At 40.6% G+C, this 72,089-nt stretch overlaps 3 protein-coding genes across 3 annotated transcripts; 1 reads left to right on the top strand and 2 right to left on the bottom strand.

The window, feature by feature from the left end:
- Nucleotides 1-19,146: 19,146 nt before the first annotated feature.
- NXT2 (nuclear transport factor 2 like export factor 2) lies at nt 19,147-25,485 on the top strand. Its single transcript, XM_054388419.1, has 4 exons — nt 19,147-19,203; nt 20,336-20,422; nt 21,073-21,217; nt 22,126-25,485. Exons 1-4 carry the CDS (start codon nt 19,189-19,191, stop codon nt 22,302-22,304), a joined length of 426 nt encoding a protein of 141 aa, XP_054244394.1. The 5' UTR covers nt 19,147-19,188; the 3' UTR covers nt 22,305-25,485.
- Nucleotides 25,486-30,566: 5,081 nt separating this feature from the next.
- Nucleotides 30,567-30,872, bottom strand: KCNE5 (potassium voltage-gated channel subfamily E regulatory subunit 5). Its single transcript, XM_054388862.1, has one exon. The coding sequence runs from the start codon at nt 30,870-30,872 to the stop codon at nt 30,567-30,569; it is 306 nt and encodes a 101-aa protein (XP_054244837.1).
- An 8,451-nt stretch (nt 30,873-39,323) lies between these two features.
- ACSL4 (acyl-CoA synthetase long chain family member 4) lies at nt 39,324-52,595 on the bottom strand. The gene is made up of 14 exons (XM_054388818.1): nt 52,245-52,595; nt 51,751-51,928; nt 49,836-49,945; nt 49,605-49,743; nt 48,086-48,236; nt 46,853-46,976; nt 46,006-46,077; nt 44,849-44,988; nt 44,222-44,394; nt 43,959-44,033; nt 43,540-43,731; nt 42,853-42,967; nt 42,041-42,198; nt 39,324-40,381 (listed from the first exon to the last, which is right to left on the bottom strand). Exons 1-14 carry the CDS (start codon nt 52,593-52,595, stop codon nt 40,224-40,226), a joined length of 2,136 nt encoding a protein of 711 aa, XP_054244793.1. The 3' UTR covers nt 39,324-40,223.
- Between the last annotated feature and the right edge of the window lie 19,494 nt (nt 52,596-72,089).

Below are 72,089 nucleotides of genomic sequence, written 5' to 3' on the forward strand. Positions count from 1 at the left end.
CAGCCTGATGTGTCTGTTGCTCCTTAAAGTTATAAATGCTTTATAATAGGAGAGGCCAGTTGCAGCTCTTCCTCCACTTGAATGAAAGCTCTACTTGCACAGCACTATGGCATGCAAGAGCTCTTGTGGTTGTGAATGAGGAGGAATTTGAAAATACATGATGTGGGAAAGGAGGGATGAAGATGGCATTACAGGAAGCATTTCAAAAGATAAAATACAGTAACTGTATTTTGGGAAAGCAAAGAAACTCAGAAGTCCAAGAAGTTAAACACAAACTAATCAGAAAAGGAAGAAAGAAAACAAAATTTGACAGCAATTTTTTTAATAGTTCCATTAACATATTTGCTGTCAAAGTGTTCACCTGGAATGTCTGAAGAAGAGCACATGCAGGCAGTGCAACAACTTAAACTTACTGAGGGTTGCAAGTGCAAAGCTTGGGTAAATACAATGGGTCAGTCCCATACAGTGTTGACATCTTTGTGTTCCACAGAAGCCAATACCAACTGAAAGTTCTTAGTATCTTTCAAAATAAAATGCTTGAAAAGTCCAAGAGAAATAATACATGCTGGGGAAAATTTAAATTAAAAAACCAAAGAACCAGTAATAGTAAAAAGCCAGGGAGACACAGTACTGTGATAAAAAGTGATGTGATTCTGCCTTAAAGGCACCTGGAAGTTGGTGGGAGGGCTTTGTCAAGGTGGACTGTAGAGAGGGAGGAGCACATCCCTTAAAGAGCTGTGAGACAAAATATGTGCAGTGTGAAAAGCTGAGCAAAGACTGAACCATAGCTCTATGCCACATGAGTAAGGTGAATAAAATACATCCTGAATGAATGTGAAGTTTTGTAACAGCTGGGGCAGTGCTGGGGTCAGTTAACAGACAGCAGAGATCATAGGATGGCTTTAGACCTAACAGGCTCCTACAGAGATTAGTGGCAGCATTATTAATAGCATGAGATCACATAATGAACTGCAGTGATAACCCATCATTTGGTAATGCTTCTGGGGCTTATCAGGACTGCCCCTTGTCATGATCATTTACAACCCCCAGCAGTACTAGTTGACAGAAACTACTAAATGGTAGTTACTGTTTTTAGCAGAACTTCTCTGTATTTTGGTGACTAATGTGCATTCACTTACCATGCAGAAAAGTTTATTAAAGGGCAAAATAACAAACCATGTGATCGTCAACATCATCATTTCATACTGGACATGGCCACACCTCTGTTTTCCCTGGTCACACTAATTTTCTGGGTGTTGCTCTTAGGAAGTACAAAGCCTGACTGCTTTGGTCGGACAATAACAGAGTGCTTAGGACATGGTTACTATTTTGATTTGTATTGCACTGCTTTTATAAGTACATTCAGTAACTCCCAGGGTATTTTCTCCCAGAACATACAGCACAATCTGGGCCTGATTTCTGTGAGCCTTCATTGCTGGTAGACATGTTGTTATATTTTCCTCTACTAACCTGTTTGGGGAGGGAAAATAACTGTTTGACACACACACAAGGAATGTTGGTCTGTAACCCAGGTCAATGTAAGCCTACAGAATTCCTCTTAGTTTTATTTCTGGCCTTGTCATTAACTGTGGTCTGTGCCTCTTTCCTGGTCAGATGAATTACTTTTCTGTTATTTCAAGACATTCCAGTACATTAAGCTTAAAGTTGTCATTGATGAGTATGCAGTCTATAAAGTAATGTTACCATTACTTCACCATTTCACTTTGCAACAAGATATCCTCCCTCCTAGTGCTCTGCCCTGCAGTATGACAGTGTCCTGTACTCCTCCCAGTGGTTTGCCCTCAGTAAAATCGACATCCGTGCTTTTCATAGTAATTGAATTACTGTGATGAAATAGTTGTTGCCAGTTTCTTCACATTTCTGCTGAGGAGTAGTGTGAAAGGTTATTTGGTTTTAGGTGCTGTCTGACTTAAATGAATCTGTACATGGTAGTTTGCTATCTACTTCATTTCAAAAGCATCCAAACCTCATTGCTCTCTTCACAGTCTGTGCCTCTATAGCAGAATTTTGTCCCAGGCTGGTGATCTCAGATGCCTTACTAACAAACACGGCCAAAGACTGGAGAGTAGGATCTTCCTCTTGCTGATGTGGACAACACCAAGATTATGTTGCTTGTTGCTTCTCCTCCCCCTGTTCCTACTTATACTTGCTTTCTTTGCATGTGTTCAAGCAGTAGACTGTGTAGCTCTTAATACATCCCCAGCCATCCGTGTGCCCAGTCATGGAGTATCTTTGTTATTTCCCCTATTTCTCATATTGCAGTCATTAATGAGAGCTAGAGCATAGTCAGGAACAGGTGTACTACAACATCACCTTACCAAGCTGCCATCCTCAGTTCCAGAGATCAAGAGTTGGAGCACACTCTCTCCTGTCCCAGCTGGAGAGAGCAAGTGTTTTGTAGTTTTCTTCCTTCTGAAGATCTTATCTGTTTTGTTAGTCCCATGGACACATCTGACATGGTGGATCTTTGGAACAACCATTTTTGTTTTCAAGATTGGCAGTGCTGTGTGTGCTGATCAAACCCCAGAGTAGCCAGCAGTCAGTCATCGCCTCCTGAGAATCCTTACAGCTAAAAAGCCCTTGTCTGTCTCCTAACACAATGTAACCAAATCATTTGGCTCCTAGGATTGTACCTTTGGGGAGCTGTGGCTGGAATCCGAACAAGGACAAGTTGAAAAGAAGGAAGAAATGTAAATTAAATGGAGAAATACATGTGAATGTAGTGCGGGTGGAGGGGAGGTAAAGGTGATGAAAATAAGAGAGTGGGTTAAGTCATGAAATTTCTGTGAGAAGGCAAACTGAGAAGGACAAGGCACCAAAGGTAAAGAAGAAAGTGAAAAGAATCAAGGAAGAGATGTAAACCCCAGTTCTGACACACAAACTGTACAGACAAGTGAAGTCCAACAGGCAGAAACAGATTACCCTACTGTGCTGCTGAGAGGTCTTTGCAACGTGGAAAAGCTTGTAAGCATAAATAGTGTGCTGGTAACTGCTGAGAGGATTCCCTCTTGGAGCAGTGTAAAAAGGGTGGATCTCCTTTTTTTGTATCACATTCATCTGGAAAGAAACCTGTATTACCATTTCAAAAGTGCCTCAAGAACTGAAACACTGTGAAGTAAGCAGAAACAATTGTGAGATGAGAGACAAATACCTGGGCAAGTTCCTTTGCAAATCACTAGTGTAGACATAGAAATCAGGTTGGTCTTCATCATTAGTGGTACTATCTTCCTTCCAAGTTCATCATGAAATTTAATCATTGTAGAGAGGTTACAGACTTTAATCCATACCAGAAAATAAATAAAAATAGATGGTACTCCAGGAGCTGGATTCCCAGCTCCGTGAGTAACTGCTTTCGTTTCAGGATTTACAATAATGTAGCTGCTCAGAATATTTTCTCCCTGTGTCCAGATTGCTTTGTCTTTGAAAGCTTCCATGTTTGGACTTAGAAAATACAAAGACATATTTTATTAAGGCATGCAAATTAAAATTCTCTCCTGTTGTGCATGTCTGCTTACAAGGCACTCGCACTCTCTCATCTGTTAGGAAGCAGACATATTGCCTGAATTTCCAGGGACTGGGTTGTCCACCAGTGGCAAGCAGTAGCTGCCAGTGTAGTGGCAGGTTAATCTGTGCCATTTCAGAGCCCCAGAAATAACAGATGTCACACATTGCAGAGAGGTGATGCTGACTTGAGGATGTAGATACAGGCTGAAGATCAAAACATGGCAAATTTATTATTATTCAAGGGTTCTTATTATTACACAACTTTTTTTTTCTTTGTTGTTGTTGCATCTGGAAGTTTCCCCAAATAGCCTGTCTTTATGTCCATGACTTTAGAAAACAATTTAAAGTAACCTGAGAGTATCAATAGAACATCACTCTTCCTAGGATCTTATCCTGTAAACCTTAAAGCAGCATGTTAACATTATAGTTCAGGTCTTCAGGGGGATGTAAGTGACATCATAATTTCTCAGTGCCTGCTTTAGGATGCTGTAACATTTCTGACCTGTGTATTTATGGTCTCAAAAGGCAGAAAGACTTATAAAGCAGCTGAGAATTTTCAGATAGTACCTACCTGCAGGTGGATGGCTACAGGAGACTTTCTCTGACAATACAGAAATGGAATTGAGGAAGCCCCATGCATTTTACTTCACTGACTCTTTGCAGTCTCTTGGTCCTGCTGTCTGGATTAAAACTGCCTTAGAATTTCTAGTTCTGAGTTTGTTTACATGACTGGCTTCTTTTTCTTGAGAGTTGTTCAAGGTTGTAAAGATCTGTCTAAAAATAAAAATTAGACCATGTCCCATATGCACATTTCTGTCTCCTTTCTCAAATGACACCATCCAGAGAGCAAGTGACACTAATACTCACAGTCTTGGTTGTATACAGAATGTTGCTGAATACACCAGGGCACCAGTGAGTGCTGTTCTCAGCACACTATAGCAAAGGACAAGCACAGCAACCTGAGGGAGGCTGCTTGGAAGAGATATTCTGTTTGTAGAACTCTCTGTGAGAGGAGGAATGGAAGAACGTACTCAACATGTATACAAGTCTTCACATCAATGACAAGATTCCCTTGGTTCTTAGCAGTCTTCAGTGTCTAAGGCATCTAGCATAAATACTGCTGAAATTCCCTTTCTGTATTAATCTGTCAGGCTGTTGCATACTCCGGAGCCCCCTTTAAGTTATTATCAGTATTGTTAATTCTAGCATATTTTGTTCTTTCTCAACAGTTGCATGTGCTAAGATGCAAGCCACTAACTGTCATTTCACCTTCTTGTCCTTCTGCTTGAAACTCAGAAAGAACTTGGAAGCATTTGTTCTGATTTTGTATATAAGTCTCATGTAATATGATTCCAAATATCTGTGAATATAAAAACGATTCACTTTTCGAATATTTTCCTATAGTTTTGCTTTAATATGTGAGACAAAGATAGTACCTGTGTTTGAAGATCCTTTGTTACAATGTGATTTCCAAATGTCAGTAATACTATTCTGTTTTATTTTCATGACTAGGATGTATAGCTACTAAAAAGCTGTAGCTCTGTGTGGGATGTGTATAGCATCTTTTGGGTAGTTTAAGAGAACGTTTTGATATCAAGAACATTCCTTGATAATCGGACATTTTGTACAATCTGCTGAATTCCAAAAGGAAAAAATATTCTACAATGTTGTCAGACTTTCACATATTTATACTCTTTCCTTGCCATTTTGCTCCTTGTATGTCAAAAAATTGATGTTTTAATAATAAGCAGGAATCTTCACTAAAGTACCATCTCTTTCTTTTTCTGAAGAGTCCCTCAGTTTGTTTTTTTAGAGGTTCTCACCATCGTTTCATGAAAGATCTAGCAAATTGCAACAGACACCCCAGCTGGACTCCCTGAAGTTGCTATCTCTTTTGTTACAGTGTACTGTGCTTGAAATGAAATTTATTTATATTGCTGTTAATTACTAATTTTGCAGGGGTGTGCAGTTGGTGTTGGGAAGACTGAGTACCTGGCTAAGCTGGCAGTTGCCAGTGGTAAATGTAGTTTGTAAGAACAGCTTTAGATAAAGTTTTGTCTCAGTACTCTTAAGGTTTTTTAAACTTTTATCAGTGCCCCAACCCAGTTTGAAAGGTTTTAAAGCTTTGCAAAATAAGAAATCTTTTAGGTCTCCATCTAAGATTACTTAAATGTTTTAAGTTTTGGTAGTTCTGAGACACAAAATTCTGACACCTGATATCCAGGATCTTACTTCATTAGTGTTTTGACATGATCAGTAAGTTTGCAGATGACACCAAGCTGGGGGCCGATGTTGATCTGTTAGAGGGTAGGAGGGCTCTGCAGAGAGACCTTGACAGACTGGACAGATGGGCAGAGTCCAATGGCATGAGATTCAACACGTCCAAGTGCCAGGTTCTACACATTGTCCACAACAACCCCATGCAGAGCTACAGGCTGGGGTCAGAGTGGCTGGAGAGCAGCCAGGCAGAGAGGGACCTGGGGGTACTGGTTGACAGCCGCCTGAACATGAGCCAGCAGTGTGCCCAGGTGGCCAAGAAGGCCAATGGCATCCTGGCCTGCATCAGGAATAGTGTGGCCAGCAGGAGCAGGGAAGTCATTCTCCACCTGTACTCAGCACTGTTTAGGCCACACCTTGAGTCCTGTGTCCAGTTCCGGGCCCCTCAGTTCAAGAAAGATGTTGAGATGCTTGAACGTGTCTAGAGAAGGGCAACAAAACTGGTGAGGGGTTTGGAGCACAAAGCCTGTGAGGAGCAGCTGAGGGAGCTCGGGGTGTTTAGCCTGAAGAAGAGGAGGCTCAGGGGAGACCTCATTGCTGTCTGCAACTGCTTGAAGGGAGGCTGTAGCCAGGTGGGGGTTGGTCTCTTCTCCCAGGGAACCAGCAACAAAACAAGAGGACACAGTCTCAAGCTGTGCCAGGGGAGATTTAGGCTGGATGTTAGGAAGAAATTCTTCACAGAAAGAGTGATTGGCCATTGGAATGTGCTGCCCAGGGAGGTGGTTGAGTCACCATCCCTGAAGGTGTTTAAAATAAGACTGGATGAGGCACTTAGTGCCATGGTTTAGTTGATTAGATGGTGTTGGGTGATAGGTTGGACTAGATAATCTTGAAGGTCTTTTCCAACCTGGTTAATTCTGTGATTCTGTGAAAAATGAGTGCCCAGTCAGCTGAAAGCCACACTTTTATCCACAACTAAGTAGGGATGTGTGACTATGGTAGTGGACGTTTATAAAGATCTCTTTCATTCCTTACTCTTTGAAACCAAAGTTCCTCCATTGGCAGAAAGTAAATACATTGCACCAAATTTTGTCCTTTAGACTTTGCCATGTGATGACTAAATGTTACCCTGATGTTTGACCTCAGTCACAAACTATTATACTGCTTGGTAGTCTAAGAATATTTAGCCTGTGTCTGACCTCAGAAATCATTACTGGAGTGTGGAAATAGGTCATGCTGTCATCTCCAGTGTGTAGTGTGAACAGGACTGTGGCAAGGCGTTGCGCAGGTGCCACCTCTCGGTGAGAAGAGGAAAAGTGATGTCCAGGAAAACAGAACAGGATTTTCTCTGTCTTTTCATCTTTCTCTTAGTCTTTTCTATATTCAGCAAAGTTAGAGATTGGCATCAGTCAACCTACATTCTCCTTCCCTGACTGAATGATGGAGATGCAGGTATCTGCTGTTAATTTGTGAACATGTTCCTTTACCACATGGATTCCACTTTAAAAATCTTTCTCATGAAGTTCACACAGGGCAACTTCTCCATTTTTTCCAGGTCCCTCTGGATGGATCTCATCCAGGAAGAGGTGCACTTGTGCAGAGCTGGCGGGCAAAGATTTGTCTCAGCGTGGAGCTGGCGTGCACATAGTTTATTTTGATTTGCAATACATTTTTGTACCTAAACTGCTTGATATTTTAACTCTGCTGTATTTGTCTGTAATTTGAAATTGCTCTGGTGCCTATTGATTAGTTTAATCTGAAACACAAGCATCTGTTACAAACTATTGATTTTTGCATCACCTTTTAGCCAAGTAGGTTAATTGAATGGTGCTTGGGGAAACTCTTTCAGATGCAGTCTCTGTCTAATATTTGTCTTCAAAGAGCTGATGGAATTGTTTGACATTTAGCCAAGATAGCTGCTGAAACAGAAGCCTGAGCAATGAGGCGGTGTAACTGAGGTACTGATTAAAGTTACATTTTGAAGAAACCGCTTTTATTCCCTATCTAGATAGAACAAACAAACTGAAGGCCAGGTCTCAATTCCATTACAGTTAGTGGGAGTTTTGCCATTTTTTGCCAACAGGTGACTATTGGACTGCTGATATTTTAGGGAACACTCAGTACCACTGTCCTTGCAGTTGAAAGTTAGCAAAGAGTACTGAACTGTCATGCAAACCCACTGATACTGAGTGGTGCTGTGTATTGTACACACTTAGGGTACTCAGATCAAAAGAGTTTCTTTTGGTTCCACATTTTAGTGTCAACTCAAACCCCCATCTGGGTTTCAGTCAACACTGAGCAGACAGGATACTTATTGACCAAATAAATGTTGCCTAATTGAAATAAGACAACATATTTCTAGCACTTCACCTTCACAAATATAGAAGGGGAAAAGGAGGAACATTTTATGATAGAGTCCCAGTGAGTGTTCCTAGTAGTTTTACATGTGCTTGTAAAGCATTCTGGAAGAGACAATAACAGGATAAAGCTTTTTTTTTGTCTTTAAATAATTCCTTTTCTAAACAGTACACTGTAAAATGTTGATGACAAACTGTAAAATAATAGATCATTGCTGTAAAATAATCACAGAATCACAGAATGTTAGGGGTTGTAAGGGACTTCAAAAGATCATTTAGTCCAACTCTGCTGCTAGAGCAGGACCACCTAGAGCAGGTCACATAGGAACACATCCAGGTGGATTTTGAATGTCTCCAGTGAAGGAGACTCCACAATAATAACAGTGTCCCTTTATCTATTGATCTGGATGTATATCAGGAACAATCAATATTATTGAAGCATTGAAAATATAATCAGAAAAAAGAGGAGATGAGTGATTCTATCTGTTCTTTCTCTGGTCTGTGTTTTTACATCTCTTGTCTAAGTGTTCCACTGACACCAGGTTGCCTTCCAACTATTTTTCTCCAAATATTTATGAAGCAAAAGGTATGTGAATCAATTGTCTGGGGTGGTGATGCTTATTTGGTGCTGTACATCCCTTAGTAGATTCTTTCTGTCAGTAGTCATTTTTCTGTTGCAGTTAATTAGGTGGTTTCAGGCATTGATACAGCCTCTCTGGGCTTTGGCTTTGGTTTACTCCACCCATGCAAAGGACCACAGAAACAGACTATTGGATGAGAATGAATCTGTTTCTCTGAAGACTTATATTCTTTCTCTAGACACTAAAGACCTTTGTACAGAACTAATATGTCCACTGATTTAGTTTGTTGATTCATTGAGCTATACATGAAAGATATATAGTGAAGCATATGGAATGCATGTTTGCAAGCTATTAGAACTAAGAGAAGCAGGTTGCGAAGTTCAATGCAACCATTTGTCCTGTGTAATTTAAAAAGGAACCCAATAGACAGAAATAGATGTACTGAGTTTGCCAACAAAGTGTCACTGTTTTACAGTTAGTGTGTCATACTCTGGATAATGAAGAAGGATAAATCTGATTCCATTTTATATCCCTGAACTAATTTAGTTGTTTATACTTGTGGTAAGAACTTATTTAATCCACTTTAGAGTTACCTTTCATCAGTACTCTGCCATCCATATTCCCAAAGAGAAAACAGTGAGCTTGATTCTTTCCTCACATTAAGAAAATTTACCACATTCCAACTTCATTGCCTTTGAGAAATAATTCCTAATTAGCCTGATGGGAGATTAAAATTATCAGGTCAGCATGTTCAACATTTGGGAGAGAGCACCCGAGACTTCAGAGGGTTTTTATGTGCTCTCACTGCGGGTTACTGTCTAATGATGGAAGGGGATTGTTTTAGCAGATGTGCCAGCAGCTTGCCAGAGGCAGAGGGATGGAGAGCTAGTGAGGGCTCTCAACTTGCTGCCCTGAGGCAAGCCACGAATGATGCACCAGAACACTCTGTGGAAATCAAGGGCACAAGAGGATGACATGGCCAGCCCAGCTGAAGTGCCTCTATGCAAATGCACACAGCTTGGACAACAAACAGGATGAATTAAGGGCCACTGTGCTGCTGGGATGCCATGACATAGTGGCTATTACTGAAACTTGGTGGGATGATACCCATGACTGGAATGTAGGGATAGATGGGTACAAGCCCTTTAGGAAAGATAGGCAGGGAAGGAGAGGAGGAGGTGTTGCCCTCTATGTCAATGACCAGCTGGAATCAGTGGAGCTCCACCTGGGGAAGGATGAAGAGCTGGTTGAGAGTGTATGGGTTATAATTAAAGGCAAGACAGGAGAAGGAGATGTTACTGTAGGGGTCTGCTACAGGCCACCTGACCAGCAGAACCAAGCAGATGAGGCCCTCCACAGGCAAATAGAAGCAGCTTCCAGGTCACAAGCCCTGGTCCTCATCGGGGATTTCAACCACCCTGACATCTGCTAGAGGGACAATACAGCAAGGCACCAGCAATCCAGGATGTTTCTGGATTGCATAGATGACAACTTCCTCCTCCAAATGGTAGAGGAACCAACAAGAAAAGGTGCTGTGCTGGACCTTGTTCTCACCAACAGGGAAGGGCTGGTAACCAATGTTAGGCTCAGAGACAGCCTTGGCTGCAGTGACCATGAAGCAGTTGAATTTAAGATCCTCAGGGCAACCAGGAGGATGTATTCTAAGCTTACGACCCTGGACTTCAGGCATGCAGACTTTGATGGCTTCAGGGATCTGCTGGCCAAAGTGTCGTGGGACAAAGCCCTAGAGGGAAGAGAGGCCCAGGACACCTGGTCAGTATTCAAGGACCACCTCCTCTGTGTCCAGGAGCAACGTATACCAACAAAGAGAAAAGCAGGGAAGAATGCTAGGAGGCCTGCCTGGATGAGCAAGGAGCTGCTGGACATGCTGTCACTTAAAAGGAAACTCTACAAGGAGTGGAGGAAAGGACAGCTAGAATGGGAGGTATATAAGGAAGCTGCCCGAGCAGCAAGAGACCTGGTTAGGAAAGCCAAAGCAGAGTTTGAATTGAATCTAGCCAGGGAGGTCAAAGGGAACACTAAGAATTTCTACAGGTATATTAATGGTAAAAAGAAGACTAGGGAAGGTGTGGGCCCCCTCAGAAAGGAAACAGGTGAAATGGTCACAAGTGACCTGGAAAAGGCTGAGGTTCTCAATGACTTCTTTACCTCAGTCTTCACTGCAAGGGCCTCCAGCCACACTCCTGGAGTCATGGAAGACAATGGCAGGGACCAGGAGGAAGAACTGCCCATCATAAGTGAAGATCAGGTTCGTGATCACCTGAAGAACCTGAAAGTGTTCAAGTCCATGGGACCCGACGGGATACACCCATGGGTACTGAGAGAACTGGCAGATGAGGTTGCTAAACCCCTCTCTATTATATTCCAAAAGTCCTGGCAGTCTGGGGAAGTCCCCACTGACTGGAAAAGGGGAAACATTACTCCCATTTTCAAAAAGGGTAAGAAGGAAGAACCAGGGAACTACAGGCCAGGCAGTCTCACCTCTGTGCCCGGTAAGATCATGGAGCAGATTCTCCTGGAGGCACTACTGAGACAGAAGAATAGTGAAGAGGTGATTGGGTACAGTCAGCATGGCTTCACCAAGGGCAAATCCTGCCTGACAGACCTGGTGGCCTGCTATGAACAGGTCACAACCTTAATAGATGAGGAGTGAGCAACTGATGTCATTTACCTGGACCTGAGCAAAGCCTTTGACACTGACCCGCACCACATCCTGGTCTCCAAACTGGTGACACATGGGTTTGATGGGTGGACCACGAGATGGATACAGAACTGGCTTGATGGCCGCACCCAAAGAGTGGCTGTCAATGGCTCCATGTCCCAGTGGAGGCCAGAGACAAGCGGAGTCCTTCAGGGCTCAGTCCTGGGACCAGTCTTGTTCAACATCTTTGTTGGTGACATGGACAGTGGCATTGAGTGCACCCTCAGCAAGTTTGCTGATGACACCAAGCTGTGTGGTGCAGCAGACAGGCTGGAGGGAAGGGATGGCATCCAGAGGGACCTGGACAGGCTGGAGAGGTGGGCACAAGCCAACCTCATGAGGTTCAACAAGACCAAGTGCAGGGTCCTGCATCTGGGTCGAGGCAATCCCAAGCACAAATCCAGGCTGGGCAGTGACTGGCTGGAAAGCAGCCCCGAGGAGAGGGACTTGGGGGTGCTGGTGGACGAGAAGCTCAACATGAGCTGTCAATGTGCACTTACAGCTCAGAAAGCCAACCAGATCCTGGGCTGCATCAAGAGAAGTGTGGCCAGCAGGTCAAGGGAGGTGATTCTCCCCCTCTACTCAGCTCTGGTGAGACCCCACCTGGAGTGCTGCGTCCAGTTCTGGAGCCCCTATTACAAGAGGGATATGGACATGCTGGAAGGTGTCCAGAGAAGGGCCACCAGGATGAGCAGAGGACTGGAGCACCTCTCCTGTGAGGACAGACTGAAAGAGTTGGGTCTGTTCAGTCTGGAGAAGAGAAGGCTCCGAGGTGACCTTCTTGTGGCCTTCCAGTATCTGAAGGGGGCCTACAAGAAAGCTGGGGAGGGACTTGCTAGGATATCAGATAGTGATAGGACTAGGGGGAATGGAATAAAGCTGGAAGTGGGGAGATTCAGAATGGATGTAAGGAAGAAAGGAAGAAGTTCTTCCCCATGAGAGTGGTGAGAGCCTGGAATGGGTTGTCCAGGGAGGTGGTTGGGGCCCCATCCCTGGAGGTGTTTAAGGCCAGGCTGGATGAGGCTCTGGCCAGCCTGATCCAGTGTGAGGTGTCCCTGCCCATGGCAGGGGTGTTGGAACTGGATGATCCTTGTGGTCCCTTCCAACCCTGACTGATTCTATGATTCTATGAATCACAGTCATAGAATGCAGTGGTTGGAAAGGATCTCTAGAGGTCATTTAGTCCGATGCCTCTCCAGTGAGCAGGAACATTCACAAGATCAGGTTGCTCAGAGCCCCATTAAACCTGACCTTGAATGTCTCCAGGGATGGGGCCTCCACCACCCCCATGGGTAACTGTTGCAGTGTTCCACCAGTGCTCCATTAGACCTATAAGGTAGAGTGATCAGTAGCTGATCCAAATACTATAATAAAAATTATTTTTTAAGGAAAATTAATTCCAAACTAAACAGACTTTCCTAAGCATTTCTTTCTTTTTAGAAAGGGAACAGATAGTGACGGGGAAGAAAAGGAAGGAAAAAGAGAGACTTGAAAATCGGGAAAAAACCCTCTTTTAACCAAAATCACATTAAAATTTGTTCACAAACTTCCTTATTTTATGTTTGTGTTTCTGACTTTAAAAAATGCTGGGTTTATTGCAAGTATCAATGGAAAAGGAACTAATTTTCCAGCTTCTGTTACCCATAAATATCTGATATTCTGACTTGGACACAAGGAGGGGATGGTCATGGCTATCAAGACTCACTGTACCTTTCTTTTCATATGCTGATGGACCCCAAGTACTATTTGGAACAGGTTTAGAAGTTATGTTGAGTCATGTTGTAGCTCAGACTTTTTCCTTCTGTTTCTGCAATAGGTACTACTGCTATTTGAAATGAAATCTTCTTGTTGTGTCTCAGCCTGATACACATCTCCTAGTGTGAGGTCTACAATTGGGCTCATTTTACTAGAGCTCCAAAACTGGGGTTGCTTCCCACTGTTTTATAGACAGAATTTTTCTTCAGAATGCAATCTGGCTATGTCAGGCAGACTATGTGAAGGGAAAACTGAACACAAGAAAAGATTTCTTCTTTTCAGGCTTTAGAGAAAATGGAGCAGTACTAGATGGAGACAGGAAGAAGGACCAGCTGAACTACTGCAAGTTACAATGCTTGCAGCCCCAATGAGAAATGATGCTGAAGTATGCTGGAGTGTGTTTGTAAAAGAAAAACATGGTCATGTGCTGCAAGTGATGCTTGTAAAATCCTTGTCAGCTGATGTGTATGAAGCAAGGCATTGTAAAAGTATTTAATACTTTAGATATCCTGATAACCACTACTTGCAACATTTTTGGTTTCATTACACAGGACACAACTGGGAGCAGATACCACTGCAAAGTGATACAGTGTACTGCTGGAGCCATCATCAACATTTCAGTCTGAAATTCTGGGATGAAAGGCCAAGTGCAAACAGAACTACCTTACAAACTTTCAAGGTGAGACTGTAGGCTCCCTCCTAATATATAAATGTCTGTGTCCCCATATGCACACTTTGGCTGTGAGCTTGCTACATGTCACTGTGGTGGAGCCCACTGTAATACTGGTATGTTTACCAAGGTTTTACTTAGGTATGGCCAGATTTTCCTAGGAACTCAAATACTGTTTCAGTACCTAATGGATAGGATTAAAAAATTTAACTAGCAGCTGTGGTGATGCTTTGAACTGACTTGATCTGAAAATGTATCCCCCACTTGGGAGTGCTTTGGCATGGATTGAAATAGAACAGCTATTTGTATTTGATCTCATCATATCCCAGTGGGTCAGTGGAACAGTTACCACTTCAATATGCAGCAACTCCTGTCTTTCTTAAAAAAACAAGAAGGGTATTTATCAGGATAGGAGTCATTACATTCCTCCAGTTTTGGTATGAGAGGAATTTGAGGTGGAGTGGTGCATAGTCCAGAGTCCCCATGGGAATGTAAGAAACACAGTTCTGCCTGGATCTGTCCCAAGCAATATGCCTTTCCTGTTGAGACTGAGCTGGCCAAACCAGGCCTTCTTAAGTCTACTGCAGTTTAATAAATCCAAACTCTAGCTTTAGCGGTATTTTAGTATCTAGTACATAGATCGGTCAAAGTGTGAATGTGCTGAGCACCTAAGACCTAGTCCCAGTTCCTATTAAAATCAACAGATAAATCTTGGAGTTTCCACTCAACCCTTGCTCAGGCAAAACCCTCAAACACTGAGTCATGATCCAATTTCACAGACATGGCATTAATCAGAACCTGTATGGACTTGGCCAGTGGCATTTGCCTCCCTTGTTTCAGGAGTCAGCTCCTTCGATTTCTATACATGTGGGTAACATTACTATGCATTTGGTAACTTTAACAGAAGTTGAGAATACTTTGTGCTTCACTAGAACCATTCACTATTCAAAAAGATTCAGGGTCTTACAATGTGTTTGACCTATATGACTACATGAGAGCTTTTAAAGATACTGCTTTACCAGCTTGAAAGCTGAAGCATTGTATGAATCACTGACCTTGAGGGAATTCTTCTGGTAAGTCTCACTATTTCTGCTGAATCTCTGAACTGTTAATGGGACATTGTTAAGAAGGGTGCTGTACACAGCCTGCAGTCAGTGAAGACTGATAAGCCTAGTAATAAGAGAATGAACCTACTAGTTTAATTTCAATCACTGACTGGACTTTTCAAGAGAAATCTTGAGTTGCACTTGGTTGTTACTTGAACTAAATCCAAGTGTATATTTAGGGTTTATTTGGACAATATACAGGATGGCTAAAATTTCCTCAATACAAAGTGGAAATTATGTCTGATTATACTACTCTTAAGACTCAAACACCCACATTAAAGGCTTCCTGAAGGGAAAGCAACTGAAGGAGGAGTCTTGCAGAAAATCCTTGATATGTTCAAGAGGGAGTACTTTATCTCCTCTGCAAATGATGCTTTCTAAGTAAAGAAAATGTATTTTCAGGGAGTCAGATTTAGGTTAGTGGTCTGAAAGTCAAATCTTGCTCAACCAGCTAAAATTCCAGCAAAAAGCCACAAAGATTCCCAGTAGCTGGGTTGAGTGGAGAAGAGAGATCAAGTAAGCAGCGAGTCTCATTATTCAACTAATGTCACTTGGAATGGTATTTGGAGTTGTACATTGAAATAAACTGTTTCGTATAAAAACTATGTAACTGCTTCCAAATGTGACAATTGTAGAATCATGACTTAAGGAAATCACTTGGTGGAAGAATAATTTTTCACTAGCAAGGCTCTTCATCTCCATAATTCTTGTCTCTTTTGAAGAACTAATATGTTTGTGAAGAACTATGCTGAGTCTACTCTCATAGATTGTGTTTATCCAAGAACCTGTGCATTCAGTTCTGCAGTATAATTTCTACCCACTTACATAGAACAAACATCAGATTTACAATCTATCTTAGAGCTTTTTAGAAAGTTGGTCTCAAATTTGCAATCTTCCATTCCTGGAGGACAGAGCCTATTGTAAATTACAGACTGCATACCATGGTTAGTATGTTCTTTAGGAGCACCTAACCTGGCATACAACTTGTCACAATTTATATTATGGATTTGTTCTAATGCATTTTAGAATCATACAATGGTAGGGGTTGAAAGTGACCTGGAGTGTACTGACATTCCACTTCCTGACAGATCCTCCATTGCATTCCCTTTTAAGAAAGGCTCCAATACAAGACAAATTCCTTCATGGTGATCAAATATACAAAGAGTTTGTTTAGTTTTTCACTACAGCCTTGTCTTCTCTTGGTGCACACTGATCACTTGTTGGCCTTACAGATTTTCTGGCAAGATTCCTTGTTTTTGATGTGTTTGGAAAGGGATTTCACTCATAGTCATTTGCCTTACTTCCACCTCTTTTTTACATCTTTCTAGCCCAACTCTATGTTTTGGGTTTTTTTCCCTTTTTTTCCCTTCCATTTGGAAACAACTTCATTGTTTTGGAGGATGTCCTTGTATTTTTAATTCTTCACCCCGGCCTATTATTAAGTATTCTGGACATTGTTGGTCATTTGTAAAGCATGCCTGCCAAGTGGAATTCATTTGTTCAGTGTCCCATATTGCTAATGTCTTTAAGCAGTTCTCACAACCACCATTTCTTGCTGCTTTTACTTTTTTAATTAAACGCAGGAGTGGTGGTTTTCTCCCCCTTCCTCCTTCCCTCCCTTTTTGCCTCCCTTCCTTCCTTCCTTCCCTCTCTGTTTTTCTGAGAAGTTTACACCTGAATACATTTTACCCACTAGTGTGAGCCACTGAGCATCTCCTCCACAGTAACATTTTGAACCAGGTCTTCCATACTGCTTGGTGCTAAGGAAGAATTTTTCTTGTTGTTTTTCCCCCTTAGCATCTGAAATGATATCCAAAATTTTGTGTCCCTTTCACAAGGGGACACAGAGCCCAATGTTTACAATGCCTCTTTCATCTGACACATTACTTCACTGAATCATGACTGGTGCTAAGGTAGGCAGGCAATAGGCATAGACAATCTTCAAATATCTACCTTCCTAACTTCCAGTGGAGAGTCCACACTGACTCCTGCTGGAGAAGCATTCTTCTGATTAACTGTTGCCAAAGAAACGGTGATGGTCCCGCTCTGTCAAGTATTACTGAATAAAAAAAAGTATAATCCGTAGAGAAAAATCCTGACCTGACTAATCACCTACTTCAGTTTCTGCTATTTCTGAATTTATTCTCTAGACATCTGTTCCAGCAGCTAACAGTGAGAATTCTAACCTTTTTTCTTAGATCCCTGTTTTAATGTGTTTGAAAAATGTAAATAACTGCACAATCTGCCAGCAACAAGGCTTGTGCTAAGCATTTTACTCTTCTAGGTTTTACAAATGCACGTCAGTAAGTGAAGAGCTGATGGTGTTACAGATACTTATTTCTGATGTTTTGTCCAGATTTTTCAGTCTCTGTGCTAATACAATTCCTAGGGTTTACAGTATTTGGTTTATAGAACATGACAACAGACATACTGTCATCAATATGACAATAAACATGAAATAGGTAATGAGCATACCAAATGGAAGTGATTACTTTTTAATGTTACTCTGATATATCTCAAAGTGGAGTAAGGATGTTTATATGATGAAGGTAAAATATTAAAACTGCATTTTTCAGTCCTGCAGTTGTCTCCCTTTGTGACTCTGAATAATTCATACGTCATTTCAATGCCTTTCTTTTTGACTTGGAAACTTATGATTACTCATCTTTGTATGAGATAAATTTTATGAAGTACTTTTATTAGTTTGAGGCCAATATATAATACGGTGATGTAGTGACACTTGAGATTTCAAAGAGGACAACGACTCGACTTTTGTATTAAGCAATCTTCATTGTGCAGTTGTGAATTCAGCAGGATATGCTGTTTCACGGTGGCACAACTACACAGCAGTGACAAATGAGTATACAGCTGACACTGCTGCATGTCATCCAGTATACACTAAAGGGCACAGCCTCAGATGCCTTGACCCAAACTCAATCCTCTCTCAGCAGCCCTGGCACAGATGTACCTTTCCATTCCCAGAATGTTTATCATCTTCTGTATATGATTTCTTTCCAGTCAGCTCCCCATCAGCTTTAGTAATTAACAGCAGATCTCTTGAGTCTCATCCAGTCTTTTCCTGTTATTCACTGCATGATGAAGATTTAAGCAGCCAGCTTTAAGACCCAGCTTGTTCCAGGAAAACAGTGCAGATTCTTTCATGCCCTTGCTCAACTCCCTCCCCACAGAGGGAGCATGGGCCTGGGTGCATCCTGCCTTGTGGCTCAGCAACTATGGAACTTGGGAACTCTCCATCGTGAGTTACAGCAACCATGAAGAGAAAGAATGCAAATAGGAAAAGCACAGAGAGATCTAAAATCTGGGACACAGTGCTTTTGTATTGACTTATCTTTACATTTGTGGTCTTCCAGACAGAGTGTTCAGTACCTGTGGTTCAGTATCTGTGACCATGTTCTCTGTGATAGCCAGTTGCACTTGTGCCATCAAGTGAGTAACTAATGTGTGATTTTCTATTCCAGTTATTGTCCAGGGTCTGTATGGAGTCTTTATCCTTGTCTGCACTCACAAATCAGCATCTAAGTCACTTAAATACTATTAACCACTTGTAAAAAAGCACGTAGGATTTCTTGGACATTTTCACAACTTGGGAAGATGTTGAACCCAAACTCACAGGGTTTATTCATAAAAAACCTATTTCATAGGTACTGCAAAGAGTCTGTCTGATGGCCTTGTACTTCTCCCCAGACAGTATCAATGCTGCTTCATGACACTAGTATTGCTGCTACAGAATTGGGAAGAAGATCCCTCCATCAATCACAACTGAGTGAAACAGCAGAATCATTTCAGAACTGCTGCTCCAGGCTCTCTGTGCCCGAGGGCCTTCCCAATAAGCAGACAACCGTTGTTTGAAAAGCGGGAGAAAGAAACGCCGTTTCACTGTCCCTTTCTGTAGCCAGCGCCACCGACAACAGACACTCAACCTCCGCCTTACAGTCAGCACAAACCTACACCTTCGATCTCTCCTTGCCCAAGCTGTGCTCGTTCTCAGCAAACGCCAGCGAGCGAAATGTTCTTACTCGCAATCCCGCACCGATTTGACCCGGGACCCACTTTTCCCATCCGGGACCCACTTTTCCCATCCGGGCCTCCCTGCCCCGGACCGTGCGCCGCGGCGGAAGCCTTTTGGCGAGGCGCTGCACTGCTGGCTGCCGGAAGTGGTGTCCCCGCGTGTGGCGCATTTCCGGCGCGAGCCCGCCTCTTGTATCGTCGCTCGCGCGTTTCTGCTCGTCTCCCCATGGCTGCCTCTGTGGTGAGTCCGCGGCCGGGCCGGTGAGAGGTTGGGCTGGGGTCGCGGTTCGAAGGCTGCGAGGAACTGCGGCCTCGTGGAGGGAAGCGCTGGTTCTCCGCCTTCGGGCCGCGGACGGGAGCTGCTGCTTTTCAGAGAGAGGCATGGAGAGCCGCCGGGGTGCCAGAACGTGTCCCGTCTGTAGTGACAGGTGGAAACGGAGGGAAGCGCCTCAGTACGGGGATGTGTGCATGGCTCTTTCCGACGGGTCCCTCAGCCCCTGGCCGCTCCCTGGGCAGGGCTGCTGTCCCTGCGTCTTTGGCAGGTTCCTATCCCCGGCTGTTCCACCTCCACTGAGAGCGTCCGCAGCATCCTTGTGCAGAGGCCTAAGGCCAGACCGTGGTTTGTGTGGTGAACCACCGTGTTTTGCAGAGACGCTGTGTAGTTTGGCTGGGTTTTGGGAATTGTCATCGGAGCCTCCAAGGGTTTTGTCGGGGTTTTGGGGGTTGGTTGTGTTTTTAAAGTATGGCTTTCCTGTTAAATACTAAGAAGAAATATTCCTGGGGAAGGTGATTAGACATTGGAACAGGAGCCTGTGGCAGTACTGGAGGAATTCGTGGTAGTTTACTAAAGACTCTCAAGAAAATATAAGTAGTTAAATTGTGAAGTACTGATTGAGGTGCAAATATTGAGAGTATAATGCTTAAACAGAACAATGATAATTGATACAGTTTTAAATAAAATATTGTAACAGAAGCAAATTAAGATTTATAGAAGCATGGACAGGAAATTCAGAGTCAGTGCTTTCCAGGATGTCACAGTTCAAGGTCTGTGAGAGATGAAGAGCCAAGTGGCTAAACAAATTGGCCAAATAACTGAGTGAGATCACAGTGCAGTGATGTGACAACAGTGATGTGCTACCTTTGTATGAATAAAAGTAGAGACTTGTAAGAGAAGTAATGATGTGAGGAATGGGGTTTTTTGTTTGGTTTGGTTTTTTTTCTGAGAATATAGCACTGGAGTAATTGATACTGGAATACATCTAGCATGTGGAAGACCAACCAAAGTGACTTGCTGGAGAAACTGTGTAGACAACTGGGTTGCATAATACTGGCTAAGTTAAGTAATTTGGTATGTTTTTATTTTTTCTTTCCAGGATTTCAAAACCTATGTGGATCAAGCTTGTAGAGCAGCAGATGAATTTGTCAACATTTATTATGAGACAATGGATAAAAGAAGAAGGGTATGCAGATATTTTGACAATAGTTAGAACTGTCTTGTCTGGGTTTTGCTTGCTTTTCTAGCTGGCATTGCACTTGAAAGCAGCTAACAGACGGTTTGTTACCATGCATTGCCTGGGCTGAGACCTCTCTTCCTCTTAGGCTGCCCTGTAGGGGATTTCATGTTACTGTGCAGCAGTGCTGTAAAAGGGATGCTTTCAGAAAGTGCCACTTTCATGTTCTGGGCAGATGACTGTCCTCTTTAGGTTTCCACTGTTCATGGTCTTGGTCACTATTTTGTTTTAACCTGAAATTGTACTTTCCTGACATACTTTGTGTTGCACACACATGCATACCCCCTCAGAAAATATAAATGATAACTTATTCTGGAAAACACTATTCTTTTGTTAGCAACTAGTTCAGTTCTATCACTAACTTTGTCAAAGGAATCTCATGAGTATTTACGTTTGGAGGCATACTAGTCCCTGTGCAACTTAAAAAGGAGCACTAATTGTTAAAAGGACCTGTTGTTTCAGGAAGGCATTTGATCTGTCAAAGTAACAGAAGAAATCGATAATTCACAACATAAGAATTCAAAGAACTTTATTTTGTCTGCTGTACATTGTGAGCATTTACACGTTTTCCTCAGCTATGTGATTTCCTAATCACTCAGGCTTTAACAAGACTTTATCTGGACAAAGCAACACTAGTTTGGAATGGGAATGCAGTGTCTGGGCAAGAGGAGCTGAACAAATTTTTTGAAATGTTGCCGTCTAGTGAGTTCCAGGTGAATGTGTTGGACTGCCAGCCCGTTCACGGTAAGGTTGTGTTACAGTTTACTTACTTTTCAGTCTTATTGTAGCTATTGAAAGTGATCTGCAATTATGATAGTGCTTAATGCTTCCTCTTGAACAAGCTTAGAGAAAACGCTTAGGGTTGCAATGTCAGGTTGTGCATAAGTAAAGCACAAATTGTAATGCAGCAGCTCCACACTTTTTCTCATGTCTGAGAAGTATTTTAAGAATGTTTTTGTTAAGATCCAATCCAGATGCCATGTATTTTCATGTATGGGAAGGTCTTGGCTTACCAGGTTGTGTTGTCATTGACAAGGTCTAAGAGTCAGGAAACCTCAAGTGTAGCTTCTGATACTTACCTGCAGTATAATGTGCAATAAACCATTAACCTGTATGTGACTTGATTTCTTTACATCTGGAATAGATGTTCTTTAGATTTCTGATGAACAGCTACTAGAGGAAAGCTTACATAATGGAGAGCTTAAGCAATTACTTCTATCGGATATTTGGGGAATTAACTAAGGAAAAAGCCTGTGGTTAAGCGTACTTACTTTGCTCTGCTGTGAAAAATACCATCTCTAATAGTGGGGAAAAAGGTGTATGCAATATGCTAAATACAAATATATCTATGTACATGTCAAGTAATGAGAGCTTCTTCTAAGCAAAAACTCAGGTGTTTGTCATAGTGCTCTAAAATGAACAAGATGAGATGAAAAGAGAAAGGCTATTAAAAAGCAGTGTTGGTGAGCAAATACACCGTTGTCTGTATAGAAATGATGCAACAAAACTGTATTTGTCATGAATGTGTAACCAACTTTTAGCCTATGACTAGTATAACCAGAATGGAACAAAACTGGTATGTACAGTTCCTACTTCTTTACCTGCTGGTCTTTGTTTGAGTTGTTTTCTTTATACTACTTCTCCTTGTGAAGAGCAAGCTACGCAAGGCCAGACGACAGTGCTCGTGGTGACAAGTGGGACAGTAAAATTTGATGGTGACAAGCTGCGCAGCTTCAACCAGAACTTCTTGCTGACAGCACAGGCCACACCCACCAACACAGTGTGGAAGATTGCCAGTGACTGTTTCCGCTTTCAGGACTGGGCCAGTTAGTGAGGATTGGCTGTGGGAAGTGACCTCTCCCTCCACAGATTGAAGTTAGCCCTATGGACAGCTGTGCTCCGCGGATGGGACGTGCTCACTCTTCCTGCCGCTTCTGTCATGGAAGGTCTACAGAGGTTTCAGGGTTGATCCCAGTGACCAAGGGTTTAGTAGTAAACAGTCTTCAAATGTGAGAGGTTGCTTGTCTTAGTTGAAAGTAATGAAATGCTGAGGGCAGTGAGCTGTGTTGGAATCATTCCTAAAATGCCTTACATGCAGCTATGCTGCTACTTCCAGACTTCTTGTATGGAATGCTGAAACTCTCCTATTTGAAAACAAAATCCTCTTAATCTAAAATTCTGACCAAACGAGTGATTCCTTTTCAACTTGCAAAGATCTGGTTTTACAATAGTATCTTCCTTCTTTGGAGGAAGATGCTTGTGGCACGCAGAGAGAATTATCAAAGCTGCCTACTCCTCATTGTAAGAGGGTAGGAAAGATTGATCATGATTTATACTGTTTGCAAAAGTAGCAAATACAGCTCCTGAGTGTGTAATCTCTCAAATACAGTTAGTCCATTCTCTGATGTGAAAGGACTAAATAACCTCATCAGGCTTCCCTTTGGTTTAAGCTTCTCAGGCTTTGGTTATAGTTAATTTACATTGATTTATATGTAGGGCATGCTGAATGATTCAGAGCTCCCATGCCAATAACTATTGTCACTTGCACGTGAAGGACTTCAAATTGATTGTTTTTCTTTTGAAGTCTTACCGTGCAAGAAATAGGTCAGTTACACGATCTCTGTTTGCTTTAACTGTTAATTCTGTTGCTATGAAGTCTGGACATGTTTTCTCATATTCAGTCTGCAAGTTACGAATACCTACTGTCTTTCCAGGAAACGTAAAAAAAGTGGCACTGAAAGTATGTATTACTGTGAAGCCTTCAATTTTTCTCTTAGTACTGTTACTCAGAACAGGTGCTTTGGTTATTTTCAACTCAAAACCTGAATGCCATCTTCCTCTCATACAGATTTTCACTGTAGTTTTCATGTTATTTTTAAATATTACCTTGATGGTTGGGGGGGGAGGGGGGTGTCTTGCTTGTAGTTTAAGGCTTTCAACTGCTTTAAAATAGGTTTCAAGACTGCAGGTTGAGATTTTCCATCTTAACTTGGGAACTTAAAGAGTAAATCTAAGTATCACCAAATTTGTTTCGAACTGGTACGTTTCCATTTTAAGCTGACTTTAAAAAATACCTGAATTTAAGCTGAATTTTAAAAATTTAAAAAATTTTAGTTAATTTAGTTAAATATGTGACTACATTTGCTTGTAACTGTAAAAACATGAGGGGATCTTGTAACTCTGATCTTACTACCTGTTGCAACAACAGCAGCAGCCTGGATACAAAAGCAGTTCTGGCTTCTTCTGTCTTGTTTTTTGACTTAAATTGGGAAAACTGTGAAAATGAGCAATATCTGACTTGTGTAAAACCCCTCCAAACATCTGTACGATCCCACAAACAACGGGACACTGAGGTGAAAGGGGTGGCTTTGTTTCCACTTAAGGCACTCTAGGCTTTATTTAAACAAATAAAACTGTCCCTCTTCAAAAGCTGTTCTGAACTATTGTGTAACTACTTTTCATCCAGAATTTCAATTCCTGCAAAACAGTGTGAGAAGTCCAGAGTTTTTGAAAACTGTAAATACTGTAAATACAGCTTTATTTCTGTATGTAGTGAAGAAAGGAGCGCTCTATTTAATTACTGTTTGTTCCTAACAGAATATGTGAGGTTCATATATTTGTATTTCTTCTACAAGTTTGGAAAGAAAGCTTAACCCTGAGTTTGCCCATTACTGATACAGCATTGCTGAACTGTGAGCCAGCGTGGTGTGCTTTTCTGGGGTTTAATTTACTGTTGATTTTATGAGTAGTGTTACAGATCTGCTTTGTGTACGTAAGAGGTTTTGTCCTTTGAAATGTAGTGATGGGTGTAACTGTAGCATTTGCGTGTTGAACTTTGAAGGCAGTCATCAGAACACACACTTGTATCTGTGCCTGATAAGCTTGTCCTGGGAGTAAGAACTTACTGGATATTTTTATTTTTTTAATTTGTATAGTAGTTTTTAAGCTCTTTCTAGGCAGATTCAGTCAAATGTTATTCTTGTCAATTTTCTTGCTGTTCAAGTGCAGACTGCTTTTAAATCTGCTTTCTGCAATTAATACTAAAATCAAAACAAAGCAAATGAAGAACCACTACGTAAGACCATTTAGGAAGATTACTATCAGGCCTAGCTGGACAAACCCAGTTTAAATACTTACTTAGTAAGATGCGTAGCTGAAATTGAACTTGGTAAGCATACAGGGGTTTGTGGAGAGAGATTTACTAGAACAGAATTGCTTTAGCCTTGGGAGAAGTGCCCGTTTTAAGCTGCTTACTTCCAGTCACTTAGGGCAGTTCAGTACTACCATGATTAGTTGTTGCTCTTTATGACTGAAAATGTTGGTTTACTCCATAAAAATATGGAGCCTACAGAATGATCATACAGCTATGGGATTAAATCAGTTATTTTACAACTGAGTCATTAATGGCATAAATGAAAAATCTCTTCTACACTATCAGGAGAAGTTAAAGGTGCTGCAACACTATTCTGCTTGTTAGGGCTTCTGTGCTGAAATGAGCAGGAGAAAACAAACAAGTGCTTTATATGTTATTCAGTACAAAACCATCTGACAGCTTTAGTGCTCCCTGTTGCTGACTCTGCTCTGATAGCCAAATTTACAGTGAGCATCTATAAAGTGAACAAGTTTATGCTCTAAACTGTAACCAGGATTTGTTAATGCCATTTTTTTTTGCTGTTTGACACCAAGTTACTTGTGTACAACCAATCAGTGAAACAAAGCCAGCTGAAAAGCTGAGCACTTCCACATACTAAACTGTGGCTACTGAAGACTTGATAGATCTCTTGTGTATGCTCTCTTGTATTACAAGTCACTGTTTTTATGTTGCTTTGGTCTTTTGGCATACTAAAGTTAAATGGACTCAAAATACTTGTGCTGTTCCCTGAAATGGAGAAAAATTATTTGTTCTGATGGTGTGAACGATTTGTTTGATGATTTTGATATGCCTACACTTCCTTATCCTGATGGGAGAAAAGTACATTATAAAGAAATGCTGTTTTATCAGTAAAGTAACTTTCCACACTTGAATATATTTTGTAAGTTTTTGAAATTGTTTAAGACTTCTTGTAATATTAATTAAAAAAAAAAAAGGAAAAAAACAAAAACAAATGGCAAAATCCTGATGTTCTGTTTTTTTATTATAAACTTTCATAGCTTCTTCTTGTCCTGGTTTCAACTCAGCTGGCAGCTCAGTCCTAGCAGTCCAGTTACAACAGAGAGGTTTTCTCCTTCCCCATCCTCCCATCTGTGTGGGCAAGGAGGAAAGGAGGCCAGAAAGCCAAAATGTCAGTTGAAATAAGGACAATTTACTACTGTGTTTGCAGGGATATCAGATTACCCAAAGGGAAAACATAAAAAGGAAGCTGGGGAGGAAACACAAAATCTTGCAGCAGGAAACTTTGCAAGCTATAGACTGTATTACAAGTCCCAAAAACTCTGGGCAACCCTCTTCTGCCATACAGTGAGCATGGTATGGAATATATGATCTAGCTTGCTTTTGCTCTCTGCCACTGTGTGGATGGGGTAGCCCAGTCCTCCCATCTCCTGTCCCTCATCCCTCTTAGTGGGGCCAGTCAGCTTAAACCAATACAGTGCAAGAAATAATTTATGGTTTCTTTATCTTGACTCCTTGTGTTCTAGATAGGAGTTATGATTGCTGCAGCATGGTGCTGGGGCACTGCAGAAGAGGCTGACTGAGGTGTATATCAGGGCTGCAGTAAAAATAAAGTGTCTGGAACAATAGCCCTATAGCAAGTGTCTCACTAAGAGCACTGTCAGGCAGTAAACAATGTTGTACTGGCTAGATTGATGTTTCTCTCTAAATTTGCTGAAGTTCATCAAACTGCTGTCCAACAAATACCAGGATGAAGTCAAACGAATATGATGTTTTGTCTCTGCTGCTGCTTTGCTAAGAAATTAAACACTCAGATAAGGAAAGGTTCATATGATAACTGTTTTAGAAACAATAATAAATACATTGTAAAATTCTTGCTGTTTAAAGGTGCAGGTTTCAGAGAGGCTTGAAAGCACTCACATTTTGTAATGATTCTGAGCAAGGCTCTGACAGCTGATGCAGTGTGAAGGTTTAGGAACACTAGGAAGAATAAATCACAGTTAGGGATGAACCAGAAGATTTTTTTTTTTCATGTACGTTGAAAGTGAATTCAGAAAATGTGCTTTTCATATTCCCCCTGGGCTGAAGAACAGTTAAATGTTCCTGACCAGGGTTTTCTTTTCTGAGCCTAACTGAGAGTTAGCTCAGTGGTAACTGAGTTTATTCCTTTGGGCTTAAAAATATACATAAATTATCTTGTTATCTTTTGTGCCCAGTGATTGAACAGGCTACATAGGCCAAGTGGTCATTTTGCCCTGCATCAGTAATACAGCTGCCTTAGGATATACTGTTGAAGGAAAAAAAAATGTGTTGAATTTCAGTGGCTAGTTTTTGTCTTCTTACAGTCTGATTCAGTTCAGTCCCAGTGGGTTTGCAGTTTCATGGGTTTTAAGTTTTCCAACCAGTACTCAATGTGTAAGACTTACTAAAAAACCCAACCAAACAAAATAAACAACCAAACCCAACCAACCAAAAACCAGCCACAAAATAGATGGATGTTGCAGCCAGGCATAATACTGATTTATCAAGGTCTCTGTATGGCACCATATGATTTCCTCTTAGGTGTTCAAATACTTTGTTGGTATGAATATACACACCAGAGTAAAAATGGACTCAGTGTAAACTTGCATTACCAGTTCTGCTATGTAACCTTCTGTTAGCTACAGCGTGTTCCTAGGTTCTGAGCATTTAAAGCACATTTTTCTTCAGAACTCAACACATCCATGCTGAGTCCTTGAGGCTCATCTGGAGGGAATGATCCATAGAGGCATTGTGAGTTTTAATGTGTAACTGAATCAAATTGAATTAGGAGGCTAAAATTCCCAATGGACTAGAGTTTTGCTACCTCTGAAAGGATGGATTTTGTTCTGTTTCTCCTGGTCCAGTGCTGCTTGGTTGAGCAGTCTGACGTGCTTTCATAGAGTTCCTCTTTCCCACTGAACTTGAGGGTGCTGCTTTGATTGGAGAGTCTTCAAGAAACAGGGCTTCATTCGAGTGGAGATTTCTCTTGCCATGGGATTCTCCCTCTCCTCTAATGCTGTCCCATGGTACACTTCCCTCTAACTTGTGGTTTAATGGAATTTAAAACAGTATGTGGACTGTAACAAAAAAAGTGTTACTTTGTATTTATGGGAAAAAGATTAACTGGAAAAGAACTATACAGCAAGAAACAGGGACTTTCACCTTTAATCCATACTCTCAAGAGGTGTGGGAAGAGAGGCTGCCAGTGAAGACTAAGGCAAAAAAATTGAGTACCTCAGCCTTCTCTTCATCCATTGTTAATAGTTTACCCACCCTGTTCATCAGAGGTGTATGCTTTCTTTGACCTTCCTTTTCTGACTGACATACCTATAGAAACCCTTGTTATTCTTTGTGTCCATTAGCAAGTTCAGCTGCAGCTGTACTTGGCCTTGCTGACCCCATGCCTACACAACTGGCCACTGGCCCCATACAGGATTCTGAAAAATCATCTACTAGAGACACTACAAGTATTAGAAATGTGTGAAGCAAATAAGCACTTGTATATGTAACTACTTCCACATGCATATTGTATTTAAATATATCTGTATGTATGGGCTATATCTTGTTCCAGTGTGAGCTACACTTAATGCATGATGGTGTTCTCTTATTTAAACATCTGGTTGAAATGTAACTCTGAGAGTAGATGGACTGATGTAAATCACAAATTACTACAGTTCATGGAGACCTTGTGATCCTTGCAAGTATTGAGAGGTACAGATAGAACAGCAGATAATTTGATGTTTTGTTAGTTACTTGGCAGCAGGTCTTGTGCTTTCCTTATTTGTGAACTGTGTCATGAAGGGTGAACATTTTCACCAGAGCAGTCCTTTTTTTGAAGTAAGACTCTAGTATCTTGTACTTCACAGTTCAGGGTTATGGCAGGGGAGAGAAACAGATTGATAATGACAGTATGCAGTCACCAGTGTTAGTGGGACACTGACTCAGGGGCACTGTCACAGTCTTCTTTCAGATTTCTATATAGGATGAAGCAGTTAGTAACCAGCTGATGCTAAATACAACATGTTAAACAGATGTAGTGGCTTGTTCACTGGGGCTGTGATGTGTGCAGATCTGTCAGACTCAGAAAGCTGTACCTTGCCCTGTTCTTGTCTAACCTGACTGGGTTCAGTGGTGCCACCAGCACTGCAGCGCCCAGGTACTTTCCAAGCTCTTGTTTTGTAATGCTGATTAGGGGCCAGAGTCCTCCTGATGGGCAGTGGTCAGGCAGAAGAAGAGAAGTTAATCACTGAGACAGGATAAATAAAACAATTTCGTTATGCAAAACTTTCTTACAGGGGGAAACTTTGAGTTTGGTTCAGCTTAATTCTGATTGTACTGAAGGAAATCCTCGAAGAAAAACCTAAATGGGGCTGACACAGTATTGTAGTTACCCCATTGTGAAAGTTCATGAGACAGCTTCTGCAGCTTGAAAAGTTTCTGTATATGTATGTATATTGCTTACAGCTTTTCAGCAAGTCCAGGCTGAAGTTTGCACTTGCATTTTCGAGAGATAATGTGTGAGTCCTCACAGATGGAGTAGCTGACTAGGACTGTTACTGTTGTCTCACTAGGAGACAGGGGATTTTAAGGATATTGCCAGTTTACTGGTTACTCTGACATCCTTTTTCCCACATAGTGATGGCAAACTACTACATTTTCTTTGCTGAGCTAAAGATTTCACATACATCTATTGATAGGTAGTACAAGTGCAGACACTCCCATTGAAACTGTTTCTGGAGCTTGAGGTTTTTTCCTCACCCCATACTTTTCAGTGATCAAAATGTCCAGGGATTCACAAAGTACTGCTTGATCTGTGGATGTTCCAGTAGGTTTCTACAGTGACAAAGTTGGCTTGATAACTGTTGTGTCCTCTCAAGGATTTTATTTTTTTTAACTCACCACTGTACCCAGTTTAAAATGAGTCCCCACAAAGTTAGTCCCCACAAAGTCACTGTAATGAGAACAAGACATGGTAGCTGCCAAATACTGTTTTGCTGTTGGAAAGAACATGCTGGAGCATTAGGAGATCTGAGTCTAACACAAAAATCTCTCCTTGTTTCAAGTTACCGTCAAAGCAACTTTCTTCTACAGTGTGGTTGTGGCACAACATTCCTAATGACAGCACTTGTTCCTTGGAATTGTCTGTTGATCTTTCTGGAAAAACCCACTGCAAACCCAAACCAGGAAATGACAAGACTGCAACAGCTGAACCAGCTTTCGCCTGCCTAGCTTATTTGTGTATTGTTTTAATAAGCAGGTTTCACCTGTATAAAGATACTCCTTGAATTGCACTTCTCTGCGTGTGAAAGGATGTAACTGATGGCTTTAAAAGTTACTGTGCATTGGCAAAGCCACAGTGCCAAGATGAGGCACTGATGCTTTCCTCATGGGAACAACTTCAGTTTCTATACTCTTCTTTGTTAAACGCTTCAACCTAAGCTAAAACAATCCAGTGTTAATAGAATGAGACCCGGACCTTCCCACCGATTGTGCCTGTCAGAGCCATCAATGCTCTGAAGTGAGAGAAGCGTACAGAACACAACGATACGGGGGCTGTTTTTAATGATGCCCGCGGTAGTAGCATTGTGATCAGAGAACACGGTGGAACGCAGACCTATTTTAAAGAGGAAGATGTTAAACTAAGCTCTAAAGATTACTAATGAGAGAGGTCTCTGTACGTACGCAATGCAAGGGTTTATTGTAGTAAAGCCCTGCAGACCGATTCCAGGGGGTGGAAGTGCAGCCCTCGGTGGTAGACAAGCCCGGAGCGCTGTACTGGAGCAGTCCGTTTCTCACCCGCGCTGGTCTCAGCAGGCGCAGTCCCGGCAAGCAGAAGCTCCTCCCTGTGCACGGTGCTCCCGGGAGCGCGGCAGCCCGCGGGGCACGGCAGCAGCGGAACAACCTCGAACGTCCCCCGGACTCCTCATGCCGAGCTCCGTTCCGCTGCCCCTGGGGCCGCGCTCACACCAGCCGCTGTCCCTCGGGGCTGCTCTCCTCGGTCGGCTGTCCCGGGCCGGCACCACGGCCCCAGTCCCGCTCGATGTAGAGGTGGTACGGGTCATGCTTGGATTCCAGCTTCCGAGAGCGAGTGTAGGCCAGGATGAGCCCCCCGGCCAGGCAGCCGTAGAAGATCATGATGAGCAGGATGTAGAGCGAGGCGTCGCCCCCCGGACCGACCCCGGTCCCGGTGCTGGCGTTGCCGGCGCGGCGCAGCTCCCGCAACAGCGCGCTGAGCAGCGCCGGCAGCCGCGGCTCGCTGCAGTTCATGGCGGGAGCGGCCCGGGGAGCTGCCGGGAAACCGGCTTCGTGCCGCGGGCCGTGGCTGGCGCTGGAGTTGGTAGCTGAGAGTGGGTTAGGTAACCTGCACCGGTACTGGGCGTGGAGAGCTGTGAAACTGTGTCAGTGCTAGCATGGAGCTGGAACCAGGCCAGGGGAGGGTCAGGAAGATGATCAGGGGGCTGGAGCACCTCTGCTGTGAGGGTGGGAAAGGATCTGGGAGTGCTGGTTGACAATCGGCTGAACATGAGCCGGTAGTGTGCCCAGATGGCCAAGAAGGCCAACAGCATTCTGTACTGGATACTTCTCCCCAGTATCAAGTGATAGAACGAGAGGGAAATGGCCTGAAATTGTGCTAGGGGGGTTTAATTTGGATATTAGGAAAAATGTCTTTACTGGAAGAGTGGTCAGGCGTTGAAGCAGGCTGCCCAGGGAGGTGGTGGAGGCACTGCCCTAGATGTGCTCAAAAAACTGTATAGAAATGGTTTAATGAGCATGGTAATGTTGAGTTGTGGTTGGACTTGATGATTTTAGAGTTCTTTTCCAACCTTAATGATTTTATGATTCTATGATAGGCTGAGAGAGTTGGTGGTGTTCAGCTGGAGAAGAGAACGCTCCAGGGAGACCTTATAGCAGCTTTCCACTACTTAAAGGTGACCTACAGGAAAGATGAGAAGGGACTTGTTGATCAGGGAGTGTGGTGACAGTGCAAAGGGTAACGGTTTTAAACCAAAAGGGTGGATTCACATTAGACATTAGGAAGAAACTCTTCACTGTGAGGGTGATGAGAGACTGGAATAGGTTGCCCAGAGAAGTTGGGGGTGTCTCCTCCATGGGAGTGTCTAAGGCCAGGTTGCATGGAGCTTGGAGCAATGTGGTCTAGTGGAATATGTCCCTGCCCAGGGCGGGGGACTTAGAACTAAATAATCTTTCAGGTCCTTTCCAATTCAAACCATTCTATGACTCTGTGCCTGGAGTTCAGGGACTGAGCCCTCTGTTGGAGGTGCCAGCCAATGCCTCACTGCCGGGTGACTTGGGGCTGTGTCTTCTTACTGGCATGCTGCTGTCAGTGTGATACCCAACCTGCATTCCTGCCACCTTCCAAATAGGAGGAAAGAGTCTGGTGTTTTAAAATGTTAATTCCACTTCCTGAGTGCCTAGTTTCATTCAAATGCATGCTCCCAGCCTGGCAGGGATACAATAACCTAATTCTGTATGAAAGGTGCAGCTGGAAAGAAGCAGTTACATAGAAAGGCAGCTGAGCAGTGCTCATGACTGTGCCCTTTGGTGAAGGTCCTGTGCAGGCTGCTGAGCACCAGCTGCATCAGTCTCCCCCAGTGAGAGAACTGAGAAACATCCCATTTCAGTCAGAGAACAGTGCAAACTGAGGTCGCTTTACAGGCTCCCTGAATCACAAGCACAGTCTTTAATGAAGCTAAGTGCTTGGGAAAATGCATGTTCACCAAAATAAAACCAGAAATGAGCTTGTCCTGGTCATTTGAGTTTTAGTAGCTTACCAGTCCTGTCACAGGGCTCTTTGTGGCAATGCCTGTGGGCATCTGATCCCTGTCTGCCCAGGTAGCCTAGCAGAGCTGGGGGAAACCTGCTGCTCCATGATTGCAACTGAACAAGATATCTCCCTCAGCACCCTGCTGACAGCTGCAGCAGGTCAGCACAGTCTGGGCAGGCTCAGGATGCAGGTCTGCTCTTGAGGGGCATGTAACAGAGAAAAGCAAGGAAAGGCAGTGAGGCACAGGAGCTTCAACAGCATCAGCTGTGGAGGTCAGACACCCAAAGGCAGAATTAATTGACATAATTAAAATAAGCAGTAATAAGCTGAAGAGGGTTGAGCAGAAATGCCTGGAGAGGACTGGTGGAGTTAGCAGGATGGGTTCTGGGCTGTTCTCAGGATGCCTGTGCTGGAGAGGGCCTGGAAACTGCAATGACAGGTAAGCTTTCTTAATTTTTGTAATTTTCCCCCCTTCCAATAGTATTTGAAATTCTACAAACGCTCTGAGGGCCTCAAGTTTTCCCAACTCACAGGTTGTTTATCTGCTGACTTTTCATGTGGTTGTCATTGTACTTATGGGTGAATGTGGCAGTTGCATGTGTTAAAGATTCACAATTTCTGCAGCATTTAGAGTCACTTTTACATTGTGTAGTTTCTTTGCCTGTTTCCAGGAGGTGGCTAGGACTGATCATTGTGGTGTTTCCTGCTTTCCCCTCATTGCTTTCAGAGAAAATGATGCATTTTAACAGCAGGCCAAAGTGAGTGACCATCCGTAAGGGTAGCTGGAAAGGCAGGCTGGTGTGGTATTGACCTGGGCTTTTCTGTGCAAACAGTAAGGGTGCAGACCTGTTGGGTTAAGGGTCACGTCTGAAGGAATAGCAGCTGATTTTCTATTGATGCTACACTTGTAGTTTTTCAGTTGCTCCAGAAGAAACATGATTAAACTGGGATGTTTCTCCAATAATATATTCTTTCCCCTCTCTTTTTTTTTTTTTTGGCTCATTTTGTTTTCTGAGAGTTGCAATTCATTATTTCTTGTTTCTCCATCAGCAAAATACATCTGAGAAAAACCTCTGCTTTAATGATAGTTGCAGCCTCCACTCTCCCCCCACCCCACCCCAGCATCAGCAAATTCACAAGCTGTAGGGTACAGGTGAGAGGTGGCTGCTTAGTTAATGTGTTTCTGCTGTGCATATAGGGTGGGCTTTTTTCCTTTTATAAATCCTTTTCCAAAATCATCTCTTAAGCAATGTTTTTGGCTCAGATAGTGAGCCACTTGCTTTTTTTTTGTTATCTACAAGTCACTTGCTGAAAGTATATTTGGTGGCTAGACAACAGAAATAAAAAAGAAAATACAGTAGATCATAGTTTTTATTACAGGTAGAAGGGCTGAATGTCCATTTAGAATCTTAAGAGAGCCAAAACTCCTACTCTAGTAGATTTTATTTCACAAAGTACCAAGTTTTAATTTGCTCCTTCTACAAGTATGTATTTTGTTGGTGTGAACAATTTTCTTGACATCCTTTCTCTGAAAGTAAGGACTCTGCTTGCCAGTAAATGCATTGAGTGGGTTGATAAGACTGACTTCTTAGAAATTCAGCTTGGGTTGTGGTATAGCACATGTTTGCAGAGGTCCTTCAGAAGTCACTGTCACCACCTGTGCATTTCTATTCCTCACAGCAATATGATTATTGTGCTTTGGAAGTGTTCAGAGCAGAGATGCAGGTTTTAAAAATAACAAGGAAAAATAAACATAAAATGAGAATTACACTATTACATAAGAGGCAAATATGTTCTGGAATAGAGTGAAGTTAGAGGGTTTGGGAGACAATTGCCCTAAACTGTATAGGGCAGATGGGGCAGGAATTGTATTTTGGACATAAGGACAGAGTGGCCCTGGTTAAATGGCCCTGATTAAATTTCATAAAACCAGGCTTCCAGGGCTGGGGCTTTTATTGTATGTTGGAACAATATACAGACTCACTCCCTGGAGTTGTAGTTGGGCTAGTTTTAAATAGGCTCCACAATACAATCATACAGTTGGAAGAGACTCCAAAGATCTTCTAGTTCCAACTCTCCTGCCATAGGCAAGTTCACCTACTAGATCAGGTTTCTCAAGGCCCCATCCAACCTGGCGTTGAACACTTCGAGGCTTGGAGCCTTCACAACTTCTCTGGCCAACCTGTTCTAGTGCCTCCCCACCCTTTGTGGGGAAGAATTTCTTCCTGATGTCTGAATTTCTTCTTAATGCCTAATAGGTCTGTTTGAAGTAGTCCAACACTGTTTCAAGAAGTGGTCAGTTACTTCTTCTGTCACTTCCTTGCCTGTGTTTTAGAAGAGTAGAACTTATCATAGAATGCTTTGGGTTGGCAGTGACCTCTAAAACTTAAACAATCCAACCCCTGTCTCGTAACTTCCAGCATTTTAATGATGTGAGATTATGTCTTGGAGTGCTAGGTATTCATGTTCAGGGTCTGGATGTTCAGAACTAATGGGGATTGTGTAGATGTGGTGGTAACGTATCTGTAACAGAAGGCATGTATAGCAAGACATAGTGACTTCTGGCATCTCTGGTGATGTTCATTAACAAGTTACTGGTGTTTCAAAACAGGAGAACAAGCGAAAAACACAGCTGCTTTGGTTTGGTGGTGGTGGTTTTGGTGGTTTTTTTGTTTTTAAGAATGTAGGTGAGTACTGAGGATCAGCCCCTGTGCTCTGTTTGTGTCATTTAATTAGCACAGTATAATGGAAAGCCACACTTCCTGCTAAAGACAGGTTTAGACAACTACCGGTGATAATCAGCTTGTTAAGTCACTTTGTCAGTATAGAATGGATCAGATTTTCTTCAGAACACATCACAATAAAGGTGTGGCAAGATTCCAGATATTACAGCTCCCAGTGGCAAAGCAATAGTGCAAGGACCACCCTATTTCTGTCACAACTCATTCAAATTAAATTATGATAAAATGTCATGCCAGCAACAAATGTTAACCTGTTAATCACATTTCTAGTTAAGTTCACACTACTGTAGAATACTGGAGTGTTACTCAGTGTGTTTCACTCAAAATTCTGTGATAGCAGTGATTACAAGTTTTACTGATTGTGTTTTGTAAATCCTTGTGGCATCTTATGCAAAAGAGCTCAACATTTGTTACTTTTTATGCTGCTAATGGTTAAATTTTAGCCTCCAAAAGGGAGTTTTACTCTCATGTAAATGCAGCTTAGCCAACAGGCAAGCTTAGTTAAAAAAAATCCCAAACACAGTAACAAACCCCACACCAAAATGAAATGCACAATGAGAATTTATTTCTTGTGTTGCATGTAATTTCAGAGTATCACTAATTTAGACTACAGTGTAGTTATTTGAAACTATTATTTTGGGATGGGGTAGATCTGGGATTCTTTTTCCTTTGACTGAAAATTCATGAGCCACGTTTTCAATTCATGTCCTGCTCCTTCTTATAGCCAGGAACTGTTTGATGGGAACTGCAGTTCACCACACTGGCTTACCTGGCAGGCAGCACTCTGCATCGTGTGCCCGAAGGTCTCTGATGGTGCAATGGGCACTACCTGACCTCCTCCTTAAGGGAGTAACTCATTACTTTGTGTTGACACTTTTTTTTTTTTTTCTTTTATGCTAGCAAGCCATTAATGACCTCTTGCTGTTAGGTGCATCATTACTGTTGTGCTATGTGGAGGACCCAGGTCTCTTATCCCAGCCCCACCACTGCCAAGGTTCTGGGTCAGAGCTGTCCTGAAGGGCATTTATTTAACCTTCACTGACTTTAAAGACTTTCAGTGTCAGAGATCTTGAGCAAGTAGTTCAGTATTTAGTAAGACATTGCTTTAGAATTCTGTTTCTTTTAAAATGGCTAACCATAAATGCTACTTGTGTTGTGCTACTGTGTAAAGGTATTCTCTGTTCCTCCTCACCCACTGGTGACAGCTCTTTAGTGCCTTTGTTAGGGTAATGTTGTGTGTAGGTAAGGGTTAATCATAGAATGGTTTGGGTTGAAAGGGACCTCCAAGGGTCTAGTTCAAGGCCCCTGCAGTCAGCAAGGACATCCTCCATTAGAGCAGGTTTCCCAGAATCCCATTGAGCCTGACCTTAAATATCCCCAAGGATGGGGCCTAACCTACCTCCCTGGGCAACTTGTTCCAATATTTCGCTACCATCATGGTAAAGATCTTCCTCCTAATACCCAACCTATATCTACTCCTCTCTAGTTGCAAACCATTGCCCTTCCTATCGCTTCAGGCCTTTGTGAACGTTCTCTTTCCAGCCTTCTTGTAGGCCCCCTGCAGGTACTGGAAGGCCACCATTAGGTCTCCTTGGAGTCTTCCCTTCTCCAGACTGAACATACTCAGCTACCTCAGCCTGTCCTTATAGCAGAGGTGTTCCAGCCCCATGATCATTTTCATGGCCCTCCTATGGACCTGCTCCATCAGGTCTATGCCCTTCCTATATTGAGGGCTCCAGCCCTGGATGTAGTACTCCAGGCAAGGTCTCACCAGAGTGTGAGGTCTTACCAGAGCAAAGTGGCAGAATCACCTCTCTCAATCTGGTGGTCACAAAAAGACTGTATTCTTTTGATGCAGTCTAGGATGTCACTGACCTTCTGGGCTGCAAGTGCACACGCATGTCCAGCTTCTCATCCACCAGAACTCCTAAGTCCTTTTCCACAGGGCTGCTTTCTATCACCTCATCCTCCATCCTGTATTGATACTGAGGATTGTTCTGGCCCAGGTGAAGGACCCTGCATCGCCTCTTGTCCTGTGATATTTCTCTTCAGACCAGCTAAACTTGACTATAATCTCCCTTCATAATCAAGTTTCTAGGCCCACTGCTACTGGAGTTACACTCTAGCTTTCTCTAGATATCCCATGGTTTTTTTGAAGTAGAGGATCTTAATATAACCTTGTGTCAGATGTGTCTGAACTGGATTTTGGTTGTCTTTGAACTTGCTTCTCAGACTTATAGGGATATTTTAAATTCTGAATCTGCTTTCTGAATAACTTTTTTTGCTTTCTGGAATCTTCACATTTAGTAAATGAATGGCTCCTTCAATGTCTCTTTGGTCAAGCACAGGCTGTCATCTGTAGCTATGACAAAAGCTGTTTTGAAGCCACATACATCACCTATATCCTGGTTCCTTATTTCTAATGGCAAGGATGACATTCCTGCTCCTCCTCCCCTTTGCATTTCTCCACAAGCTCTGATGCAAAAAGATGTGGATTTTGTTTAAAGAATGCATAGCCCCATATTTGAAGGCATCCCGATTTAATCCTTTCCCTTTTCCAACAACACTTGAAAAGCTGACATGGATGTGCTGCAAGAAGCAATTTGATACACATTTACTTAAAAGAAAAACTAGGCCCAGTCTAGGCTTTGTTTTCAACAGCTGGAGCATGTGCTCACCACTGCTGCTCTTGAAGTTCTCAGTTATGGTGAGTTTCAGAGAGACTGTGTGGTGCTGAACAGTAACTTAGAGAGAGCCTGTGCAATATATAAAGATCTCTCAGAACACAAACTTATTGAACCACTGAAATTGTATTCCACTTTTGAAATGTTATTGTGTATGTGTATATTTTTTTCCTTTTTAAAATAGCAATCCTCAGTCAACCAAAAGACAGATGATAGCTGCAGTCCAGATAACTACAGTTGATATAAATACATTCATAGTTCAAAAATACAACCTGCCATCAGACTCAGGTGCAAGTAACTTCTTACATGGATTTAGCTTTTGTGATGCTGACTAAAAGCTATTCAATAGTGACCAATTTTAAACATAGAAAAAATCAGTAATGTGGCTCACGAGTCACTGAAATGGTTGCCTCTGATAGGGGAAGTATTTCCTGTTGTCAGAACCCACTCTGTGTCTTAAAAAAATAATTTTATTTTTCAGAAAAGCTATTTCCTTGTTCCTTTTAGTAACTGCTGTAGTTCCATGTAGAACAGCTTCATAGACCAAAGTTGTTAAATCTCTTTCCTCCCAGGGTTCTTGGAAGATGAGCTGGCAGTGTTCTGGACTGTCCAGAGAAAGTTAGACCTGGGGGAGGTCTGATGTTGGTCCCAAGGAGAAGAGCCAGTTTAGTTAATGAGTAAAGAGCCATTATTTATTTTTGCCAAAATTTGTTTGAACTGGAAAAAAGAAAAATGCACATACATGCAATGAAGGAAGAACTTGCCCTGAAATTGCAAGCTAGTGTGTTCAGAGAAGCATTGTACAAAATCTTTATTTTCTGTACAGTGACAATACCAAATAATGTTTCTTTTTAACCATCATATACACAACACAAATATTATTAATAGAAATCTATAAATACTTTAAAATGAATTTGTCATATATAGCAGTTGAGAGCCACAGCTGTACAAAATGTAAGCAACATATATAAAATGATTAAGAAAGTGCAAAGTAGAACAGTATCGAGAGCCTCCACTTTTTACAGCATTTATGGTTCAAGTGTGAAGAGCCAGCAGGAATGCAGGAGCTCATTTACAATTCAAATAACAGTACAGGATTCTGCACACAGAATGATGAGCTATTATTAAATCATATCTTCCCACTCCTTCACATCTATGACTTCCAGTTAATAAGAGAATATTTTTGTAGTTAATTTCTTTAATGAGTGATTTGTCCCTTTTCACAAGTTCCATAAAACAGATTTGCTGGTCACTGACTGACTTTCCAGACTGGAAACAGGACTCCATGGGAAAACTCCTGTTGGCTTCTGGCTGCCTTGTTATGCTTGCCAGATATAAAAAGGTGAACAGAAATACCTTTCCATAAAGCTAATACAGACATTTAGGTCCTAATCCTCTGTTACATGTAAGTAACCTGTACTATTACTCACGTGTTTGTGAATGTCTAGAGGATCAGTGCCTTAAAAACAAAACTACAACCTCCCCTAAAAAAAAAAAAAAGAGTGGGGAGAGGGGACAGCAGGTGCAACAAAAACCCAAAATGCCTTTGAGTTTCATATCTGCTTAGGGACAACTCCCAACAAAAATGCAAGTTTTCTGTTCTGCATTCAGGTGACCATTTCTCATCAGCATCTCCTGTAGCAGTGCAAGTCTTTGTTTGCCTTTGTGCTGTGTGTCCTAGTGGAAAGCTCTGCTTGAATTAATACAGTGGCAAGTAAAAACTTACTGGGTGAGCTGGAAGTTGAAATAGTTAATTCAATGCTCTTGAATGAAATTTCAAATAAGTTGGTTTGAGAAAGCTTTTCAGTTCACCTTTATTTCAGTAAGTTACTTTTATATTCTTGTTTAGGCACTGTAAATACTCCAGACACTAACTGATGTGCAGAAGAGTCCATCCATCCTCAAGCAGTGCATTATTAATGATCTCTAGCAAGTTCTTGATTAACCTGGTCACCTTGGGTTTGTTTTTTAAATGGAGAAGGGTAGACTTTAAATACACATTTGTTTTCCTCCCTCACTCTGTTACTGTGACAGAGCTGTCACAGTACATCACAGCTACATTATTTTTTCTCTTTGAAATATAGGCCAGACTTCAGACAAAAGAGAAGCTGCAAGCAGTCAGAATATGCTAGAGAAACAATAAGATTACCTGGTCATATTGCTTCACATAATGATGTCTATCTTGAAACTGGAGATGATCACATGAAACTCTGAGGACCATCAGTATCTAATCTGCTACTAATTAAGAATTTGGAGCCTAAAATACTCTCTGGTGCACTCAATAGAGATTACAGAAACACTAATCCATTTGGTGTATTTTCTGAATGTGTGCTATCTACTGTATACAGAGACATCCAAATCCAAGGCATGAGAAGGAACCGTCAGCACAACTGCTGGTCACCAGAACTTACTTGCCTCCATACATTCTTTCAATGTCGTTGATGTAATGGTTTTTCAGTTCTTTCCTTTTCAGCTTGAAAGCATCTGTTACTAACCCAGTCTCTGGGGTCCATGGTTCCGGGCTTAACCGTACTTTGATGGGTATTTCAAACCTTTCTAATTTCACTGCAGGGACAAGAAACAAAAGCATTATTATAATTACATAGTCAAATGAAATATACTGAAATCTAGAGCTGTGTCTTTACTATAGGAATGTAGTAAGAACTAGATAAATGCAGACTTAAGTGTGCTTCATATTTCAACTGTAATGAAGTACTTCTATATATTCTTCCTTCCTAAGAGTTTGTTTAGAATTCAGTGAGTCATTTATTTTCTCTTCAGCTAGAAGCAGTGGCTTTGCACATATGCACAGCCTCACTGCAACCAACACCACTCTATCTCTTGCCAAAGAGGCATAAAGATGGGAGGAGGTAGGTAACTGCTTCAGGAGAAGGGCAGAAACATTTGGAACGAGGCAGGAGCTGCTGCATGTGTGCAATACTTGATGGACTTTGCCATCAGCTCCTACCATAGGGTCTGCAAAGACAGACTGGTAGCTGATGTGCAGCAGCCCAAGCCAGCACACCTCTAGGTGGCAGCAGATGACAGGCATGTGAGGGATCTGGCTGTAGGTCTGTCCCCAGGAGTTCTGCTGTCTCCCTAACTTCAAATTACTGTTGTCATGGACTGTTTCATCCTACTTACATACATGCCTGCGTCTGCTGAAGGTGCAATGTGTTCTGCTAAACAGTTTGAAAGTGTTTTGGAAAAAAAGGTTTGAATAAATCTCAGTGCAAGAATGGGCTTCCCAGGGAGGTAGTGGAGTCGCCACCATCCCTGGAGGTGTTCAAAACAAGATCGGATGTGGCACTTGGAGCCATGGTTCAGTTGTCATGAGCTGTTGGGTATTAGCTAGTAGGTGGGACTTGACTTGGTCTTCTCCAACATGGTTGATTCTGTGTAATTCTGTGTGTATTGCCAAGGCAGAAAGAATACAGAAGCAAAAGGTTTTGAATGAACAAAACTACATGGATAGTAATTTGCTTACTTCATGATACCTTCATCAAAACTGATTGTAATGTTTACATCCCAGTTTGAGACCTATGAATTGATTTTAAAGGCAAGCCTTCATACTGCCTTTCATCCTTGCTTTCCTGGTTTCAGAGGGCAGATTTTTCTCTCTGAAGTTCAAGAGACAGGACTTAGTGTTTACTAAAGTCGAGTTTTGCTGCATCCTTGTATGCCAAGTGCTTTAGAGAACTTTCCCCCTTCAGTTTCTTAATGTTTTGGCCCCATAAAGGAATTGATGAGGCTTTTGATCATTCTGTACCACAGTAATGAATAGCAGGCATCTAACCCATTACAACCACAGGGATTATGGTTGTTCAAAGCTGTAGGGGACAAAGTTACATGGGAAAAGCAGCTTTGAAATATCCTACTTAAGTTTTCTTACCAGCAAATGTCTTGAAACTTTCCTTCCAAACTGCTTTTTTGGACCTTATTTTAACTGCTGGACAAGCAACTTGTCTGTAGAATTTAGTTGAAAATAAATCTCAGATTTTTTTTTTTTTTTAAATAAACAATCAAATAGATAATACATCCAAAAAGTAGATAAATTCCTGGGATACTAGGCAACAATCTGATGTAGTTTTTACGTCTGATTAAACTATTAAGCTCTGGCAAATACAGAAGCAACAGGAAGATGAGCAGTTGGTGAGGGTAACTGAGCATTTTTGCTGGCTGAGCATTATGAGGTTGGCTAGCACAACATTCTGCTTTACTTACTCTTGTTTGCCACTTCTTTTATCTCTTGCAAGATTTCAGCTTCCATTGTTGGGTTGTTACAAATATCTACCCAGGTTCCACTGATGCCTTTCTGCTCAGCTAATGCCATCAGCTTCTTCTGATTAGGAACCACAAAGCTGATCACGTAAGACTGGTCACTGCCACAGGATGGCAAGAGAAGGAAAAAAGATCCAAACAGTTGAGACTTCCATTTCAAGGTGTGATTGCTTACTTGATGTTAGATACATCTAGTTATTCCCCCATACAGAATCCTTCTTATACATTAAGTCTTCACATCTGATTACTTATCGCAAGTATTTTAAGTTGTTCTACAACATTGGGTTTGATTGGTATCATGCTTTGCTGTAACTTCATCACTGCTTCCCAGCTACCTCCAGTGTTTGGGCAGTTCTTTTGATTTTCTCTTCATGTGTTATGTTTAAGGGAAGGGAGAAAAGAGATGGGGATTGATTCCAAAACTCAGTGGAGAGCTTTGGATCAGGTAAAAAGTGTCCAGAATAATTTTTCACTGGTATTCTGACAGAAAGGCCTGTTTGGGGAAGGGATGGGATGAAATTGGCATGTATTAAGAGAGGAGAAATGCCAATGAGAGATACAGGTAATTTCTTCTGGTTTCAGGGACTCTGGGCACCTGTGCTACCTCAGAGATGCTGTTTATGACTTGTACTCTGGAAAGAGGGACTGTTCACTGGAAACCACAGAAAAATGCTAGCATATCACTGGTGAACTGGGTCAGAGCCTGTATTTCATGTTTACTCTAAACCGAGTTTCTAAATTAATAGCACTCTTACCTCTTGGCATAAGCACAGATATTGTCAATCAATGGACAGTTCTTCAGTGCTGCCTCTACTTTGCCCAGAGATACATATTCTCCTGCTTGTAGCTTTACCAAGTCTTTCTTACGATCTAGAAGTCAAGGAGGAAGGAATAAAAATAATCTTACTCCATTTAAACTTTTGCAGTTTCACAGACTCATTTGCAAAGCCACTCTACATGTATTTTGTGCAATGCTATGCAAGATTCTGAAATGAGAATTCAGGTAGCTTATTAAAATGTTAAAGACATAATAGCATGTATGTATTCTGCCAGCTTCATAACGGCTGCTGTAAATAGCTTTATCTAGCACTACACTTCTTGTCACATATATGGAAATGCTGACACAAGTCCCCAGCATTTTCAAACCATCACAGTACTCTAAGGCTTTATAATTAATATCAAAACTTAATCCTACATTTATTCTTTTAAAACCCACATACTAAATTTAGATTGTGATAATGTCACAGAAAACAGCATCTCACTTCAGCATTTCCCTACAGCTATGAGGACTTTGGGGAATGTGTTTTACACTGGGATTCTGCAAGCAGGTTACCTTAAGTAGGTTAGCCCTGGCAAAGCCAACAGGATTAATAACATGCTTTTAATTAAGCTTAGTCAAGATCTTGTAACGTATATTAAGATACAAAAAAATTAAGGCCCACCTATGATCTGCAGACACCCATCAGGATGAAATTCCCCTATATCTCCTGTACAGAACCATCTCTGACCGTTCTCATCAATGGAGAACTCTTCTTTTGTCTTCTCTTCATTTTTGAAGTATCCCATTGAGACATTAGGTCCACCAATTATAATCTCTCCTCTAGGATTAGGTTTGTCTTTATTAGTATAGCCCCCTAAAAATAAGAAAATGCCCACAGTTAGTTTTAACTTGTATATTCTGCTGCCACAGAAATATTTTTAAACTTGAGCTTGAAGTCAATGCACAGAAATTGATGGCTTTTACAAAACATAAAGAATAATTACTTTATACACTATACCTGGCTAAGCAGACAGGCAAAAGAAACCAACTGAGCAGCAGTTAAATTACTTACTCTGAAATCAGAACATTTAGTACTCTCACCTTCTTGCCAGTCTCTCAATTTTATTTCACAACAAATAAGAGGAGCTCCAACTCTGCCAGTGCTGTAGTCGGCAACTTCAGGAGAGAACAAGGAAGAACAGAAAGGTTTTGTCATTTGAAATACAAACGCAAGCCATAAGTAAGACAGTCAAGTGACTATTGAAATTGAGAACTACAGCTATCATGAATTCATTAAACCCCTCCAAACCCTCATGTGTGTATCTACATCTTAAAAAATGTACTTCCAGAAGCATTTTAACTACCTTCTGTAATTGTTCCAGCTCCACATGTTTCTGTTAGTCCATAGCCTTGACCAACAGGACAGCAAAAACAGATGTTCATAAATCTTTGTGTCTGAGGCGAGAGTGGTGCTCCTCCGGAAAGCATCATACGGACATTCCCTCCCAGCAGTGCCTTTACTTTTTTAAACAATAGTCTTGAAAAAAGGAGGGAAAAAAAAAGAATTAAAAATCATTCACACAGCTCATTCTTACAAAAAGAAAGAGACACAAACTTTTCTTCCAATCTGGAACACCTTAAAAATTAACATGGTCATTCACATATTTTAGTGGCAGCATGGTTAACCAAAAATGTTACCTTTTGTAGATGGCAGAATTCCCATAACTTATTTACACAAACATTCCCTTTTTGTTACTAGAATAGAGCAATCCGGTGAACACTAACTAGCCATCTGCTCTGAGGATTAGTCATCCCTACCACTAAATATCCTCTCCATTTCCAGTAAGACCTCTGATTTTTTTTTTTCCGTTAGTCATTAGATATGATACTTGCATGTGGGATGAGAATAGTTTGATGTCAGATATCTTAAATTACTGTTACTTTAGATTGTCCTAAGAAATCACAAGGAAATTACATTTACAAATACTTACACATTACACAGAGGTGCATCATATCCCCTCTTGATTTGTTCCAATTTGTAGTCGTAGCCTATCTTGAACAGAGTTCTCTGAATATAGTTCATCTCTTGAACTTTACTCATGACATTTTTATAAATTCTGTCCATTATTTCCTACAAAGTGTTAAAAAAAGCAAGGAAAATGACCACATAGAACAGACTAGCATGTGTAAATTAAATCGTGTTAAAATAAATCCTATTATTCCTCCTTTAAAATGGAGTGAAAAGGTCTGCATCATTACTTAGGCAGTGTGTAACTGTAATGCTTTCAATGTGTGATCAGTTAAGTCAATTTATAGACCATTGCAGTTTGGAGCTATTTGAGATGGATGGGATTAAGTACTGAAAATGCAGTAGGAAACCAGTGACTTTGCCTGACTTCTCTCCATTATCTTTTTCTCTTCACACCAGTATTGTTAGAGAGGAAAAACCCTTATGCCAGAGTATACACCCTGTATGAGAGAACCTGACTCAGTGACTTGCTCTTGGCTTACTTGTCTGCCTGAATAACTACTGTCTCTCCAGGCACACTGCAGTAATTTCTCATACCCTGTGCACTTCTACAAACAGCTCTAAACCTCAAATTTGGTTTTAAAATACTTCCCTCCCTTTATTCTGAAGATGTCTTTCCTATCTGCCACAGCTATACATCCTGCATAACACACCACACAGTGTGCTAAAACCTGCTGTTATTTGGCTTACACTGGAACACCATCACCTGTCCTTAAAAGTCTCTTTGCTGAAGGTTGGTATATGCCATGCAAGACTTATCATGCTTAGGAGTCCTGAGGCTGTACTTCATCCACAGCAATTGGCAAGCGTGAGGAATTTGATTTCATCATTTCCTTTTCCAGGAGAATTTTTTCAGCTTTCAAAGCAACATGGTTTCAGTAATTCTAGGTTACCCAACAAAAAGTCCACAACTCTGTCCATTTCCATTGAAATGCTAAGCTTGTGATCACTAAAATACACAGATATTCTTGTGCACAGTTGCAGCACCAATACTTAGTTCAAGCAATGACAACTGGACTTTCTATATTCTGCTTTTTTTTTTCCCCTACTGGTGATATTTTCTTTTTTCTTCCTCATATATAAGTGAAATTAGAAGGCATATCTGCTTTGCATACTTACAGGCACAGCTGCCATCAGCGTAGGCTTGAGTACAGTACAGTCTCCTTTACTTCCCTTTTTGATTTTACTGGACTATAATAAGGAAAAATACATCAGTTTATGAAGCTGAATCCCCAGCAGATCTTTAGAAAAGGACTAACAAAAAATGGGGATACATTAGCATGTGATTTGTTTACATTTCTTCCTTTGTCCCTCAGACATTTCCTGTGTAATTTTTTTCCCCATTGTGATGGAAAAAGTAACAATTAACAGCAATTTCAACCAAAATACTAGATGGTTTACAAGCCCATCCTGGTTAACTCCACTGTGTGTATCTTTCCCAAATCTACTTTGTATATCTTTATCTTTCTTTCTCCTTCCAGCACATGTTTTCTCTTCTGTCTTCCCCCAGCAGTGGTTTTTGTGCCTGATGCAATCTCTATGCCAGCAAAACATGTGGTAGCATTTCTTTCCAGCCTAATGCACTCTTATTTACCTTACTTGTTAAATGGAAAAAAAGTAGAGAGATAAATAGAACATGTACAGTAACTGGACAGAGGACTGATAAAGTGAGACCAAAAACTTAGTATCACTTCAGTCTTATGTTCAGCTCATCTTTCAATAGCTGTTCTTACCCTGCTACCTAGTGGTTTTCTCTTACATTTCCTAAGTATCATAAAAGTAAAGGTTTCAATAGCATTTATACACTATGAGCCACTGCTATAGTTCACCAGGAATAGTTATTTGTACAATTTTCTGAAAAAATATTCCATATATATCAGCATTTTTTCAAAGGAAGAAGAGAGGTGAGCAAGGAGAACACAGCATGCAAAGCTGAAGTTTGCTTTTGTTTCCTCCTGCCCCTCACCTGATCTGACAGGGTGAGTGGAGAGGAATAGCCAATCCTACAGCCATATGTGATGCAGGAGATTTCTGCTGTCAGCTCTAACACGTGGGCCAGAGGCAAATAGCCAATGTAAGTGTCCTTTGGTCTAGGAAAGGAAAGGATTAGCTATTATTGGTGCACAACTGGACTGAAAATACTGTTCAATGGTTTTATTGTGTGCTTAATTACTACTTTTTGAAAGACTTGGATCACAGGTGAAGCTTAAACTTCTGGACACAGAACAGTGCAATTTCAAACCACACTTTTTAAACAAAATGGGGAAAAATCCTACTTTACTGCAATCAGTAAGAATTACAGGATTGGCTTTGTTTTCCACAACGAAAGATTCCTTAGTGCCCCACTGCTATTTCCTCTCCTTGTTGGAGATTTCATCCCAGGTACCACATTAAGGCTGAGAACACTATATTTTAAAATCACCAATGATTTACAAATCCTTGACAGCCATCATAGCATCTCATTCTTAAATGTATTAGAGCTGATCACTGAAGTCCTGAGGCTTATTTTGGGAAATAATTTCACAGAGACTTCTCAACTTAAGAGCTGCCACTTAACAGAAGCTTTCAGCATCAAGTCAGAACTGGTTTTATAGCCAGCCCATCACAACAGGAGGCTAGCAAGGTAGATTATTTCAGCTATTAAACCCTTTCTGAATGCAGTGCCAAACACACCCGTGTTCATGAGAAATTGCTTGAAAATATCTGTGAGGGAATTTGCAGATGTCAGTGCACAAGTTACTACTTTTCTGCTCATGGAGTGATGTATACTTCAGCAGATTCTGCAGCATGTGCATTATTCATCCAATGGTTATGTCTCTAGATGAATGAACATGGTAGGCTCTGATACTTCTGAGATTCTAGCTGTCGGAAAAGATCTACACAATTTCCCTTGTTTGATTAGAAAAGGAATCTCCTTATCTGGTGACATCTTCTGATGCTAAGAAAAAAGTCAAAACTGCATATTAGAGGACCTAGAACAGCATTTTTCTCAAACCAGAGGGCAAATTCACAAAACCCAGATAGATGTATTTCTTATCAACTAAACCAAGACAAATACATTTCTTATCAACTAAAAATTAGTGGGCTTACAATAAAAGAAAAGTTTGCTAACATCTGACGCTAGCAACAAATTTTCTATATACTTGTATACTTTTGGAGGTTCTGTTTTTTCTCTTTGTACACAAGAAGTGTTTCTTACCCCAGTCCAGGTATTCTCTCACACTGTCCTGTCATTCCAGCTATTAAGTTTTTATGCATCATCATGACTCCTTTAGGTCTCCCAGTAGAGCCACTGGTGTACATTACTAAAGCCAAGTCTGTAGGAACAGGTCTGCTCGGCAGGATGCTTGCTAGAAAATGCAGGAGAAAATTTTATTACTGCTTCTTATTTACTTTCTATGACTACTTCTGTAATTAATCAGTGTGAAACAATCTGTAAGGTGTGTGAAACAGGTGTTCTGGGAAAGGCAAGCTGTTAAAGTGGTGCTAAGTGATTAGTGGTGAGTGCAGATGGAGAGTAATGATCTATTTTTTTTTAAGTGAGGGAAGGCAGATTTTGAAAGGAGTGTCAAATATTTGGGCATCTACAAGCTGGCTGCTACTTTTGCCATCCCATCTTATAAGATGACTGACAGCTATAGAAACAGCAGCCTGAAGACCAAGTAAACTTTGTTAAGGGCAGTGAAGGGGAGAAATACAGCACTGGAGAGAAACAACAGGTTGAGGAAATAAACACCCAACACACCAAAATGCCACAAGTCAACTTTCCTGTCAATTAGCCTTTCAAATCCAAGGCTGTAGAGCCAAGACTACTGAAGCTACTATTGGGAAAGCAGTAACACCTGACTTGATTTTTGTTTTAATCCCTTGGCATTTATTCTTAGAATGAAACTTAGTTTTCCTGGCTTTCACAGCTAGGGAGGTAGCAGATGTGTCTGCAAGGGAAGCAGGCTTTTTAGGGGGAAATGCCCCATTAAACAACACCCCTCAGGTAACTACCTGTTAGTATCTGTACCTTAAACTGATCAGAAATAAGCAGTTGTCTGCTTCCCTGCAAAAAGCTTCTTTGCCAGTTTATCTCCTCTTTTCTTCAAGAGTGAGATCTGGCTAAGCACAGACTGCTGATTGAAGGAAAAAGAGATGAGATCAAGGCTGGCTTTTTCCTTCCTTAAAGCAGATGCTTACAGTCCTGGCTGCCCCACATAGCAATGGATGTAGGGGTTATTCTTCTAGCCCAAGGTGCTTTGAACTACAGATTAGTTTAGAAAAAATACACTTCCAAACCAAGAAGCAAAACAAAACAAAAACAAACAAATAAAAACCCCAACAAATAAAAAAACCACCTCAAGTGCTTTCTCCTGGTTTCTTAGAAAAAAAATTGTGAAAATGAGAATAACAGAAAATGGAACACTGCATCTAATTGTATTTTACTTCCTAAACCAAAGATGTAGTCTTTAAATTATTCTGATTATTGTTTAGAAATTAAAGATTTATCCTGAAATACCTGACACTTGAACAAAGGTGCAGGACAATAACCAGAGATTAAACAAACTTTCATTTATTTAAAGAAAGCCAGAGACTGAACTGGCAAACTGTCACTGCCTTTGTGTCAGAGACCCGCACGGGAGGGTTATTCTCTGCTGCACATCACTCTTCACCTAGGTCTCATTTCACTGTTAGCATTGCTTGATCAGTGTCATGTGAAGTGATTCACTCACAGTTTTCTGGTTTGGCTCCCAGCTCTTCTACTGTCTGCATACTGTGAATCTCCACATTTTCAGGGTATTCTGATTTAGTGATGGTCTTCTTGTCCACATAAATGATATGTTTAAGGCAGGAGATTTGTGGCAGTGCAGTCTGTGAAAAATGAAATAAAACTTTTAGCACTGACTTCACGGTAAATTTACTATAGCGTTGCTTGAAGCAGGGTGAAGCTGGTACCAAATTACCTTAAGTTTGCTCTCCAGAAGTTCTACACTGGTGACCAGGTACGATGCTCCACACTCATTGAGACCATAGGTCACTGCCTCTTCACCCAGGGTGGCATACAATGTAACAACTGTTACAGGAAAGAGAGGGGGAACATGAGAGAAATGTTAAAGTAATACTAAATGCGAAAGCTCTTGCTTTAGCTTACTGGAAAGCATTATGGGAGGAGTGGGAGCATGAAATTAGCTCAATCGGAATTTTTTTAATTTGGAGACAAACTGGCTTTCAATTTTTCTGCATCAGAATCTTATGTTACAAGAGACCTCTGGAACAAGGAAGACAGTTATATAGGAGGTGTTTCTTTCCAGAGAGGGTGGTCAAACGCTGAAACAGGCTTCCTAGAGAGGTGGCCTGTAAGCCTGTCAACATTTAAGAGGCATTTGGACAACGTCCTTATTACCATGTTTTAATGTTTGGTCAGCCCTGAATTAGTCAGGCAGTTGGACTAGATGATCACTGTAGGTCCCTTCCAACTGAAATAGTCCATTCTATAGAAGAAGAGAAATCAAAGCAAAGAGAGCTACCAAAACCCCACAAGAATGCACTAAGCAATCAGAGTATGCAACTGAAAATGTGTTCTGTGCCTGAGCTCTCTGCAACCAGAGCTCATGGAGAGAGATGACTAAAACTGTAGAGCAGCAGTCACATCTTAAAGCTATGCACTTCTGCAAGCAGCTCTTTTGGCAATGTCAGCTGCTGTGCTTGCTCCTGTGAAATTAGTGATGCGGGCAGGCACAGAATCAGACTGTTTTTCATATTGCTAGATTATTTTTAACCCTGACTGGCTACAGTGCTGCCATTAAGTGCCTTCCAGGCACCAAGGAGTTCAGTTCTTCCCATCATCACTTTAGTGAAAAAACCCTGCCTGTAGTATTGTCTGCTACCTTAAATTTGAACCTCCAAAGACCATTAAAGGAATTCAATAGTCCTGTGAAATAAGGTTCATGTGGAAAGGACAAAAAGAGAGTAACGTGTTATATCTAATTCTTCCTGCCTCTCAAAACACAAGGATCAAGACCTAATTAACCATCCTCTCCTACTTCACAGCAATACCAGCTCTTCCATTACTGCCTTTTAACAGCCCCTCTGCCTACTCTATTGTGGGACTTTCTTACACAGGTAGCTGCTATTGGCACAGAGAGAAGAGGCAGCTTAGTGCAAGTGAAAACAAAGTGACAACAGAAACTATAGGTCATAGTGTTATTGTATGCAGACTGGGCATGTAAGTGCACACTGACCTTTGCCATCTCATTTGGGAAGTTTGTAGGCATCATGTCAGATCAGAAATTTTTGAGAGCTTCATTTTATTTATTTTTTTTAATAAAAACCCCACCTACACAACTGTGATGAACTCGAGCAGCTTAAAAAAAAATCATGAAAAATCTGTCACAATACCATACAATTTTGATTACTCTGCCTTTTTTTCTCTTTTAATAACAGGTTCATGTTTTGGATGCATAAGTCAGGATACAGACAGGAAACACTATAAAATAATTTCAAATTCTAGGAGTAGAAATGTCATTAACTGACATCTTCGGAGTATTTTATAATAAACCCAAATAGTAATTGTACTGTTCTGCCATTATAAAATTCAGAACATTGCTACAATAAAACCAGAAAAAAGCAGTCTCTTAAGTAAGAGCAAGTGAATTTTAGGCATCTCCTCCATGTACAGAAAAGACTGGAAGCTTCTAAGAATCAGATGGCAGGCAGAGTAAGTTTATGAAATTTTTATACCTTCAGGACTGGTAGCTTCAAAATACTTAGCAGCCAAACCAGTGCTGAGAAATGGTTCTAAAATACATTAGAAGTAAAAACAAAACAAAGAAAAAAACCCAAAACAACACCAAAAAACCCCAAACAACCATCACTCACGAGGAAAGTTGTACTTGAAGCAGGTCAGAGCTACAATCATCCATTCTGCTCGTGTCTCACAGAATATGACCACAGTACTCTTTGGGGTTAGTCCCAGGGCAGTCAGTCCACTCCCCAAGCGATTCACTTTCTCATTAACTTCTTCATAGGATAACCATCTGTAAGTTCCTAAAATTAACTGGTGAGAAAAAACAAATAAATTGTGATAACAAAGCTGCTGGTACAGCTCTACAAGCTCCAGTGAGCTCGTATGTAACACCATAAGGACTGCCATTCACTGAAGGAAAAAAAAATGGCTTTCATTTTTTCATGAAGTAGAACAAATAGCACATCCTGTATTCTGTTATTCTTTAACTACTATAAAGTGGATGCTTTAAATCATAAGATGATGATGATGATGAAGGAAGACCTCTAAGGAGACCCTCCATTGCTGAGGCAAGATGCAAAGCAGCTCAAAACCAAAACCAAATTAAGCACAAAACTCTAAGTTTTACCTTTTTGAACACTTTTCCATTTGGCTGCATTTCATTTTCTTCACTCAGTACTTCTCTGGTCCCAAGACAGTCTTTCTTCCCGAACTTTGCTAAGGCATGGTCAAAGAGCTTGTCCAACGTGTCTGCTCCAGGAATGTTTATGTTTGCTAGGGAGTCAAGATGCGTGACAGAACGGTAGGGGCTTCCAGGTTTGTCCGAGATGGGTTTGGCTTTTAAACGTTTTGCCATAGCCTTTCTCTTCTTTGCATTGGTAAGAAAATACCAGGGAATAAATACAAGCATACTGTACACATATATCACCAAGTACACAGGCAGCAAGAGAATGGCACATACTTCTAGCCTAAGTTTCATTGTAGTGTTTTAAAAAAGAAAATCTCTTATTGTGTTCTGAAGCAGGCAATAGCAAAGCAGTAGTGCCGTGCGGTGTAAGAAGCAACAGTAAGTGAAGCTTAGGTAGTTCTCTTGCAGAGCAGCTGCTAAAATTTTAGTAACCTTTGAGAGCCAACAGTGGACACCTGTGGGCGAAGACCAGAGCCAAGCAGAGAGCAGGAAAAAAAGAAAAAAAAGAAAGAAAAAAATAACTGAATTAGTAATATTACAGTCTATTAGGTTTAGTCCTCCTAAGAGTTCACTTCAAATGCATCAAGACACAGGAGACTCAAGTAACTGAACTGAGGCATGATACAGCAGCATTACTGCTCTGAGACCAAAAAGGAGTTTTTTCCATACTTGTTTGTTGCATCCACAAATATTTACTTTCCAAAGACTTCTCCCCACTATCTGTGTTTGAATAGTTCAGGGCTATTGAGACAAGGTCTGTCCTTCGCATCATAACATTGTGTTTAAAGCCACTTCAGTAATGCTACAATTGTGTAATTATGGGAAAGGGCAGCAGTTGTCTTCCCCCTAAATATTTGTACTACACAGAAAACATGCAGTAGACTGCTGCTTTTCAGACTATTATGTCAACTTATAGTCAGATTAAAATGTACCTTTGACAGAGTCTTCCAAAGTCTCTGTGTTATGATCTAAAAACTATATATTCCTAAACTGCTTTATTAACTTGGTCCCAGCAACTGAAATTTTCTTCCATTAAATTTCAACTATGAATGTCAGACTCTTGGAAAAGGATAACATGGATTAGCTTTCCCCTCTCCAAAAGCTACTTTGATACATGAATTTCAGAAGTCCAGGTATGGAAAATGGAATCCAATTTGACTGATTTAATCCAATTTAAAATAAAGCACAATTTAGCAAGATTTGGTCTGCGTGTCAGAAATCTTTCCTTATGAGGGAGAACCGGGGCCTGGACAGAATCTGCTAAATAGAACCTATGAGAACAGCAGAGCTTGCAGGGCTCCATCAAGAATTAAAAGAACATGGGTACACCTCAAACTGTAGCTTTATTAACATACAGGTGATGAGGCAGGCTACAATTAACATTTCAGGCTAAACAAGACAACTACTACTAGCACCCTAACAGAAATCAATTAATAGGTTGTTGGGGTTTTAGTAGGAATGCAAACATCTGCAGCTGTGTTGTAGCTACTATCAACAGCATTTAATGTAACGTAAGATTAAGAGATCTGCAGATACTGAAAATAACATCACATTAATTTTGTAAATTACATCTATAGAATAAAATTATTGAATGCTAAACTATGCTCAGACTTGTCCAGAGCAAAGATTATTCTGCACTTTTTTTTATGGAAAAAGGGAATGCTCCATTCTTTTCAAAATATACATGCTTATGCTGCTCTATTTAACCTCATCATTCTCAATTGCTCAAAAGTCACACCTCAGCTAGGAAGGGTACCATTTTACTTCCCTAAGCTCCAGTTCTCCAAAATGAAGGTTTATTGGGTTTTATTACAAATCTTACAGTTAATTCAGTCTGGATCTTTCAGTTAATCCAGAGCAGCAGTCAAGCATGTATTAAAAAAAAAAAAAAAAAGCCAGCCACAGAGCTAAGACTAGTTAGGAAACTTCAGTGCACACCCATGATGAGACACAGTGCTACACGTTCAAATAAACCCCATGGAGAACTCCTACTGCTCTGCTCCTTCCAACAAAAAGCATATGACCAGAGACAATGACTTGGCTGAAAAGCAGACTTGAACTAACACAAGCAGTGTAACACCACGAGACAGCACCACAGCTTTACTGCAGCTGAACAGCAGATTTTTCAGTAGTTCTGTGGGTGAAAAACTGATCACTGATCAAGAACTGACCAATGTAGAACAACAGGAGAGGACTGGGCTCTCATTTACTCAAATTCTTTAGCCAATGACCAATACTATAAAAAAGTATTTAATTTAACTTTTCCATTCATTTAAATTGTCTGTACATTGATTTTATACATTATATTTAAGCTATTAGCAGTTTGTGTAACACTAAAAAACTACAAAATTTTCAGAGTGTTTCCTGTTGTTACTATAACAGACACAAAGAACTAAAGATCATATGTTCACACACTGATTTGCTTACCACTTCCTAATTAAATCTCTACTGACTCATGATCTCTATCAATACCTATTTATTGAAATCATCTCATCTTTCCACTGCTCTTCTCCACTCTTTCTTACTGCATCTGGGCAATAGTGAATTGAACTGAGGTCTCTGGGTCTGCTGTCCCTTTATTTCCCATAGCTGAAGTGATGGGGACCTGTTCCTATTATCAGCTAATCACTGATGAGATGCAAATTAATTATTATAAATTATTAAATTACTATAAATTATTAAACAGGTATTTCACAATATCCAGTTCACATTTTATTACTAATTATATATTAAAACCCAGCTAATTTGTAAACATTTGTGTCAATTTAAAAATCTATTTTGACCAAAATCACTTATAATTCTTAACAGACAGCAGTTGAAAAAAAAAAACTAAGACCCAAAAACTTAGGGCTTTTTCCTTTGATCACAGTCACATAACTGACACAGACACACACACAGACAGAGAGGTTTACTTACAAGGTATCTAACAGTGATGGCTGAGGTTTTTTCAGTGTTAATTGTATCTATATTAAAACAGGAAAAAAAAAAAGTATTAGAGGTTGAGAATGGTTTTTGCCTTGCAGAAAGGAGGAGATTTTAGAATCTAACGCTCCTGAAGAAGAACAACCTAAGAGTTTAGACAGAGGTGGCACAGGTTACCCATAAAGCAGAAGAATTATTCTACCACTGGAAAAAATCAAGCTTGCACACTATAGTGTACAGATAAAGATGAAGCTACCCCAAGGAAGTGGAATTTTTATGGGAACCCTCACCATTTAAACATGTTCTTAATAAAGCTATAAACAGAAGCTTAATTTTAGTTGACAAAACCGGGCAGGAAAAAGACCTTCACGTTCCATATGGTCCATTCTTCTGCCTCAGGGCAGAGAAACAATACCTTTATTATTCTTGATGGCTAAGTATCAGTAAGAAACTCAGTACTATCCATAGTATACACTACCCATAAGAGTCATAAAGAACATGAAGTAATTTGGGTACTAAGGTAAGAGGGGAGTTTACAGAACAAAAGCATGGGTTCAGAGGCAGTGAGGCTTCACTGGTGCCATGACTAACCTCAAAAAAAACCACATGCCTATATGTAGCTAAACAGATAAGGCTTCAAAACGTCTACTGCATAATCATTCTCTTGAACTACCAGAGTTTGTATATAGAAAATAGACTTCACCTATTTATATTTTATTAACTTTCCCTGTAAGTCTAAGATTCTAACCAAAGTACCAGTTTTTATGGACAGAAACTTAAACATCCCTTTCAAAATTCTCCTACAAACATTTTCCCTTGGAATATGAAATAAAAGACACAACAATATTTCTGGTGTTACTGGCACCTGCATGTGGCTGTATAGGATTTTGATCCATAACAGAATCATCCCTATTTTTTGCCAAATAAATACTGATCCTATTTCAAATACAATGCATTGCAGACTGACATACCAAGCATACACAATTCCATTCCATACCAGTGCTGTTTGGGTAGAAGCCAAACTTAGCTCTTCAAATTACACCTTATGCCTTCATGTCTTATTGATGTTTAATTAGACTTTAAGAAAAAGGATGAGATACAACGTTCACATCAATGAACCATCAAGGATACCCTCAAGGCAAGTCAAGTACGTATTACTAAAGCGTAACAGTTCTGTTCTCAGTGAACTTCCTCTTTCCTCACAAATCAAAGGAAATGTAGCTCTCGTGAAAAAATTCAGTGAAGAAATAAAACTACGCGATACCATATTTAGAATATGTAATATTTTATACTGACTTAAAAAGTTCATTGTTTCTCTTAATGTGCAAAGTAACTAGCCAATTTAGATGCTTATCTATTTTGGAAGCAGCAGAGCATCCAGTTCTTGATGTAGGACATTCACATTCCCATAACAGCAACAATGTGTGTCAGGCGTGACTACAATCTAAAAAAAAACCCAACCCAACCAGATGTAGTTTCTCCACTAGACAGCTGTGTTTTCAGCATCTCCAAAGGATTTTCCTCAGGTGGGTAAGTTTCTAGCAACTTTTTAAATGGTACATCTCTAGACTAGAGTTCATTCATCATTTGCAATGGTGTTACACCTCACTCATGAGGTACTACTTTCCTTATTACTATCATATACTGAGTGTTAAAAAATTCTGTAGTCCAAGCTTACTATAAAAAACAACCAATGTGAATGCTCATACAAGCACTGACACTGTATCTTGTGGACTGCCACATATGGAAGGGATGTTCTTTGAGTGCAATCTGATGTTGATATCCTCACAATTAAAAGCTTCAATGACAGATAAGATGCAAAACTTCATTCTTGTCCTGGAATAGAAGAGACACCTCTCTTTATAATTTTTCATGACTTCAACTTAAAATTTAAGAGACAACTGGCAATTATTTTTTTTTTTTTTTAAATATAGAAAAATAGCTTGTAAATAGTTAAAAAAGCTTAAGAAAGAGCAAAGTGTGGGGGGGGAACAGGGAGAAGGTTGACACCTCTGGAAGAGGCTGTTGAGGAGCAAGAAATGCCCCAAACTTCTCTGCATTTAACTATTCATAAGGAACAGCATCAACTTACCCAGCACTTGCCTACACTACTAGAATTTCTAAGTGTAACTCAAAACCCAAAGAAATAACTGTAGCTAGGAATTTTATCCTTTGCAGTTTAATTTTAATAAGGCAGGAAATTATTATCTTCTCTAGGAAAGGCTTTAATTAGCCCAAGCCCAAAATACTGTGAAGGTTTAATATTGAAATTATATGGGTAACAGCATTTATTGTCCTACCTCCTGTTAAAAAGCTTCCCAGGGATCCAATTTACTGTGTAACAGCATGAGTAGAAGAAAACATACTTCAAACATTAATTGCAACTTTTAAAACTGGCATTAGGCAGGAAAAGGGTAGTGGTTTAATTTGTGAATAAAATCTGGAATCTGCAAAGCAAGAAGTTGTTTAGTTTAAAAACAACACCAGAGGAAGTCCTGGTTCCCCTGCAACGGAGCTCTTGCCAACTTCAAATGTAGACGCAATTCTGGGTTTATCGTAAGTACTCAGGATTGACTCCTTTCAGGAAGTTCTGAACTCTCCCCAAACAATCCAGTATGAATAAGTAACAACTGTTTCCAGAACTTCTCCAGCATTCAGGCTGATCTAAGCATTTTGGAAACAACAGTAAGCATTTATAGCTAAGTAAGTGGAAAAGTGGTTCTACACGGTGGAAAAAAAATTGAGTTGACCTGAATAAGTGCATTGGTTATCTGTTAACAGTCACCTTCTGGAAGGGAATTTAATCACTATCTCCTAGTCCTGAATTTGTTCCGGGACCAGAACTGAAAGAGCCTGGGATTTCAAAAAACTTACAGAAAGACTGAGAAATGTCACATTGCCAGGTCTCCCAGATTTATACCTGTCACACACAAGAATGAGAGAACATTTCTACAGATGAGAAGACTGTGATTAAACAGCTGTAAGAGAAGAGTCTTGTGGCTAATTGCAACTCTTTTGAAATTAGAAAGATTAAAAGAGGAAAAACTAAGGGAAATTATTCAGTTTTTATATCATATTCTTTTGAAAACAAACTCCAATATTAATGCAAGTTACTCATTGTAGAAAAAAGAAAAGCACACAAGGTCCCATTTTTGTTCCTTTCTCATAGGCAGATATTTTCCCCTTACACAATGTTGTACATCAAAGGGCAATGGAAACTCCAGAGGTAAGCTAATCAAACATCAACAGGTTTCAGAAGTACTTCTGTGCTCTATTAGTGCAATAGTAGCTCAAAGCAAGAGCTCTCAGACTCTGAGGCTAGGTCTGCACAGTGTAAATACTGGTACCTATGTCCCAGCAAGAGGGGATCCTCAGTCAGATATAGATACATTGGATCCTGATATAAGTCCAGGGACCCTGTTTAAATACATTTTTCCTGTTTGAAAAAGGAAAAACACAGGTAGTGTTACAAAAATCTTTCTCCTGCTGCTTAAAAAGTAGTTAATACAGTGTTTACAAACATCCTTTCTATTCACTAGTTCTGTTTTACTGCCTCAGAACATTCATTCACTTACAGTCAATCACAAAAAAAAATTGTAATAAATACCACACATTGCTGCAACAAGTGGTGTACTGGAAACCACACCAGCTGCTGACCTGGTACTTCTCAATTATCTAACAGACTGGTGTGAAAGTCTCTCTTCTAATTTTGTTATCAGAAGGGAAAGCGAGTATTTGGTGAAAGGGTAAGAGCTGTTTGTGTGCCCCAAAGGCAGAAAACATAAAAGGCAAAGGCAAGATTCCACAACTGAAAACTGTCTATTGAAAATACACTGAACTGGGAAAGCACTTCCTCTAGATGTACCTTTGTTACTTTTGCCTCACGCAATTCTACCCAGAATCCACAATGAATACCTGAGGCACATTCTCTCCAACACTTCCTCTCTCACAAGCCTGTACTGTGCTGGTTATGCTGTGTTCTCATCAAAAGGGCACACAAGGTTTCGAGTCAATCCAATTTATGCTACAGTACTGGGAATGCCAGCAGTCACTATAGCCAGAAGCAAACACAGCCGTTTTCACACTTTTATGTTATGAAGTGGGAGACATCCTTTTGTTTTATGGCCATTTTAGTTAATGAACACAGTAAGGACTGGTGGCTTGGTCAGACAGTATCTCAGAAGAGGATGGAAAAGAAGAAAATTGGCAACTGAAACATACTGATGTTACCTCCACCATCCTCCAATATCTACAAAATATACTTGGACTAAAAAGCATACAAATTAAAAAAGAAAATGCCTGTTCCAGACTCTACAGAAATATTAGTCAGCCTGATCCCCTCAACATACACCCCAATCTCACCAGCCACTATGGCAAATGCTACTCTTTGTCTGATGGTTCAACAGCAGAGATACACAATTGTACTGTACACCCAGCTTTTCAAAACAGGCGCCAAGCAGCACAATCAAGGACAAATTTTAAATTCAGAGTCTATCTGGCCATGGAAATTCTCCAGCAAATGCTATGTAAACAGTCAAGTTAGAAACGATAATCTCCTCCTTCCTGTCTGCAATACAAAATGGACAGACTGATTAGGTCTGTGTGTGGCCACACAACCATTTTGCAATGGAAAGGTTGTGACTTGCGTGGCTCTGATGATCCAACCAGTGAGATTTCAGTTATCATCAGCTTTTCATTTGCTGCTTCTTTCCCATCAGTAAACGGCTTTGAAAAATGCTTTGCTAGTGGCCTCTCCTAAAACTGTTGAACTATACGCTCTAGAAAATCAGTTTAAGACCTACAAAGCCCTATTTGCCACATCTTCCGTGAGGTTTTTCTTGCCTGCAAACACTGTCTCTGAGAAATTCAATACCCCGAGTCACATAATCTCCCCCTACATACAATTTATACTAAAACCAGTTTCACACATTACAAAACAAGGTTTGTCAAATGGTTCCTCACATGAAAATCACACCTCCTTTTGAGTACTGACTTGGTAAGTTCAAGCTTTTGGAAAATGTTCTCTTCAAGCAACTTCAGATAAACGACAAAGCCTGTTACTGTATCTGCGTTTCACTGAAGACGACCTTTGCATTCACCTGTACTGTATCAGTTTGCCACTAGAGACCAGATATAACTTCTCTCTTTATATTTAATTTTTAAGCTTTAAAGAGAGTATTAAACATCCAGATTACTCTGTATTGGTCTGTATCATGAACTGTTTGCGTAGTCTCTATCATAATAACTACAAAGCATTTAAATCTGATTTTTGTAACTAGATTATGTTTAAATTTTTCATTTTTAAAGGGGATTCTAAGTTGAAAATGTAATTGAAGATACCAATTACAAGTCAAAAGAAAATTCAGCTAGAAAAGGGAAAAGTAAACCAATGCAAAAGCATAGAAGAGATTTCGCACTTCATTTTTCATGTGGAATACAGGCATCTGAAAACTGCCATACTGCTCTGTGGTGTTTCTCAGTTGAGCAATTTCACCTTGCATTGAAAAGGAGTAGTAACACTCACAAAGGTTACTACTTTGGGTAACTTTTTTGCCACCATTTCGTTTCACTTGGCAGAGAGTAGATAGTCTGGTTTTTTACTCTGCCTCCTAATTGGAGCACAGCTGACAAATGGGTTTCTTAAAAACTCAGTTTCTCTACATTTCCCTTGCACAATAAAAGTAAATAACTGAAGTACAGTCCTTTAGAGTCTTCAAGTCAGGTGGAGTATTCCTGTTTCTGTAACGCTAATGAAGGTGTGATGGGGGCACTGCAGATAGAAAGTGAAACGTAACTTGTGTAAGTAATAGTTTGCTTCTAATTGCTGGGTGCTTTCCTGGTGCTATTGAACATTCATTTTAATCTGTTTCTGACTTACTGTCAGCATTAGGAACATATGCATGGTCAACTGGTTATTTGAGAACTAGGGTGGCTCATCTCCCCTCTTATGTTATCCTATGCTTATGATAATCCTTTCAACAATTAAGACAACAGGTGCTTTTTGTTTTGCAAGTAATGATGAAGGACTAAGGGAAATACATTTCCCTGGGTAGAAGTCTTTCAATATTTACCCAGAGATGATGTATTTATGCTTATGCCTGTAGGATACAACTGCTTCACCAAAGAAAAAATGTGCATACTCTTGTTATGATGCATCAGTAATAGCTAAATGGCATTTCCCAGTAAAAAATAAAATAGTAACATGACTCTATTGGTACGTAAGAACAGAAGCTGGGAAAAAGTAACGACCAAGTCATTCTTTTTTAAATAGATTTCAGCAAATAGGCTCATCTGACCAAAGCTGAGTAACATGAGCACAGCAGAGCCAGTCATTAAAACCTGCTTCCTTTATTTATAGATTTCCTGAAATTTAGCAGCATTGCTCTGTAGTAACCTTCTTGTGAAGGGAGCCACTCAAACAGTAAAATGTTTAAGTTCAGGAGTGTTAAATGCAGCCTGGGAGACGAAGATGCAGGCACAATAATGGACTACAACACCTTCTCCCTTTTACTGTAGCTACCCTGACATATACTACTTTTTAAATGTCTTGCCAACAGGGACTTGTGTAATTTAACAGACTGAAGTGTAATTGTGTATTGCCTCTGAAAACGTGACTGTCTCTTCAGCTTTCATTTGGGCAAGAAATGCTGCCAACAGTTTTATACTTACTTTTATTGCCTTTCAGAACCTCAGTTGTCTCTTATGAGTGGCGTTAAGCTGCTTTCTTCTCAGACATTGGTCATAATTTAGGTAGTGAAATTAATTACATATTTAAAAACAAAAAGGGGAGCGGAGGAAAGGAAAAAATGTTCCTCTTTGTGTACTGCATTATCAGTCTTTTGCCTACCAAGAAGTGTAACTGGGGTTGGGGAGGAAATTTTCTACAAGTTCTTACGGGTTTTGCAAAATTCTATGGGCACAATCAACAAGAGGAGCACCAGCGCTGGGAAATACACTTTCCCTTTTCTTTTAGGAGCTCACATCCAAAGGCATGTGTGACTAAGCAAAAAGAATCAGGTTTCCTTATTTGAAATTTGGAGAAGTTCTCTTCTTGCAGATGTTTTAATATACAGATGACTCTGGGTGAATACTTAAATAATACAAGTTTAAGAAAACTGTTCCCACAAACTCACAGCCATTTGAGATGGTGGCCACTGAGATTTCAAGCATGAGTCATCTGCATTTTTCATTGTGTAACTAGTTCAGCTGCAGAGGAAAATGGTTTGACAGTCAAGAAAAATTAGGAACATTGGGGAAAAGCATATTTTAATCTTTTGCAAAGTGACAGTATTTTGCAGTGAAAAAGTTACGATGCCTTTTGTATGTTTAAGGAACTAAATATTATTGTGGTCTTAATGCAAAATGTTAGCACCACCTGTTGCTTGGTTCATGGTGAACCTGCCTTATCATTCTCTAGACAAACACACCCACACTCACTTTAGATATCCATCACCTCTAGAGCCACACCTGGAAATCCCAGATAAAACTTTACCTAAGACAGGACCTCATACTGAAGCTCCCTGCTCTCTGTAAACTTGCTTTCTGCTACCTTCATGTGCTTTATGATAGACTGAGGTATCATTAGGGTACATTTCTTTTAATAACATTATTTGGCAACTTAAGTACTACTTTATAAAAGGAACATCTGGCGATACAGACTGGGAATGAGTTGTAAATGGATAGTGAAACTTAACACAGTATACACCAATTCAGTCAGAGAAGTTGGAACTTTTACCTATCAGCAAGGGAGGCAGCACAGGTGATGGCATTTTTTATCAGGGAAGGCAATTTTATTGACCTGACTCTGTCATAACAGTTCTTTGATTTTTATCCGCATGCCAAAGATGAAGTGAGATGACCACATAAATTTCAATACCTTTCCTTTTACAAGGCAAAGTATACATTCAAGTTTTTAGATTTAACAGCTCTAAACACTATTTTGTTCAATCTTCTGAGCAGCGTAACACCACAAGAAAACAATGCAAAAATAGTCTGAGCGTAAATATTCCTACCACAACAGATGAACAAGGTAGAATGTAGCACAATTCTTAGAGAGAAACAACAAAAAGAGAGTGAGAAATAAAAACGCAACCTCTGAGACAGCTTCAAACAGCAAGGTTTTGAACTTTACCAGCCCCAAATACATGTGCATGCACATTTACCACTCTTATGCTGACATGAACATGCTGAAAGCATACAATTCAGAGGCAAGCATCTTTTGATGCTCTTAGTCCAAAATATCCCAGCAGCTTTTGCAAAAGAGCTGCAGACATACTTACAGGACTGGGTCACAGTATGACATGCTCAGAGCAGGACCTGGAAGCAGAGAGAGCAGAGAGCAAGCTGGCTCTTGCCAAGGAGGTGGGTAACTGTATCATTACCTGGCCATGCCGGTGTGGACGTGTCCTACCCTTCAGAACAACACATAGGCACAGGACGGCAGCGCCTAGCACCGCCACAGAGCTTCCCGACAGGAATTTGTTCAACTCCTGCTGCGTCAAAAGACATTAAAAAGTGGGTGTGGCTATTTGCAGCAAACCACACAGCTAAAACTCGAGTGGCTTGATGGCATGGCTTGATAGGAACTGTTCACTAGTAACTAGATCACCTTTAATATGAGTAAAGCTGGAGTCACAGTAGCAACTGCAGAATAAAGCAGCTGTCTGTACAGCACTAGACTAAACAGAAAGTGGTCTTAACACATTTGGAAGTAAACACAAAGAGGAAACTAATCCTGTGGACCATTCTTTCACAACTTATTTTAGAATTTTTTTGCTCTGAGAAAGGACAGAAAAATCCTTAGCCTGACACTGTGTACCTCAACAGCAAGTTATGGTTAGTAATTAAAAAAAAAAATATATGATTTGGTAACAAATACAGTGGAACTCAAAATGCTAACATTGCCAGAAAATGTTTCCATTTTCAACCTAAGAACACACACTCCCCACTCCTGTCAGTCTGTCAGTACTTGGACTGATTACAGTGATGGCATGACACAGTTCCCTGTTGGAAGGTTTTAGTAAGGGTTAAGTGCCCACTCCCTATTTATTGTCAGTGTTACTGCTCTCTAGCATGCAAAAATGTAAGTCACTCTTTAATGCAAATGCAATTCAAATGCTTCTAGCTAAGTGGGTTGATACATTCACAAAAAGTCTTTAAAAAATAAAAACATTAAACAGTGAAAATTCAAGGCACCTCTTAAGGTTATAAACACATCTGAACAGACTATTCAGTCCAGCCTTTTCCTGGATTGGTAACAGGAGCTTTGTCAGCTGCTTGTGCTCAGTACCAGCTGCAAACTGCTACCTGCTACTTGAAAACACAGAACAGCCTGATCATGTACTTAGGTCAGAGGATACCATTAGGAACTCATTATATTAATGTGCTCAGTTTTCACCTAAATTCTACATTCTCAAAGATAAATCTCCATTAAGCTATCCAAGTTATGGAAATATTTTTCATTTTCAGCTTTTTAAGGCATGGCAAACTCAAACTAAGAGGCAATATGTAACAAATGCATTAAACTGTGTTGTCTTTCCAAGGAACACAGCTGTATTACCTTAGATAAACAGCCAACAGAAACTTTATCCACTTTCAGAGAGTAAGATCACACATTCCCTCCCCCTTTACATTTGCATCTAGTATCTGGGTACAGACCATCACTCCAAAAGGCGGGAAACCAACTGTTAAAACAGTTGTGTGGTCCTAAGGCCTCATACTTTAGGTATAAAATGGTATTAGCTATGTTTGTTTCTTATTTCCATGCATATATTCCAGAAATGGTGATCCAACTGCACTGAAAGTGATCTGCATATTTAGGTAACACCTGAAGGTTTTCCCAAAACCCTGCTTCTCCTTCCATTAACTCTTCTGCCCCTGCTTGCTCATCTCTCTCTCCCCACTACAGTTCAGACTGATTTCATCCAGGTTAAATGAGGATTTTATTTTCCAAACAACAACTTTTTGAGTGGGGGTAGGTCATACCTGAATAACTGCAGTATTTTTACAGTGGGCAAAAATAGGGAAAAAGACAAGGCTGGCCACTATCTGATGTTTTTCATTAGGTCTGGAAAGAGTCTGTCACTTATTTCTGACCCATCTGTGTATGTGATTATCACTCATCAAACCATCTTTGAGCATTCAAAACATTTGAACTCAGCTCAAGGCCAGGGCAAGTTTTTCTCTTCAGTTCTGTTAGGCTTCAGTTGCCAGACTGTTTAGCCTGCTCTCTTTTGCAGTCAGATGATCTCTTTTTCAGTTGAGTTTTATGGAGCCATAATGTACACTGTGCAAGTTTAAAGGTATGCAAGAAAAATATGCCTGGCAGACTAAGCTTCAGTGAAATACTGAAATACCTATCCAGCTTCTCTGAGGACTGACAACCCCAGAATGGCAAGCAGCAGCAAACTCTTACCAGCAGGATGCTCTCCATGGTTTTTTAAGGCACAATCTTGCTCCAACCCCTGTTCCAACTCCCCCTTCCTCACCCCTTGTTTTACTGAAGAACAGCAGGGTTAGTTTCACTTTCCAGTGGTTTCTCTTCCCTGTGGTGATACTTTTCATAATGGAAGCACTTTTGACCAAGTTGTTTGAACGGAGGAGCTCATTAAAACACAGAACTATTTGCATGGTTATGGAATAAACACAGAACCCATTTTCATAATGAAAATTAAACTCATGTATCTAACAGGCACAGAACCAAGGCTATCTCGAGTTCAGTAGTAAATTACACTCTGTAAATACACAGCATGGCTCGGTTGTACGTACATCTGTCCTCATGGAAAGCAATGTGCCAAATGACTAATGGGCTACTACAGACACACAAACTATTCCAGCCTCACTTCCCACCTCAGCGTCTGCTGCAAAAAGACCACAGGCACCACGAACCAGAAGCTCTTGCTTCGTTTTCATTTTTCTTTTCTATTGCTGTATCATTTTGCTGTTATTTGACATTACCTCTAGCTGCAGACTTAGTCTCTCAACTCTTCCAGGTAACACTCACGGCTAAGGAAAATACTGCTGTAAAACTGCACCTTACCTGTCCAGCATTGTAATTCTTGTAGTATGCATGTTCTTACTGTGTGAACAAAACAAAACATGCCATACTAAGGTCAGGGAGGTTCGTGCTTAAAGCTGGTTTTAAAATATAACACAACTTGAGCAAACCACTTTATTGAATTGACAAGAATGTGACCTCAATATAATGGGGGCTCCAACAGAGAAGTTTAAAAACAGTGCAACAAGCCTGCAGATTCTCTATCAGTCTTCAAGTTCAGGTTCAAGGCAGACAATTCAATCCAAATTTGGACTATTCCCTTGGGCTGCAAATTTAGAAGGCAGCTACTTAATATGTTGAAGTCAAGCCAGTTGTCTGATAGCTCCCTGTTCTGTCACCAAGCGCCAGTGCAAGGGAAGAAGCAGTGAATTCAGGTTTAGTTCAGCTGACATGGAATTACTTGCATCTTTACAATGCCCCTTTGTAAGAACTTTAAACAAGCATTGAAATGGAGCTACAGGCCTAAAGGGAAGCTACTGCTGAAAGAAGTACCTTCCACCCGTTTTCTGCTGTCCCAGTCTGTCCCCTCCCTTTTGCCAGGAGCCACAGTGACTGACTGCTGGCTGCAGCTTTTGCAATTTCAGTGCAGTAATGGAAGTGCAGCATTAGAAAAAAGCAACCAGAAGCTGCAGTGTGATAACTAATCTACTTTTATCATTATTGAAAGGCAAAGCCTTCATTTGTTCTTTATTGAAGCTCAGGAGTTAACCTTCCCAATTCAAAGGGGCTGTGTAGGACAGGAAGCAGCAGCTGACTGAAGTTAGATCAAACCTTTTGTGGTACCTGCTCATCTGCAGCCTGACCTGACTGAGAGCAAGCACTCATCATGTGTCACCAAGTGTGAGAAACCAGCAGCACAGAGCATGAGATGAATACTTGTTATTTCAGTCTAATGTTGCTTTAAGCACAACTGCACTACTAGACATTTTGGTTCAGGTGTACAGAAACACACACGATAGAATGTATGAAATACTAACTTACTTAAAACATCAACTCTTGTTGCCAGATGAGCAATCATTGCATGAACACAAAAATAAATGTTTTTATTTTGGGAAAGTTCTTCCTGTAGCAAATACTGTTGTATCTGAAGCTTGCTGTTGTAGATGATATAGAAGAAACAATTCTGTTGCTCAGTTTCCAGGAACACAGCATAGTTTTAGCTTTCTTTTTTAAAGACCAGGAAGAGGTTGACTTTGGTTTCAGGCTCATCAGTACATGTTATCCTGAACAGAGGAGCACAGTCCACATTTACAACTGAGTGGCCAATATAAAAAATTTGAGTACAGGCATCCACAGCTTTGTCCCCCAGTGCTGCGGCAGGTAAAGAGATGATCAAATGACAAACACTGGGGGCTCTCCAGTGCCTACAGCAGCCTCTTGTCAGGAGCTATCTGTGCCAGGCACATAGTCAGTCCCTCCAGCCATAGCTGGGACCCTCTGGGTTCCACAGCAAGAAATGGGCAAACTGGCAAACGGTCACATGGGGTCCATCACGATAGCAGTGTTTGTCTGCAAAAACATTCATGCAACTGAGGGATAGTAAAAAAAAATTCACTTGCACTAGCAGACTGTTAAAGAAAAAGAAACACTGGTGTTAACTCTGTTCTTACTGTGACACCTAACAAAGATTTTCTGGCTGCCATGAAAGAGCCTTGGGGCACATATGTGCTCTGCAGAAAATATTTATTTGTTTTATGTTTCTTTTCCAATAAACTGAAGTGGGAAATACAAAACCTCATGCTTATAACAACTAGTGGCACTGAACAGAATTTCTCCTTGCAGTATCACAGATTTACTGTTGTAATTTATTCAGTTCCTCACTAGGCTAATATTTTTCTATCTTTATAAGCAGGATTTGTGCAAAGAAGGCCCATGGGTCACTCACCAAGGAGGACAGTTACTCTATTTTATGGACTGACTCTCAATTTCTGACTGGAGTTGAACAGATGGCTTATAAGGGATGTAACAGTTACAGAAGTTCGAAGGGTCTGGTGGGCAGAGGCATGGCTAAAAATACAGCTGTTTAGGAACAGGAGGAAGTATGGTAAAATATAAGCAGCAGCTCTTGCACACTTGACATTTGAGTTGTGTTGTTTAAGGGCCAAGAATGTCAGCATGGAAATGAAGGTGGTTTGAAGTGCTCAGACCCCAGTAACCCCAACCACAACAACCCAGATAAGTCAAACCACACACTGGTGCAGACAGGTGTTGCCACTCACAAAGCCCAGCCTTGCACATACAGGATGCTTGTGGACTGCCATGGAAGAACATCAGTCAGCAGGAATCTCAGCTAAACAGACTGTTTCTGCTCAAGTTACTTTCCTAAGGGTACACAGCAAACAGTTTTATAAACCTGACATCTAAGTGCAGTAACTGTAGCTGGAACTGAGTAACTGCACATGCAGAGGAAAAACTCAGTTAAGATGCGGCTCAGAATGTGCATCCTGTCTGTGTCTCACACTATGTAGAACAGTGGTTTAGGAAAAAAAAACTGTAGACATCCTTTCATGTTACTTGAATCTACTGTTGTGTCTTCTAGGGTGTAAGTCTTAAGTATTATTTAAATTTAAAATGCCTCAGAGGTAGGCAGTGCACCTACTTAAGCAGAACAAGAATCAGAGTACACTGGTACTAATGCTGTTTTGACTTTACAACAGGTTGCACAGTTATCATAAAATAGCTAAAAAAACCCCAACCAACAAAAAATAATCAGATTTGCTAACAAGTAATTCTGCAAAGCATAAACCATTAGCTAGATGCTAAGAAAAATATTTTATATGTTGTCCATGCTTATACTAATGCTGTAACAAAATCAGGATGGGGTAGGCTAAATGTGCCATTAACAGGTATTTTAAAAATAAATTACGCATTTTAAATATAAATAAATTTTAAAATAAATCACCTGAACACAAGCATTTCTGTAACCGCCTTGGTACTATGCACTTACAATCTTATTTTCTACAGTAAGGACAGTTAAAACAGAAATCCATGAAGTCTCTTTAATTAGTACAGATTGTAGGAGTACAAGTGCCAGAATGTCATGTGCTATTTTAAAACTATCCTTGGTATGTCAACCTGTTTCTAATTTCTCAGGTTTGCAAGTATACCTAGATATTTTTTAATTATTATACACATTAATATTCTCACTGCCACATTCCTGATTATCAGTGTATGGAAATAGAGGCATTGTCCCTGCACATGAACAAAAGTGATAAACAAAAATCATGAGATGAGCTGCAGCATCATCACACAGTTTAAAGTAAAACAGATGTGCCTACGGGTATTTTTGGTCTGCTTTTTGATACTTGACAGCACCAATTACTTTATAACAAGAATTGGAAAAAAAAAAAAATCTATGGCCTGATAGGCAAGCTACAAGTATGCTTTTAGAAAAAGATGCTCAGGTGATGAAGCAGTAACATACTGTAGAAAATGAGCTATCACATCAACGTACACTGAATGAAATCCTGCTTCATCAGCTTTGTCCTCACTGAACAACAGTGGTATTTGATTATAACAGATTTAAGAGTCTTGGATTTAAAGTGATAACCAAGGATCCACCTTGGATCACTTTAAATCCCAGACATTTAAATCTGTGATAATTGGTGGATCACTTTATCTCTACCTTGGAGATAAAGATATCTCACCTTGAAGCACAGTGAACTCCGGGCTGCATGATACCCATTGATTTAGCATTACCTGTACTACAAAAACATGCAAAATATAAATACAGGGGAAAAAAATTAAAGCTGTTTTCTCAATATCTAGGATTCCTTACAGGACACTTTACTGAAAAGTACTCTGATTTCAATGGGAAGCCCAAGTGCTTAGCTCTATCTGAAGCAAAGAAAGAGGGAAACAATTCCTCACATCCTTCACATTACACAGCTATTAATCCAAAAGCAAAGTAAATAAAATTCACACCAACTTCTTGATGCAGTAGCATTTGCTCCAAACTCACTTTCATTGTAAGCAACTCACACAACCTTTCAAACTCATCCATTATACAAAGTGACATCCTGGCAACATGTTGGCTAAAACATTTCCCACCCCTCCCAGCCCCATGCCCAAAATCACCTTCCCTCACTTGTTCTGCTCCTCCGTTTCTCAAAACTGCCTGTGCTATTTACTTCCTCACTAAAAAATGGCTCAATATCCTTCTGAGTTCTCTACTATATTTGGGATCATCTTCAAATGTAAAATAACTCTCCAGTCAATTGTACCAACATGTCTCGTGCAAACATGCTCTTCATGTCTAACCTCTGCAGAAGATCAAGTTCAAGCCAGCACCCAGTGTAGACCCGACTCAAAAGCTACATCAGCACAGCTCAGAAGTAGCCCAGTAGCCTGAACAGCAGAAAGGCTCCTTTCTAGGGCAACAACACCAGCATCAGTAATTTCCACCCCCACCGCTCATTCCTAACCTCTGTGTCATCCACACAGACAGGTCAATAATGTTATGCACACCTGGTACATGATTAAAGGCCATATCTTGATTATAAGTTGATTTTATATGAATGATGAGATAGGAGCTTATAGCCCTCAGAAGTGGGGCAGAAAAAGATGTGCTGCAGTTTAAGTTCTGTCCAATTATTTTTGTTGATCTCGATGCAGATTACACCAGACACTGACTACAGAAAACTGAAACCACATCTCCCATGCAGTTCTGGCAGCTGGCCAGAAGTCTTTCTCTTGGCAAGCACAAGTCTTATTCCATATAGCATCTAGTTCATGTTTGCATAAAACAAGTAAAAACTTCTCTCAGCTCCAGCATATCCAGGATTAAGGCAAAGCTCTCCCCATCCACCACTCAGACCACAAACAGCAGCCTATGAGAAAGGGCCTTGGCACTGGCAGGCATCACGTTCACCCGAGATCATCACAGAACCCGTTGCACCGCTTCCAGGCTGTGTTTTACTTTCAGTGCCAGACAAGTTTCTCTGAGTAAGTGGCCACAGGCGAAATAACCAGGGCTACATTCAGCTTTTTTTTTTTCTTATGTGCCCATCCAGAGCTCAAGATTTGGGAGAAAAAGTGGCACTATGAGTGTCAACAGATTATAGGCAATCCTAATTTCCCTTCTCCAACCAAAAAAATACGGAAACAAAAGAAAAACAGTAACAAAGTACTAATAACTCCTATCCGCTATAAAGCAACACTTGATTAGCAGAGAAGAAATACTTTAGACTTTCCTTTGGGCCCTTCCATATCACTGACCTATTCCACTAAGCACCTTCCAAATGGAAAGGGGACAGAGAGCAAACCCTAGTCACAGGGAGAAGAAGAAGTAATTTTGAGACGAAGTCGAACATCAAAGCAGTCACTATCTATCTGCTGTAGAATGCAGGAAAATTAAACAGCCTGGCCAACTTTTGAGATGTGCCTTCCACAGCAAGGATGGAAGACACCACACCATCTAAAAAACAATCCAATATATGAATAAATGGAAATAAATTATAAATAGTGTTTCTCAGAAAACTGGTTCCCTCCATGAGGCTTCCATCTCTTGAGAAAACTCTCCTGAAGCACAGTGACCACAGGCTTAGCTGAAGATATAGCGAAGACTTCCCTTAATGATTAGCTCCAACTCTTTTTTTTTTTTAGCTGGAGTAATTCAGCTAAATTTTCAGAAGAGTTTTCCTACAAACAAGCACCCATTCATTTGTCATGTTAACTACCTAACTGTATTTATTAATCATTAACTTCAATAGGTTTGCATGTTTACTTGGCTGAGGCTACCGTTTAGTACTTCATTTGGGTATTAACATGATTTAAAACTGTGTCATGAGCTGCATTATTTTACTAGA

The sequence above is a fragment of the Indicator indicator genome, chromosome 17, assembly GCF_027791375.1.
Source record: "Indicator indicator isolate 239-I01 chromosome 17, UM_Iind_1.1, whole genome shotgun sequence".
Taxonomy (NCBI): domain Eukaryota; kingdom Metazoa; phylum Chordata; class Aves; order Piciformes; family Indicatoridae; genus Indicator; species Indicator indicator.

Bases quoted from the DNA above. Each gene is read 5' to 3' on its own strand.
- NXT2 (XM_054388419.1), top strand. The intron at 20,423-21,072 runs GTATGCAGATAT...CTAATCACTCAG, and splicing joins CAATGGATAAAAGAAGAAGG to GCTTTAACAAGACTTTATCT. The intron at 21,218-22,125 runs GTAAGGTTGTGT...CTCCTTGTGAAG, and splicing joins GGACTGCCAGCCCGTTCACG to AGCAAGCTACGCAAGGCCAG.
- KCNE5 (XM_054388862.1), bottom strand. From the start codon at position 30,872: ATGAACTGCAGCGAGCCGCGGCTGCCGGCGCTGCTCAGCGCGCTGTTG.
- ACSL4 (XM_054388818.1), bottom strand. From the start codon at position 52,595: ATGAAACTTAGGCTAGAAGTATGTGCCATTCTCTTGCTGCCTGTGTAC. The intron at 44,034-44,221 runs GTAGTTAAAATG...TCTCTCCTGAAG, and splicing joins AGCTGGAACAATTACAGAAG to TTGCCGACTACAGCACTGGC. The intron at 43,732-43,958 runs GTGAGAGTACTA...TCTTATTTTTAG, and splicing joins ATTGAGAGACTGGCAAGAAG to GGGGCTATACTAATAAAGAC.